General features: G+C 46.7%; 1 protein-coding gene across 1 annotated transcript; it reads right to left on the bottom strand.

Moving 5' to 3' along the window:
- Nucleotides 1-43,198: 43,198 nt before the first annotated feature.
- LOC142567874 (uncharacterized) lies at nt 43,199-49,314 on the bottom strand. Its single transcript, XM_075678005.1, has 4 exons — nt 49,250-49,314; nt 48,619-48,663; nt 46,546-46,748; nt 43,199-43,248 (listed from the first exon to the last, which is right to left on the bottom strand). Exons 1-4 carry the CDS (start codon nt 49,306-49,308, stop codon nt 43,199-43,201), a joined length of 357 nt encoding a protein of 118 aa, XP_075534120.1. The 5' UTR covers nt 49,309-49,314.
- Between the last annotated feature and the right edge of the window lie 22,775 nt (nt 49,315-72,089).

The following is a 72,089-nucleotide window of genomic DNA, read 5'->3' as shown; positions in this document are numbered from 1 at the left end:
TATACCGCTGTGAATATCTGAAAAACGGACAGTGTAACCCTAGCTATGTCTGTTGTCTTTTTCTTCTTGTTCATGTGCGTGTCATTATTTCTGACAGTTACTATTTGTATTCTCACTCCTGTAATGGCCCTTTTAGGGCTAACAGTAATAATAAACAAACAAACAAACGTATCCGCGCATAAGCAGGAATGTCAACACTCCGACGGTGGCGTTTTGAGCAAGGATTGTTACACATTGCCTGTACTCGACAACTTGCGCTCAGATGCCGAACCATCGCGGAGTCGACCGCGTAGCTGCACAAGGTGGCTCGCAGTTGAGACTAAAGAAATGAGACCGAAACGAGACATTATATAGCGTTCATTCGAGAGGGGCATTAAGGGCAGCGTGACTCTCCGTAGTGGCATACAGCTATACTGTTCCGGCTTCAATCACCCGTTTCTCCCTCAGGCCTATCGGTTCCAAGAGCGCAACGGTTTTCAGCGTCGTATACGCCCGCGCTACACGTAAGATAAAGACACGGCCAAGGGTGTTATTTCTCGAAGCCGCACGACGGCAATGTGTTGCCTCGACGTGCAAGGTCCCCGCCACCGCATCTGCGGCGATCAATCGCCGGCTTCCACAGGAAGGGCCCCATTTGCGCAAGCACACGGGCTGCGGTGGACCAGCGCTCGTCAGCATCGATTCTGTGTAGCGAACCTACAGCGCGAAACATGTGGCAGCAGCCCGGCCAGGCCCCCCCAATTATTGGGCAGTCGATCGGGCGAACAGGTGAGCTTCCGATTACGGCCAGGTAACGCAAGCGGCCTCATTAGACGGTAGCTAACTACCCGGGCGACTAACGGAGCGTGCGGAGCACGCGAGCCGCGCGTCTTCGCTTGACGTGCGTATCCGGTTGCGCCAATTAGGGTGCGTTTTTTGATGCCCGTTTACTAATAAGACGAGCGCGCTCGCTCCCCCTCTCTGGTCTTCGGCGCGCTGTCAAAAGGAGGAGAAAGAGAGGAGCACTGCGGACTCCAAGCTCAGGCATCCGCATGACAACGCCACGCTTTTTGAAGAACCGCAGCGAGAGAGAGCCAAAAAATATGAGACAGGCGCGTTTATAAAAGGAACGCGAAACCTGAGCCCCCGGCTTTGAAGCGCCCACGCTTGAGAGGTCTGTTATACACTCGGCGTACCGCTAAACAGGCCGCTGTGCGACCGGCTTCGAGCTACGCGGGTGATACGGACCCTAAATAGAACAGCAATGAAGCAGAAGCTGTGCTCAGCCCCACCTACGCAGCACTGACGGAGAGATTCTTTGCCTCGACTTGCATACGCTGACTGCGCCGAACTGTTGTAACATTACTGCAGATAATATTAGTACCACGTGGTGCATCAAATATAATATGCATGCCGTAAAAGATGGTGGGTTGTACAGCAACAGGCGCGTTTAGCCTGGCGACCATGGCCGGCATTGGGTCCACCGGAGCATCTCTTACAATATTACTGCGGTATCTAACTACATATTCATCAAACCAGTCTCTCTTAGGAACGCAAGAAGAAGACGTGAAGCTTCTTTGCGGGCTATGACTGATCCTTCTGGGAGCACAAAGTTCTACAGGCACACATGCCGAATGCCCTTCTTTTGGAGGTGCTCCAGAAGAGCATCCCTTTTATCTCGGTATTTTAAATTATGGGGTTTTACGTGCCAAAACCACTTTCTGATTATGAGGCACGCCGTAGTGGGGGACTCCGGAAATTTCGACCACCTGGGGTTCGTTAACGTGCACCTAAACCTAAGTACACGGGTGTTTTCGCATTTCGCCCCCATCGAAATGCGGCCGCCGTGGCCGGGATTCGATCCCGCGACCTCTTGCTCAGCAGCCTAACACCATAGCCACTGAGCAACCACGGCGGGTTATCTCGGTATTTTGGGCACGACCATAGGAAGTGTTCGATGTCTGCTATCTCGATCGATCTGGCAATTCCGTTCTCTAAAGCAAGATTTTTCGCCACTGAGAAGAATAGATAGAAAGATGAAAGAATTGTAGGGAGGTCCACTATGGAAGAGAAGATCCGGTCTGCTATAAAACCCGGTGAGGGGAAGGTATAAGTATGAGAAGAGGGAAACACGGGTGAAGCTCACTGTGCACATACACATATTCACAGCCACCAAAACAAATGCGACAACTCGAAGGGCCGGCATTTCGAAATGGTCATTTCCGAAAGTAGTCAGATAGAGAGCCGAGCAACCTCCGCTGTGCACCATAACGAGGAATGTCACAAAGAATGTACTCAAGCATCTCCTCGCGAGCGCAGTTGCCATAATTAGCGCTGTCGGCTATCTTCGTGCGGAATCCCTAAAAGCTGCTTCTAGTCACATCCGACAACGGAGGGTTGTCTCGCATTGGTATAGTCCATACGAGACTCGAAGGGTTCAGGCGGTGCACTCGGCTGTTTTGAAAACTTGGCATGTTCCGCAAGGGCATCATAATGCATCGCGCATGCGTGCGAAGGTTTCTAGCAGTACCCGTTCTTGACAAAGGGATCGATCAGTGTGTACCGTCTTGATGAGTTAACCAAGCAACGCCATCGGCGTGCTCGTTGCCCTTAAGATTGTTGTTGCCTGGAAAGCACTCAGGAACAGTGCTCTTACTCGGCCAAGATGTGGCGCAATATTATTCCTGCCGGCTCTCCTGCAGCTAGGTTGATGTATACACTCCATGCCGAACTTGCTTTCGTGGTAGCTGTGATAGACAGTGACCGCAAGGGACAACATGACATTTTATTGGACCGTCTGTATCGTTCAGCATTAACCGGATTCCTGTTGCAGTATTCACTGAGCTACGTGCTACGGTGGTTAATGGACAACCACCGTGCCACGCCCTACGTGTATCATTGTGATACTTTTATTTCTTCTTTCCACGACGAGTATTGCTCATTTTTGCTACCTTCGAGACGTTAACAAGCATTCTACATTTTTCTATTTGACAGGCCAATTGCCGCTCGTCTCTTGGGAGTGCCAGTGTCATGATGATGGTGTTGATGATGATGGTGGTGATGATAATGACGACGATGGTAGTGTGATGGCGATGATGATTTATTGACATCTCTTATGAAACGGGGCAGTCACAAATAGTCACCTAGCCTTCTTGATTTAATCAGGTATGCTCCTGTAACAGATCCGGTCGTAGCAATCGCTGTCCTGCTTTTTTCCACCAGTGCTTTAAGCGACTCTTGGTTATCTCGCTGCTGGATGGATGCATGGATGTATGTATGTATGGATGGATGGATGGATGGATGGATGGATGGATGGATGGATGGATGGATGGATGGATGGATGGATGGATGGATGGATGGATGGATGGATGGATGGATGGATGTTATAAGCGTCCCCTTTGGAACGGGGCGGTGGGTTAGCCACCAAGCTCAAGCTATTATACTACCTAATGTCCTACCAAGGTTAAACAATGAAAAAAGAGAAAAAAACACCATGAACTACCACGCCCAAATTTTCTGAGCCCCTATTGCGAACTGCGCTTTTGTACGTCTCCGTATTTTGTCGTTTTCCTACTTTTCTTTCACCAATCCTCCTATCGCCTCTTACTAATGTCTATTGCGGACATGTTTGCTTTACCACTGCTCCTGCGGAACCTAATGGCTTCAAGGAGGCCAGTGGTGCCTAAATCGACCGCTGGGTAGACGTCTTCATATTCTAACAAAATATGCTCCGTCGTTTTCCTAGCTTTACCGCAGCAAGCACATGCTTCTTCTTTCTTCTTATATCTCGCTTTATAGGTGCGTGTTCTAAGGCATCCCAATCTCGCTTCGAAAAGTAATAAGCTTCCCTTTGAGTTATCATAAATGGTTTCTTTCGTGATTTCATTTTTTCCCTCTTAAGTAGTTACTCATGGCAGGTTTCTTTTCCATTGCCGCCACCCATGAGATTATTTCAGCCTCTCTGACTTTCCGCTTGACCTTCTTTGTTGCTGTGTTGCCCACCCGCAGGCCGCATACTTGCTGATAAGCTTCCTAGTTTTTTTCCTCCACTGTGAATCAATGTTTTTTCCTGTACAGATACCTGAACACTCTCCCAGCCCATTTACTTTCTTCCATATTCCTCAGCCGTTCTTCATACTCAATTTTACTGCGAGCTTCCCTCACTTCAAAACTAGTGCAGCCCATATCACCCTGCACAGCTTCATTTGTAGTCTTCCCGTGAGCGCCCAATGCGAGGCGACCCACTCACCTTTGGTTCCCGTCGAGTCCTGATTGTACCCCTGATTTAAAGCAAACAACCCCATTTCCAAAAGTAAGTCCTGGAACCATTACATCTTTCCACATACTTCGGAGGACCTCGTACCTATTGTATCCCCATAGCGTTCTGTGCTTCACTATGGCTGCATTTCTCTTCCCCTTTACTGTGATGGTTTTTTCTTGTGTTTCCATATATCTATTGCGCTTCGTTTATCCATATACCAAGGTATTTATATTCTGTTACCCGAGGTATTTCTCGGCCCTGTATCTCCACTGTCTGTGCACTGTTTTCATTGAATACCATAACACCTGATTTTCTAACACTAAATTTCAAACCGAAATTGTTGCCTTCCTGTCCACAGATATTAGCCAGACGTTGCAAATCGCTTTGCTTGTTAGCTAGCAACACAATGTCGTCCGCATAAAATAAACCTGGGAGTTGCTGCTATACTACTGTATACCCCACCTGTTTGTATGAGATTAAACCCGATATTACTTCGTTCTAGCGCCCTCTCCATCGCCCTGCACCGGAAGCGCCACCTAGGAGCGGTGCGAGTCTTGTCATACGAGCTGTGGATTAGAGGGCCTCCGTGGCTTCCAACAGGGCTATCCTCATGTCCTGGACTCACTGTTCGTTTTCGCCAAGGACACTCATATTTCGCCATATTTCCTATTTCCATATTTTCAAGGGCACTCATATTTCACCATATTTGCCCATTTCCCCAGAACACCCTGTATTTCCCATTGAATCTCATAGGGCTTTCATACCAACACTTTAAACAAATGTTTGTATTATCATAGCCTTTAACGTGGCATGACAGTGAAACCATGCCCATATTATTTAGGTCATTCTGCGCGGATCAGTCTACCTTAAAACAAGACATCGACAAATTAAAAGTACACTATATTTCACCAACCCCGACTGATTTTCATAAAATGCGTAGCCGCTCAAGAAAACTAGAAGCCAATAGGTGCTGGAATAATTGTAATAATAACCAGAAATATTAGCGTTTGAATATCCCCAAAAGTCCGCGCTTAAAATATACAACACGCTTCTTTGGCCTAGTTGGCGCGACACGGGAAACGTAGACACGTACAGTGCTGTCGAAGAGAGAGCAAGCGCCTGCGCCTTGGGTGGTTCCTTACTCAGCCTTCGTCCGCTCGCACTGTACGTACTTGTAGTCTAAAACATGATCGCGTTCTACGAAAAATAGATATCATAACTCATGTACAACGGCCATCTGTTGGCGCAATTCCAGTAGCCACAAATAACCTGATGCGTGATTTTGCCGTGCTGCTGTTTCAAAATAGCCCTCTTACAAAAGTCATACATTCGACGTAGCACACTTACGGGGAGTCACATTTAGATAATAATGTTGCTTCGCGTGAACGTTAAAATGGGAGTTGTTCATGCCATTTGGACATCTGTTCTCTTTAAGAAGCTACAGTTTTCTAAACGCCAGATATGGAATTTTGATATATTCAAATTACGTAGCTTTTGACATTTAAGTAGCGACAATGTACAAAAATTGAAGTCTTTAAATACTGGCAATGTATGGATGTTCAAATGATATATTTAGGCCACTGTGTTAAGTTACGGCATCAATTGTTCCTATTATTACTGAAATTAAGGAAATGCCACGCAATGTCATTAATGTGCAAGTGTATAGTCCCAGTTCTTCACTCGAAAAGCGATTGTATAGAAAGTTAAGAATAGCTTGGGAGATTTATGACTGAGATGGTGTAAGAAGGGCCCAGTTTGCTTAATTATGGCATCATCTTTCAAAGCGAAGCTTTCTTTGCTTCTGCAGCACCACAGCTGCCGCTACAACAACAAACTAAGTGAGTACAAACGTCCCGAAAAACTTCACTTGATTCCGGCCATGGTTTCTATAATCGCCAAGGTGTAGAGAACTTCAATTAAGATATTTTTTTCCGAATGTTACGAAGGCAAAAACAATAACCTTACACTGAACCATTGTGTCTCACAGCAGCCCTCCAGCGTTACCCGTTCACAGATACGCGCTCAAATTGTTCATACGCCATGGGCTTTACTGAGCTCAGTGGATGTTTTCTCACAGACGCTGTTGCAGAAATCAGCGCTTGGAGATGTCACACTGGGAGCTTCGAGCGAGAGGTAATGTCGCGTTCTTTGATGGCGGGCTGAACCAAGGAGTGCATAAGAGTGTCACACAGTCGCAGCTTACACTTCGGTATCGTGAAATGGCCTGGTCTTCCAGCCTAAACTTTAGTATCGCTTATGACTACCTCGCTTGACGGCCACGGGACGCTTCTCATGACCTATTAATATGTTAGTCTTTAGACACGTTCGAAAATATGCGAAACGAGCTATATTTAACGGTGCTACACATGCGGTGCTAGGGCTGTTCCTCCCCGCGCAATCACCGGTCGAAAGTTGCAATGGTTTCCACAGGGGACCCTCTGGTATCGCCGGTCGGTGAGTGAAAGAGGCTTGCTGGTTTTCAAAAGCACCAATGCGAATAATGTTTTGCTAACAAAAGCTTGTATGATATAAGAACCCGGAACCGGCAAAAATCTGCAAAGGTGTTTTCTGACCGAAAGCCGTCGTTTGTGAAGGAATAATAAGGGGAAGATTTTTTACGTGCACATATTTGTTTAGAATATTGAAGCCTGGATGCGAAGTCAACATTCCTCTCATATAGAGCAGCGTGAACATATGAGGCAACCAACACGAAGCGTCTCGTATTTATTTTCTCTCTAGTAAGTAAAACCACTCTGCATAATTAATACTCTATGACGCCTTAATCTACTTAAAGCCATTTTATCCTTGCTACTCTCGGAATCGACAATATACTCTTTCTCGCGAGCGCTATCGTTGTTACAGGCTGTTCTAACCTAGTTACATTCTGATACATTTAGTCCCAATATTTATAGGGGACACGAGCAGTTTCTTTTTTTCTCATTGGCGGAAAATACTGTGGATGGGTATGTCGGCGTAGGTGCTTGAGTTTGGGTCTTTTTCTTCTTTAGTAAGCGAATGCGTGTCGTGCCTGGCACCTTCCGCAGACGAAGGGGAGGACGCTACTCGTACATGGCTTATTGCATGCAGCAGCTTAGCTGTGGACACTACTTAACGACGGACAGAAAGGCTACAGAAGGAATGCTCACCCCATCGTCGCGTCAGGAGCTTATATGACGTACAGTGGGTGAGAGTGAGTGGTGATATGGGCCGCGTAACAGAAAGGAAAAGCGCTATCGCGAGCACACGTGTACAAATTATGCTACGATGTGCTTTCAATTATTCTATTGCTGTGACATGCTGTTACTGCATGTTACTATGCGATTAACTGGGCATATTCGTTATAAAGTAAGTACACTAGCTTAAAGGAGAAGATACATAACTAGAGATTAGATATGGCCTCGAGTGCCCGAAAGACTAGTAACTATTATCATCGAATTGAGAAGGTTGGAGTGAAAACGCTGCATACTCGTAAATCAGCTTATGTTAATATACGAATTGAGGTTAACTAGCTAGAAAATTATTGCGTGTGAAGCGCTTTTTGTTCGCGATAAAAATTGGTTGCTTATCTTGCAGACCTTTAAGAATATAGAACTTGAACGAATAATCATCTCCCCGTCAATCAAGAGTTGGTGACCATGAGGAGAGGAGAAAGAGTGCTGTAAGCCTACATTTTGATAAATAGCATTATTGTAGTCTTTTATGCATATAAATGAATTATATAGCAACACACGAAAATCAAACCTGGCAGGGTTCTCTTCGCGATGCCAGAGAACTGGTGCGCTGGGAATAAGCGATTGCAACTGTTAAGCACTCTGCTTCAAATTTATTTGACTATAATGAAAACTTTTGAGGGCTTACTGAGGGGTGTGTGGGCTCTTTTGGAACGTTTCACAACAGCAATGTGACTCCAAGGGTGACAAAAGTGACCAAATAATTATTTGAAGTGGTAGTAAATAAACTTGCTTGGTAAGGCGACGCATTTATTGTGTTTTCTCTACCCCGGTATCTTGAACCCTTTTAAACAGAAATGTAAAGGGATTCAGCTTGTTATCAGCTACCCCTGTATCAACACCGGCTATAACAACGGGAAAATTGACGTTGATCAATTTGGAAACTCCCAAAAACTCCCATTTTACCAAAGGCCACATTCTCTTTTGATCAGTTTCGCGATACCTCTTTCGCAATATCACTTTCATTGCGCCTTGATCGGCTGGCATACTGACGCACTGGCAATACGTCGGAGAAAAGTGGAAGTACCTTGGACAGTGATCGCCCGAGATTGATACTGTTTGTCAAGCTATTAGTAAAAGCGGACCGTCCCTGGGCCCCTATTCTCGTACGAAACTGGGCAGCCCAGGCATAGTATTTACTGCTACATTGTGATTCGCGGTTCATCCGTTGCCCAGTGCAGCGAAAACTGCCTGAAGGAAGCGGCCACATCGGCTGGTGTCTTCTCATGAACGTGCGTCACACTTCCTCTGGAAGCACGGTGATCCAGGAAAGTAAGCGGCGGCGTTTCTTAGTTACCGAAGAGCGTGCAGCGTTTGCACCAGGTCGCAGTTTACACAGACGCTTTCGGATCCCCAATTAGGGACGCTAGACGAGACGTGAGGGGACGGGGGGGGGGGGGGGGGGGGGGCTGCCGGAGCAGCAAAAACGACTCCGTGGTCCAAGGCACACCCCGCAGTTCCCGCGTGGCGGCGCATCCTGGTGTCAGGTCGTCGTCGCACGCGGCCGCCGAGACGACATTGTCTCCGGGCTCGCTCCGCTTCCGCTGGGAGCACGACGAGCGGCCATTTGTCGAGCCGACGTCGCGGAGGCAACCCGCCCGTGTGTGTGCGTGTTTGTGCCGAGAGCGTGCGTACGTGTGCGCTGGCCGCTTGCCTTTGGAGGGCCGCCGGCTCCCGGGCGCTCTCCTCCTCCTCATCAGCCAGCGTCGTACGTTCGCCCCTGCGAAGCGTGGCAAAATGGATGTCCCGGCTGCGGCCGCTTGTCACCACTTCTGCGGCTCCTTCCTCCGCTGACACAAGAGCGGTTGTACGGCGGTCGGCTAGAGTTTCGCGCGGCGGCAGCCTCCGCCAGCCCCGCTCCGCGGAGAGCACACATGTCTTCCGCGAGGTATCGCTTCTGGAATCGCGATTCCTGGGCCCGACGGTGACCCGCGGCACCCGCGAGTGAGCCGAATTCATTCTCGGGAACGGCGTCTACCGTCGTGCGACCGCTGCCGGCGCTCGGTGGTGCGCGCCCCGAGCACCGTTTTCCGAATCGCCGCCCGCTTCTTCTCGGAAAGAGGCCGCGCTCGTATATCGGCCCGCTCGTACGATGCCATTGCCGGTGATTCATAAGCTGCAGGGCGTGGCGCAGATGGGTCTATTCTTGCCACCACCAGTTGCGGCTCGTAGTGCTTACGAAGAAGTGCCGCAAAAGTGGACGCAGCACAACGGGAAATGACAGGTACTATGTCGTGTGCTGAATCTGGACCTGACAACGTTTAACGCTAGAACGTTATCTAGTGAGGCGAGTCCAGCAGTGCTGTTGGACGAATTAGCGGGCATTAAATGGGATATTATAGGGCTCAGTTGGGTTAGGACGACAAATGAAGCATATACAGTGCTAAAAAGCGGGCACGTCCTGTGCTACCGGGGCTTAGCGGAGAGAGGAGAATTAGAAGTCGGATTCCTGATTAATAAGGATATAGCTGGTAACATGCAGGAATTTCATAGCATTAACAAGAGGGTAGCAGGTCTTGTTGTGAAACTAAATAAGAGGTACAAATTGAAGGTCGTACAGATCTACGCGCCTGCATCCAGTCATGATGACCAGCAAGCCGAAAGCTTCTATGAATACGTGGAATCGGCGATGGGTAAAGTCAAAGCAAAATACACTATACTGATGGGCGACTTCAGTGCCAGGGTAGGCAAGGAGCAGGCTGGAGACAAGTCACTGGGGGAATATGGCATAGGTTCTAGGAATAGCAGGGGAGAGTTATTAGTAGAGTTTGCAGAACGGAATATTTTGCGGATAATGAATACCTTCTTCCGCAAGCGGGATAACCGAAAGTGGACGGGGAGGAGCCCGAATGGCGAGACTGGAAATGAAATAGACTTCATACTCTGCGCTAACTCTGGCATCATACAAGATGTGGACGTGCTCGGCAAGATCTGCTGCAGTGACCATAGGATAATAAGATCTCGAATTAGCCTAGACATGAGGAGGGAACGGAATAACCTGGTACATAAGAAGCCGATCAATGAGTTAGCAGTAAGAGGGAAAATAGAGGAAATCTGGATCAAGCTACAGAACAGGTATTCGGCTATAAGTCAGAAAGAGGACCTTGTGTTGAAGCAATGAACGACAATCTTATGGGCGTCATTAAGGAGTTTGCAATAGAAGTCGGTGGTAACTTCCTTATACAGGATACCGGTAAGCTAACGCAGGAAACGAAAGATATGATAAAGAAATGTCAATGTATAAAAGCCTCTAACCAGACAGCTAGAACAGAACAGGAACAGAAGTGAATCAACAAGCCTAAGACAGCTGACATAAGGAAGTATAATATGGATAGAATTGAGCAGGCTCTCAGGAACGGAGAAAGCCTAAAAGCAGTGAAGAAGAAACTACGAATAGTTAAGAATCAGATGTATGCGTTAAGAGACAAAGCCGGCCATATCATTACTAATATGAATAAGATAGTTCAAGTGGCTGAGGAGTTCTATAGAGATTTATACAGTACTAGTGGCACCCACGACGATAATGGAAGAGGGAATAGTCTATAGGAAATTGGCATCCCACAAGTAACGCCGGAAGGAGTAAAGATAGCCTTAGGAGCTATGCAAAGGGGAAAGGCAGCTGGGGAGGTTCAACTAAAAGCAGATTTGTTGAAGGATGGTGGGCAGATAGTTCTAGAAAAAAAACTGGCCACCCTGTATACGCAATGCCTCATGACCTCGATCGTACCTTAATTTTGGAAGAACGCCAACATAATCTTAATCCACAAGAAAGGGGACGCCAAAGACTTGAAAAATTATAAACAGATCAGCTTACTGTCCGTTGCATTCAAAGGATTTACCAAGGTAATCGCAGATAGACTCAGGAACACCTTAGACTTCTGTCAACCAACGGATCACGCAGGATTTCATAAAGGCTACTCAACAATAGACCATATTCACACTATCTATCAGGTGATAAACAAATGTTCGGAATATAACCAACCCTTATATATAGCTTTCATTGATTACGAGAAAGCGTTTGATTCAGTCGAAACGTCAGCAGTCGTGCAGACACTACGGAATCAGGGTGTAGACGAGCCGTATGTAAAAATACCGAAAGATATCTATAGCGGCTCCACAGCCACCGTAGTCCTCCATAAAGAAAGCAACAAAATCCCAACAAAGAAAGGCGTCAGGCAGGGAGATACGATCTCTCCGATGCTATTCACAGCATGTTTACAGGAGGTATTTAGAGACCTGAAGTGGGAAGAATTGGGGATAAAAGTTAATGGAGAATACCTTAGCAACTTGCGATTCGCTGATGATGTTGCCTTGCTTAGTAACTCAGGAGACCAATTGCAATGCATGCTCATTGACCTGGAGAGGCAAAGCAGAAAGGTGGGTCTGAAAATTAATCTGCAGAACTCTAAAGTAATGTTTAACAGTCTCGGAAGAAAACAGCAGTTTACGATAGGTAGCGAGGCACTTGAAGTGGTAAGGGAATACATCTACTTAGGGCAGGTAGTGACCACGGATCCGGATCATGAGATTGAAATAATCAGAAGAATAAGAATGGGCTGGGGTGCGTTTGGCAGGCATTCTCAGATCATGAACAGCAGGTTGCCACTATCCCTCAAAAGGAAAGTGTATAGCAGCTGTGTGTTACCAGTACTCACGTACCGGGCAGAATCCTGGAGGATTACAAAAAGGGTTCTGCTGAAATTGAGGACGACGCAACTAGCCATGGAAAGAAGAATAATGGGTGTAACGTCAAGGGTGGATAAGAAGTGAGCAGATTCGGTGAAGATATTTAGGTTTGGGATTGGGTGCTACAGTAAAATATTTTATCACTTTTTTTATCGCTGGCTCTAGACGCGGCACCACCGCATCTTACCAGCAGCGCTGAGGTTGCGATGTAAAAAAAAGAAAAAATAGTAGGAACCATGCTCAAGTAAATCCATATATTTACGCGTGGCCTATAGACAGACGCGCCGTCTTACCAGTACTCACGTACGGAGCAGAAACCTGGAGGCTTACGAAAAGGGTTCTACTTAAATTGAGGACGATGCAACGAGCTATGGAAAGAAGAATGATGGGTCGTTAAGGGATAAGAAAGGAGCAGATTGGGTGAGGGAACAAACGCGAGTTAATGACATCTTAGTTGAAATCAAGAAAAATAAATGGGGCATGGGCAGGGCATATAATGAGGAGGGAAGATAAGCGATGGTGATTAAGGGTTACCGACTGGATTCCAAGAAAAGGGAAGCGTAGCAGGGGGCGGCAGAAAGTGAAGTGGACGGATGAGATTGAGAACTTTGCAGGGACAACATGGCCACAATTAGCACATGACTGGGGTAGTTGGAGAAGTATAGGAGAGGCCTTTGCCCTGCAGTGGGCGTAACCAGGATGATGATGATGATGATGATGATGATATCGTGTGCTGCTGACCTGCTTGCTTATTAAGACAGATCATGGGTAAGCATTCTTGATAGAAGTAAACAAGCTCGCAAAATGAGTTACCTTAAAGGGACACTAAAGGTTACCAGAAACTCAAGTTAAAGTGGTAGAGCAATGTTCTAGAACGTCTAAGGCGTCAATATAATCGCGAACAGAGCTTTAGCAACCGAGAAATTGAGGTAAATGCATGACACGATTTGAGACCCCCCAGCGACATTCCGGTACTAGCCCGATGACGAAAGGACTCCTCATAATTTGTGTTACTAATACTCAACTACTCGTATTAAAAATATCATTTCATTCGATTATAAGACGGGAAAAAATGCTACTTGTCTACGTCTATTCGATTCTAAGAAAAAATAACATTTTGACGTTACCCTTCAGTAATATGGGTGTTCGAAAGGTTTCGTTTTCGCTCGACTCTGCGCGCTTGACTCTGCGCCGCGCACGCTTTGGAGTTTCAGTAGTTTCGTTATCGCGTCGTGCTGTGAGGGTTCTGCTGGCTCGCGAAACTTTCATTTGGAACAAGCAGCGAGAATGCCACCTCCATGTGATGTCGTGGGAAGCCCTCGTTGCTTTCCCGCTCCGGAGAGCCGGTGTCGAGGCCGCCGTCGTAGTACGCAACGACGCCGGTAATGCGAGCCCTCAGCAGCAGGTCGCGCTCGTCGGTGCTCAAATCGCTGAAGTTGAGCCCACCATCGCGAGCCAATCTGTCGGTGTCAGAGTCCATTGCGACGAGCGTCGAAGTTAGCGTCATAGAATGAAGTACCATGGGCGTCTTGCGCTGGAGGTTGAGGTATAGTAGCGGCGCCTGGTGGCGGTGCGGGAAACGACATCTGGGTCGTGCCAGCTTGGGTCGTATTGAGCCCTGGCTGTGGCGAAGCACGTTTCTAGGCCGAGTTTTGCGTCGATTCGCACATTTTTATGCCCTGTAGCGAGTGCGAAAAGGCTCGTCGCTTCTCATAGACCACGCCGACCACGCTGCGAGCTCGCCGCAGCCTATAGTTTAACGAAAACGGACTCTCCGTGTGCCGTGGGACGTAATGTGGGACGTAATTCGCTTCTCCTTCCGCTAGCCACCATACTCCCGCTTTCGCTCTTGTTTGAATCCCACCGATGGCAACGGTTGTTGTGGTCGGACTGCTGGTACGACCTGTTGGGAACTCGGCGCTGACGCCCGTTGTTGCACCTGGGTCGCAAGCCCCAAGGGTAGCGTTGGCCTGGCGGCCTGGGGTACAACTGGAAGCATCCGAAGGTCCCGGCAAAGCATGAGTCGACTGGTAACAACAAAACAACTTGTTTATTTTAACATCGCAAAGAGTTGGCGGTCAGGTTGACCGAAGTAGAGAGACGGGAGAGCACTTTACTCAACAGAAGAAATCGGAGCCCTCCTTTTGGCGTCCGGGGGCAGCTGTTTTTATACTCTCGCAGTTGAGGGCAAGAAGGAACCCCTCCATAGACGAGCACGTGATTGTACAATGAGATAAGGTGACGCATACTGTCGTGGCGCCGCCGGTCGGGCACAAAGAGGAGAAGGTAACTCCTACTGTCGTATCGCCTCCGGTCGGGCACAATGGCTGGGAGGAGAAGGTGACTCCTACTGTCGTATCGCCTCCGGTCGGGCACAATGGCTGGGAGGAGAAGGTGACCCCTGCTGTCGTATCGCCTCCGGTCGGGCACAATGGCTGGGAGGAGAAGGTGACCCCTGCTGTCGTATCGCCTCCGGTCGGGCACAATGGCTGGGAGGAGAAGGTGACTCCTACTGTCGTATCGCCTCCGGTCGGGCACAATGGCTGGGAGGAGAAGGTGACCCCTGCTGTCGTATCGCCGCCGGTCGGGCACAATGGCACATACACTCACACACGCACATGAAGACACGTGGCATCGGAACATGCCTGGACGCGCTTGGCGGGGAGCGTAGCGGCGACGCCGAACGGGCCAAAATGTCTGCCGCTTTATTGCAGTCGCGCCGGCTAAACCGCGCGTCGTAGGCGAAACGTAACACTCTGCTGTCGGCTCTGTCTTGGCTCTGTTTCTGGCCGCGCGTTCGCGTTTTGCGTAGAAAAGCCGTAGCGCCGTCTGCGGACGCCGTTCTACTCACCGATGGCGCAACGTCACTATGAGACCATGATGTCAGTACTCCTCGATCGGAGGGCGGGCGATTTGAACTGCGCTAGAGGTACGCGGACGCTTCAGAACGCATTTTCTCTTAAAATAAGTCTCTCCTTGGCACGAAACAAGCGTTTCGAGGTTTCTGTGATGGTATTTCAACAGTCCACGTTGACTTAATAGTAACCTTTAGTGTCCCTTTACCTTAACGCGATGAATATTTTTATTCATTATTGCACTTTTCACAACCTTAATTATTTGGCGCAGGTAGTCATATAGTGAACATATCTATGACGATGCCTCTTTTGGTACCGTGTGCAGACGACAAGCGAGTCGAAAACAGACAGCAACATGGGGTTGTAGTACTGCTTGACTAAGGCTGCTCGTAGCGGTGAGTGAAACAACCAAAAAAGTTATTATTATTATTATTATTATTATTATTATTATTATTATTATTATTATTATTATTATTATTATTATTATTATTATTATTATTATTATTATTATTATTATCTCCCTTTTACGTCCGCCTCGCTGTTTTTTGTTTCCCTATCTCACATTGTTTTGTCTACCACTATTTCTCTTCCCTCTACATTTTGTCGTGCGTATTACTCTTTAGGTTCCCCAATACGAAAGATCCTCAGCTGTTACTGGGAACTATAATAAACGTTTAATTCATTCATTCATTCATTCATTCATTCATTCATTCATTCATTCATTCATTATTAGTGCAGTGGCAGAGTCTTATCCGGATCCTAACAAGAAGGTAGCGGTGTCCTAATTGCTGTTGACAGCTCCGTCAATTGTATTATCGATGCCTCGATATAGAAACTGAACAGGAGTAGGTATGGCTCAAACTAAGTCTGGCGCATTGTCAGAAACTACTAATTGGACCTTTTTATGCACCACTCAACTTCGCTCCAGTTATGCTTTGTGAAGTCATCACAACTATTGAACATGTTGTGACCACGCATTTAGAGCACCAACTGCTTATTCTTAGTGGCTTTAACACACTTGGTATAATAATAATAATAATAATAATAATAATAATAATAATAATAATAATAATAATAATAATAATAATAATAATAATAATAATTGAACTATTTTGTGTCCACTGCAGGACGAAGGCGCCCTTCTGTGATCTCCAATTACGCCTGTCCTGCGCCATCCGATGCCAACTAGCGCCTGCGAATTTCCTAATTTCATCATTCCACTTAGTCTTCTGACGTCCTCGACTGCGCTTCCCTTTTCTTGGCACCCAACCTGTAACCCTTATTGTCCACCTAGTTAACGCATTATATGGCCTGCCCAGCTCCATTTTTATCTGTTAATGTCAATTAGAATATCGGTTATCCCCGTTCGCTCTCTGATCCGTACTGCTGCTCTCTTCCTGTCTCTTAACGTTACGCCTAACATTCTTCGTTCTATCGCTACTTGCGCGGCACTTAACTTGTTCTCAAGCTTTTTGTCAGTCTCCAAGTTTCTGTCCGAAATGTGAGCACCAGTAGAATGCACTGATTGTACACCTTTATTTTTAATGATAATGGTAAGCTTTCAGTCAGGATCTGACAATGTCTGCCGTATGCGCTCGAAACCATTTTTATTATTCTGCAAATTTGCTTCTCATTATCAGGGAGCCCTGTGAGTAAGTGACCAAAGTAAACGTACTCCTTCACGGACTCTAGAGGCCCACTGGCGATCCTGAACTCTTGTTCCCTTGCCAGGCTATTGAGCATTATCTTTGTCTTCCGCATATTGATCTTCAACTCCCTCTTACACTTTCTCTGTTAAGGTCCTCAATCACTTGTTGTAATTCGGCTCTAGTGTTGCTGAAAAGGACTAGTGTCATCTGCAAAGCGAAGGTTGTTGAGATATTCGCCGTTGATCCTCACTCCTAAGCCTTCCCAGTTTAATAGCTTAAATACTTCTTCCAAGCATGCAGGAATAGCATTAGAGAGATTGCCTCCTTGACTAACCCCTTTCTTTATAGGTATCTTTCTACTTTTCTTTTCTTGTGAAGAAGTGATACAAGTGGTACTTGGTATACAGGGGAGCAACTACACCTATTCGCGCCACAATTTCATAGCGAACAAATGCTGGTCGTTCAAAGATTTGCTAGCTTTTAACTCACTTCAGCAACATAATTTTACTGAGAACTGTGGTGGTAATGTTTAGGCGTGTGCCTGTAGAATGTACAAAATGTAACAGTGTCGTACTCTGACATTTCCCTTTTTCTTCCTGGCAAGTTTCACCCTTCGCTTAAAATATCCGCGCCCTTGTCGGCCTTGTATGCCATAACAGCTGAGATGGTGTCTGTAAATTTCCGCTTTTTGTTTTCATATCAGGTGACAACGTTTGCCTATTCAAGTTAATTTTTTCTCTACTATTAATTGGTCTTTCGCGACTAGTATATGCGACGTCAATGAACAGGTCAATCGGTTCACTGGGATCGTTCTGAATGGTGTGCATGCATGATTTCCTCTACAAGCACATCGAAGGTCATTATCCTTACAGACTCCCGCGCTGCTCCTAGCAGGCTGTTGAGGAAGGATGCCAATAGCCCAACTCTACGCAGTATAATAGAGTCCGCCCACAAGATCACTTCTTGTGGGGTTTCCCTCATTGCCCGGTGAATACCTTCGCACATGGGTATTGCAGAAAATGAGGAGGCTGATAGCCTCGCTTCAACTTGTGCTCACAACGGGAGTGACTGCCCAGAAATTTCTTGTTTGATTGACAAAGCCCGTGTGGTAATCCGCCGATACCTCCTAAAGCAGCACCCAGACCACCCAGTTGCAAACGGCTCGTTCCCTCCCCGTGTTCGTAGCTCGCCTCGTAGTGCTAGAGCACTGTTAGTGAAATTAAGAGTTGGCTGTGTGTTGGTGCGTGAACGCTTGTATCGTCAAGGACGTGTGGACAGTTCCTCGTGTACCTCCTGTGGCTCCTGTGGGACACTTGAACACCTTATGTTGGAGTGTCCCGCATTCGTCACACAACGTGCACTGCTTGTTAAGGAATATGGACTGATCGGACTCAAGTGTACGACCTTTGACGATTGCCTGTTTACGAGAGGGAATGCTGCTTCAACGCGACCAGGCCCATAGAGCCTTGCTGACTTTCATGCAGAACACTGATTTGGCCTCCCGTTTATAGCAATTTTTTTCCATGTTCCTACTTTCTTTTGTTAGTGTCTCTGTCATTTGTTTATTTCCTATTTTCTTTCCGATTTCTTTGTTTCCTATCTTCTTCTCCTCTTCTCCTCTTTTCATTCCCTCCTCCCGAAGGAGTAGGCAGGCGTTGTGCCCCACTCGGGTGGCAGTTGTCAGCTTGCTCCCTCCCTGTTTCTTTTGTGTGCTTGTATGTTTCCATATCTAGTAGTAATAATAATAATAATAATAATAATAATACAAGCCCAAACAATGTAAGTTTCCCCAGTGGTATCTCTGCATGAGGAACTTAGAACAGCTCTAAAGCGTAAGGAGCGTGCCCATAGAAAGGCCAAAAGATTTGAGCCGAACTGGAGACAACGACGAAGTGTCTTTTGATACAGCGCTGTTCTTTCTAGCTCCGGTTTATTTCTGTGAAAACCTAAGTTCATCCGCTGGCCCTCGCTCCCTGCTCGGTCGTGATGGAAGTGGACGACCTTGCACGTCTGCCGGCGACGGCGGCGTCAGCGGCGGTCGCCTCCAGGAAGCGTATCGGTCAGCAGAGCGACACTGACAGCGAGGACAAACATGCCTACTCTCTCAGCAGTGAGGACACTTCCGATGACGACTTCCAACTTGTGCAGAGCCGCAGAGCGAAGAGAAGGAACACCAGGACGTCCTCATCGTCAAGCACGCAAACAGTGAGACAGACGCAGAGGCCGGACGACAATACCATCATATTTGTGCCCCTGCTTCCTACCGTCAACATGAAGCTACTTAACAGGCAATCTGTGTCGATGTCACTGGAAGCCCTGGCGCAAAATGAAATATCGGACATCCGAGTGAACACCCGAAAAACTCTACTGGCGGTTGGTGTCCAGCATGCGGCTGCTTTGACCACTCTACGCAGCGTAACGGACCTCGACGGCATTCAGGTGTGCTCTTACATCCCTCTGGGATCTGACGTGGTCACCGGAGTTATCTACGACGTAGACGTCGCCATCCTTAATAACAATTTGCCGATTCTTATCAAGCCAGCCAATGATGAGGTCATCGTTGATGTTAAGCGGCTAGGCAGTTCACGCTGCGTGGAAATAGCATTCAAGGGTAAATACATACCCTCGCATGTTAAGGTAGGACACTTCAGACATGCAGTGCGGCCTTTCACTGCAAAACCTCTTCAGTGCCGCAAATGCATGAAACTGGGACACGTGAGCAGCGTCTGCGAAAATCAGGCAGCATGCCCCCGCTGCGGAGTGCGCCACGCTGCAGATAAATGTGGCGCGACTGTAATGAAGTGTTCAAACTGCGGAGCATCACATGAAGCTTCATCGAAGAAATGCCCACATATTAAGAAGGAAATGGCCATCTTGAAAGAGATGGCGAGAGATCATTCATCTCATCGAGAAGCCGCCGATAAAATCAGGAAGCGACGTTCACGTCGCCGGCGCTCCTCAAGGAAGGCGCATGCCACTTCCTACAATACCACCTCCTCCTCCACCGCCCAGGCCAGACAATGTGGAAAGGACCGCGAAGAGCAAGTCCACTGAGAAGACCACATCTGCTGAATCTTGGCCGGCTCTGCCGAAACGACAACGTTCACCAACACAATCACAGCAAACTTTCCCTGGACAACCCCCGACGTCTACTGTCGGCGATTTCTGCGACCAAGACAGGCAGGTGGCTGATATGCTGCAATCGCTAATTAATACAATCCGCATTATACTGAACAAGCTGCAAACACCAGCAGCTCGAAGCGCTCTGCAAATACTGGATGCACTAAATCCAGTACTTGCTAGCATCGTTTAAGCATCATGGCTCGACCAATAGTCCCCTTCCGCACTGAACTTAAAGGTGCGTCGATCTTTCAGGGGAATGCCAGGGGTCTAAGGACCCGTATATCAGACTTTCGCCAATTTATTTTTACACATCGCTTCCCCATACTGGTCATTTGCGAACCAAATACATCAACTCCACTCAGACTGTCCGGTTATGAATCTCGTCTCGTCCACATGCGGTGCGAGCACGAAAGTGATCATCTACATCCGCACGGACTTAATTTATGTCGCTAACGCGGTAGAGCCTCATGACGACAACCAATATGTCTGCCTAAACGTCCAAAAGAAGAATGTGTCATTTACACTAATTGGAGCCTACATATCCCCAGCGGGTCACTTTGACGGCGAACGACTTTAGAAAATATTACTAATGAACAATGGCCCCTGGGTTATCGCAGGTGACTTCAACGCGCATCACCAGCTATGGGGAAGCACTAAAATTGACTCCAAAGGCAGGAATCTTGCCTCCTTTGCTGCCGACCATGATTTGTGCTGTGTGAATGACGGCAGCCCTACATTTCTGCGAGGCACAACCTATAATAGCTGCTTGGACTTAACTTTGGTGTCACGGCGCTTTGCCTCGAGCGTCCAATGGTTTACGGACATAGAAACGCATGGAAGCGACCATATTCCAACATACATAAAGATTAGAGGAGTTGAGCAACGCTCCTCCACTGTCTTGCGTACAGTTGATTGGTCAAAGTTTAAGAAGGATATGGATGACACATGTCGGGAAGGCCTTTCACACACTATCGAAGAAGCAATCTCAGAGGCATTGAAAACATCCATCTGCTCGCATACAAGGTCAGCAAGGCGAACAGACTTGGACATGGAACCGGAGAGGGTGCGTGCGGCACGCCGACAGGCGGAGAGGAGGTATCGACGCACGAAGTCCGTTTTGGATCTGAGGGCTTCACGACGCATACAAAAGAAAGTCCAGCGTCGCATGGATAAATTGGAAGATAAGCGATGGAAAAGTTTCTGTCAGTCGCTTGATCCCCGAAAATCGCTCTCGCACATAGGGAGAATGGTTAGGGGTCTTCGTTCATTTCCGCATCAAAGGAAGCCCTTCGCTGCTCTGGCCCTCTACCAACTCCGCTCGGAACTTCAAGTGGCTGAAGAGTTCGGTGCACGGGTTGCTGGGTCCGTGGCCATCATTACTGACGCAGCATTGAATGAGATCCCTGAGGCACGTGTACCAGAAATGAACGCCCTATTTTCACTCGAAGAGCTCGATGCTGCGTTGGCGACCTGCAGGCGTTCTTCGTCACCAGGACCTGATGGCATCACGTATGCAGCCCTATGCCACCTTGGACATGACGCACGTGATGAGCTGCTCAACTACTACAATGAGTCTTGGCAGAACGGCGTCGTCCCTAAACAATGGAAATCGAGCCGCTTGATCCCCATTCTGAAACCTGGAAAGTCTCCGCTTGACCTCTCATCATATCGTCCGATTGCGCTTTCGAGCTGCGTCGGCAAAGTGATGGAAAGAATGATTCTTGCTCGCTTGGAATGGTACCTAGAACGATTCAACATCTATCCGGACGCCATGACAGGCCTTCGTCGAGGTCGCTCGTCCATCGACAAAGTCATTGACATCGTAACATGGGTCCAAAATCAAAAAAGCCTCAAGCGCCTATCTGCGGCACTTTTTCTAGATATAAAAGGAGCATACAACAACGTCGCCCATGAGGCCATACTGAACTCACTTGAGGCTGTTGGAATTGGTGGCAGGATATACAAATGGATTCGGCACTATTTGACTGAGAGGCGTTTTTTCTTACAGACCGAAGACGGCCAAACTTCAGACCATTACATCTGCCGTGGTGTGCCGCAGGGTGGAGTGTTGAGCCCTATTTTGTTCAACCTCGTCCTGGTAGGACTAGCGGATTACCTACCGCAGACAGTTCATGTCTCAATATACACCGACGACATTTGCATCTGGGCCTCTGCGGTGACTCGCCCTCAGCTAAGAGCCAGGCTTCAGCGGGCGGCAACCATGACGGCGTCTTATCTCCGAGAACAAGGCCTCAGTGTGTCTACTGGAAAGTGCGCATTACTTGGTTTTACGCACAAACAAATGTCATTGTATCCTGTTTCCATCAATGGTCAAGTTGCATCCTATGTGAAGACGCATCGCTTTCTGGGCTTCATCATTGACAGCAACCTCTCGTGGAGCCCTCCACTGCGTCTATCTGAAGAAGAAGTTAGTCGCCATTGCTCAGGTCTTCAAATTTCTCTGCGGGAAAAACTGGGGTACACCAGTCCATTCTATGTTGCAGCTGTACAGGGTTTTGTTTCTCGGACTCCTACGTTACAGCCTACCAGTGTTGTCAAATGCATGTAAGACGAATTTCGCGCCTTGGAGAGCATACAAGGTCAAGCCCTGCGCACGTGTTTAGGGCTGCCTCGGTGCACCTCAACAGCAGCAACAATCGCCATCGTGGGAGATCATATAATCCAGACACATATAGCTGTCGACTCTCTCAGAGCGCACATTCGCCATCTGTCAAGGATCCCCGACCATCATTTGGCCTCCCTACCAACCGAGAGACCTCCAGCGACCTTTTCACAAGCGATTAGCGCTCATCAAGAGTGCATACTTGCATCTTTTACACCGGCGGTGAAGCCTTCCTCTCCCCTGTGGTGCCTGCGACAGCCTCAAGTGAATTTTGCTATTCCTGGAATTACAAAAAAGTCCAGTCATCCAGCGCCGGCTCTGAAGCAACTTACGCTTCTATTACTGCACCAAACGTATCATGACCAGATTCATATATATACCGATGGTTCGACCTCACCTACCAGCTCAACTGCCGCATTCGTCGTTCCAGCCAAGAACGTTACAGTTGAATTCAAATTGTCGCACACGACTACATCTACATCGGTAGAACTTGCAGCTCTCCATGCCGCTATGATGTACATCACCGAAGAGTCATCAGAGAAATGGGTCGTATTTTGTGACTCTAAGGCAGCCCTTCACAGCATCAAGTCTGCATTACGTCACAGAACTTACGAGCAGATGACATCTGACATCAGGGAACTGCACCACCATGCTCTGGAAAGAGGACACCACATTATATTTCAATGGATCCCTGCTCACTGTGTCATCGTCGGCAACAACCTAGCTGATAAGGCTGCCCGGTGTGCCCACGAAGATACAAAGACGCGTCCAACACCTTTGGCGAGGTCGGACTCTGCCAGAGAACTTCGCCTACTTGCACGAAAGAAGTCACAAGATCTCTGGATTTCAACTGCCTTCAATTGCAGATTACGTAAACTGGAACCCACGTGACGGCTACAACTGCCATCTAGCCTTTCCCGCGGCGAAACAACTCTGCTGTGCTGCTTGTGGCTGGGAGTGGCGTTCACGAACGCATACTCCTACCGTATGGGAATGGCCGAGAGCCCGATGTGCGACTCCTGTGGGTGCGAGGAGACCATCGAGCACCTGTTGTGTACCTGCCCTCGCTACGATGTCCAACGCCTCTCCCTGCAGGCAACTTTACGCCGAGTGGACTCGAGACCGTTCACCGAGTCAAAGATACTCGGACCGTGGCCACACCCGTCACTGGCTCGAAAAGCGATTCGTGCACTAGTGCAATACTTGAAGTGCACCGGCTTAAGAACCGTTTATAGTGTCCTTGTGTATGGTGTCCCTCCCACACGTACTCAGCGCTTACTCTATCCCTTTCTTCCACTTTCTATTCCCCTTTCCCCCACCCCCAATGTAGGGTAGCAAACCGGATGCTGTTCTGGTTGACCTCCCTGCATTTCCTATCCTTGTTTTCTTACTCTCTCTCTCTCTCTCTCTCTCTTGAGCCGAACTAGCACTGCCGACGGACATGTGGAGACTGTTTCGTACGTGCTCCAGCAAACCTGGGGAACGTAGCAGCCTGCTCGAGTCCTGTGGGGAAGCACAAACAGTCGCTGATTTTTTTCGCTGTCCATTTGTTTTTTCTATATAAACCATCCGCTGACAGCACTGTCCATCAACCGCGCTCTTCTGTTGGAATTTTCAGCTCAGTACTCTTTAGCAAGAATCTCGCAAACAAGTGCCTCAGGCGTCTGAGGCCATCTTTTTTCTGCGGCCCAGATGGCATCCCGGCCGTCATAATCAATGCTTACGGCAGTACCCTTATACCAATACTGATATCAATCTCTAATACCTATCTGAATAATTCCACTTTTACGCGTACTTACTGTATCAAGTAGTAGAAGTAGCAGTATGATCCCAAAAATCACGGTTTGAACTGAATGAATGCCGGTAATTGTTCACAAACCACCAAGTTTGCCTTAATTACTTGTAGCGTTTTACGTGCCAAAACCACTTTCTGATTATGAGGCACGCCGTAGTGGAGGACTCCGGAAATTTCGACCACCTGGGGTTCTTTAACGTGCACCTACATCTAAGTACACGGGTGTTTTCGCATTTCGCCCCCATCGAAATGCGGCCGCCATGGCAGGGATTCGATCCCGCGACCTCGTGCTCAGCAGCTCAGTGGTGTATAATGGCACAAGCAACTCAAATAGCTCATTAATCGAGCGTGCGCAGAAAAAGTTTCAGCAAATAAAGACATCGTTTTCTGATCTCGCGCATCAATAACTTTTCAAATTTGAATAATTATCTTAGACTGCCGTCACTTTGCTGCAGACGTAGTCGTACCGAGATCCTCTTGTACAAGATCGTTTGCGGAATTATAACATGCGCTGATCTACTAGCTCATGTATCACTGTGGCTTCCGCTGAGGTCTGCCAGGGAACACAGGCCCTTCCACGTTGCTGCCACTTTCGGCAGACACTCGCCTCTCCGCAGAAAGAAAAGTCTTTACAACTGTCATTTTCTCCACCTTGATATTTTTGAAAGCGTGTTGCTGTCTTTCTGTTACGAGCGTCGCCCTTTCGCTTGAGCCTTCTTTCTAGCTTCACTCCTCTCCTGTCTTCTCATAGTTTCTCTCTCCTTCCGTATGTGAACTCTGCCTCTAAATTTTGTGTTATTGCTGGATTATTGCACATTGTGCACCTGTTCATCCTGTTATTTTTTGTAGTTGTTTTTATTCCAATTTTATGCATAACTTTTGGTCAAGTCGAGGGTTCGACGGAAGCCCGTCTCGTCAGGATGAAGCCTGAAGCAATAAAAATACGGACACCGACCAAAACAAGTACTAAAAAAAGGATTAAATCTAAAAGCTGTTTCGGCTTCCCTACGGAAGCCGAAACGGTACCTAAAATAACATTGATTGATTGATTGATTGATTGATTGATTGATTGATTGATTGATTGATTGATTGATTGATTGATTGATTGATTGATTGATTGATTGATTGATTGATTGATTGAAGCAGTGCAGGCTCCCTTTATACGCCCCTCTATCGGCAGAGGTACGCTCGCGTTTATGCATTGTATATTTGCTAGACTTTCGGGTGAAGACGAACCACTGAAAATTTTGAGACCAGTGGAAGAAAACTTCAAAATTATTGTGTTGCTTTAAACAAAAAGTTGTCTGATAACACTTTCTCAGTTAAGAAACAATACAATGCGTTATTTCTCGTATCTTTACTTCGACCACCTCATTGTTCAACAGGCGGCTAAACATAGGCCAAAAATTATTATTATGATTTTTTGTTGATTTATCATTTCGTGCGCACACAGCTGCACAATATATCTGTCTGCAATTATTTTTCGTGCGAAGTACAGCTCCTGTGCACTTATCTGATATAAAGTATTAGTTGTTGTATGAGATCAACTTCTTGAAGAAAAAATCCCTAATGGAAGTCACAGTGCCCATTTTTAACAACGGAATGGATAACAACCGAGGAATGCAATTTCAGGTGAATAGCTGTCTTCATTCTCCTGACAAAAATAAGGTCTTTATTTTTTAATAATAGACCACACCTTTTGGCAATACCTTTCGCTATGCATAATATTCTGCCTTATGAGAAAGTTCCTGTGCTGCTTGAGCCGATGAAAAATCTTTTGCTGAAAAATTATTTCATGAAATAACTTTTCGTGGTATACTGAATGGTCTAAAATTTTTAGAAATAAACGTCCGACGGTCGAGCGCCAAAGTTAGGACAGTTGGCGTACAACGACCCCTATATGAAGCTATATTTTGCACCTAGAAACACTGAGCGCTGTATTAGTTTCAATAATAAAGTGTTAACGGTGATACTCTGCGGATGTTGCCTATAGATAAACTAATGCGTTTTTATGCGACCGAAGAAAAAGAAAAAAAACACAATTTACTTCCGTTGATAATCATGGCGCTCCACGCAATAAAAGATATGCCAACATTTATTACCTGAAGGGGCCCAGAAGTTCATGAAATAGCGTGCTCTGGACAATAGTTAATCCCCTTTTGCACTAAATATCATGTCCGCATGTAGCTCCTGATTTTTACAAAGGAATTTCATGTGTTTCAGTTTTTGTCATTGGTTTGAATGGGGAGTTGAAAGTGGAGTGGTTCTTCGCTACAGGTCTTACGAGCAGCGACTTCTTATCTTTCAATTCATAATGGGATCTCATCTAATCATTGTGCCCAACTGAGTCGGTGAAGAAACTTTAAAGTGGATTGGCGTGCAGCGCTGTTTCTCCAACCGCGTACCAGTTCCTCCATCGTTCACATGGTGCGTGTGCACAAAAATGTTTGCAACCATTCATTCTTCATCCTTTTACATCCTTCATCTATACGCATGCATCGTTCGCCATTTTCTTTCTCTTGCTCGTTCTTTTCTTTTCTACTGCTCTTTATACTAGGTAATCCTAATGCAACTTTGTACAGAACTGGGAAACAGATTTAGGGTAATTTTTTTCTTTTACATAGTTTTTACTGCGCTATTTCTCTACATGGCGATAGCTGTAAAAACTATTGGATATTTATGTAGTCGGTGGCGGCGCCGGTGTCGGTCGTAGCATGTTCAGTAGGCACACGTGCTCCTACAGGTATGTTCTGTGTACTCAGATTAACGTTAGCCAGGACCTTAAAAAAAACCAACGCAATCTTTGCGGATTAACCTGCATGATGCGATGTTGTTGGCAGTCACTTCGCACATCACTGCATATAAGTTCGTATTCTTTTAATCAATTCATTAGCCCCCATTTATTAACCGTCTTCCTAATTATCCACTTTTTCAGCTATCTTTAAATGTTAAAGTTCAAACCGTTGTAGAAAACATTAAATTAAAATTGTTTTTGCAGTCGTTTCTTTCGAGTCTGCTTCTTTCCGCGTTGAAAACAGCGCTCGACAGCGAAGAATTTTACCTGCGGCGGCCAACTAGCAGGCTTATTAAGCACGATGCCATCGCACTGCCTCATGCGGGCTGTGAATGAACAAACTTGAATGGCCCGTCAACGCGACAGGCCATCGATTATAACTGCGGCTACAGTATCATTCTTTTCACTCTTGCAGTGTAACTTTGTAAGTCGAAACAGCATGAGATTTTGCGCGATAAAGATAAACCACGTATCAGAGGGCATGCTATAGCCCGCCTTGGCGTCGAACGCCAACTATCGATGCCTTGCTGCTTCGGCGAAAACAAAAAAAAACGCTTAATTTATTTACAGCAACTTTGAGCGCAATAGTTGTCTCAACGCACGAGACACCCGTTGGTTACATAATTTTCCAGTTTCCCACGATATCTATTCACATTTAAAAGATAGCGAGAGAGAAGATTGCGAGAATGGTAGCGCTCTACCAACAACTGAATTCAGCTTTTTTCTTTTTTGACTAACCAATAAGACAATCTCGCTCACACACAATTAAGGTGTTTAATTCTACTTACCTAAGTGATAAAAATGAATTTCAGAATACCTGAGATACGCAAGGTAATTTCTATACTAACAATCAGCCTCATTCATCCATATAAGGTGCTTTGTTACTTTTTCAACATCCTGGCTTTCATAGGCTGTAGTGTATTAGTAGGCTTGGTAGGCTGTTAGTAGGCTGCATAGTGCCCATCACTGAACCACCACTGCGGGTGTGCAGTGGGGGTTCACTGATAGGTGCGTCTTACGCGTTAACAACAATCATTCCTCCGGGGCCCTTTACAGCGCATTCTTAATGATTGCGTGCCGCACGTGACTGATGGTGAAATCACGTGATTTACGACGAACGGGAAGGGTATCGCTAAGCGCTATAAGAGCAAGAGGCTTGCTCGAGCAAACTACTAGGGAAACAGCACACGTCGGTACGTGCCCGTGGGTGTGGTGAGCGGGCCACTTGCGACGGCATTGCACGGGAGGTGAAAGCTGGGGGCCGATCATGAAGACAACACGTTTTGGATACGTAACAAGGTGCAAATCACGTGGAAGCAGCCTCATATAGAAGCGATGTTGGGCCTCAAACATACGGAAGAACAAGAAGTCAAAATGAATTTGACGTACGGAAGGAATCGCGTAGAATCAGAAGAAAAAGGGTCTCCATGCGGAGTGGCGAGATATCACTGTCGTTGCTTCCTTAAGATTTCTTTTCTTTCAATTTCGTTTTTTTAGTTTTTGCAGGGGAGGGTGTTGCAGATTTTAACCAAACCTTGGTAAGTTAGATAAAGGTGAAGATGAGCTTATAGTGAAATTACCTCTACCACCATTGTTTCCAGACATTCCCCCATCTTTATGAGCGGTTGCAACTTCGATCCCACCACGTAAACTTCTCTACTACTTTTGGACACAAGTAAAAGCTCTACTGCGTTTGAAGTGCTACGCTAGCATACTATATCGAACGTCTTGCAGCTTTCGTCTTGCCACATTATCGGCGTATTTCGAGGAGAACCATGCGTAGTTTTTCGGAAGACTGGAATACTTGAAGGGTGCGCACTTTGGTGTACCTCTCTGTTCATTTTTCCCGCTGTGAAGGTCGGTGTCAGCGGGCAGCAGCGATTTAATGAGCATTACACTTAACTGAAACTCACCCAGACAGATATCGTACAAAGCAATTCACCCGCCGTGGTTGCTTAGTGGCTTTGGAGTAGCGCTGCTATGCAGGTGAAATGCAAAAGTGCCCGTGTACTATGCATTGGGTGCACGCTGAAGAACTCCAAGTGGTCAAAATTAATTCGGAGTCCTCCACCACAGCGTGCCTCACAATTATAGTTTTGGCACGTAAAACCCCAGAATTTAAATAACTTCATTAACAAAGCTTTTCAAGCTGCAATAATTACAGCTTAACTTATCCTTATGCAAGCATGGCTGTTTGGCGGCGGGGTATCGACGAGAGATGAACGCCGAGTTGAAACCATCCTATAAAAAGCATTTCATATTCATCATTGTATCTGGGAAAAGATGTCAAAACAGAATAAACTAAATTAATTTCCTTTATTGGGGTTATCTCCGGTCATGCGTTTGTTTATTCTTTATATACCCAGCGGAACTTATTGCCGCTTGTGGCTTTCTTTTATTTCCACATGAAGATATTGTGATCGTGTTATTGAGTCGACTAGTGAAACTTCCTTAATGTTTCTTGCTTTCTCCATTTCGTATCAACCAGGTTGCTTTCAAACGTCCAACTCACCCCCCCCCCCCTGTAGCGTCCCATATAGGCCTTTCAAGATGAAGGAAGTAAACCAATGATGGCGTGGTGGTAAATAAACGAAGTGGTGGTGGTAATGATGAAGACTACGACGACGACAATGATGATGATCATGAGGATGATGGTGATGATGGCGATGATGATGATGATGATGATGATGATGATGATGATGATGATGATATCCTCAACTGCGGTGACAGAGTTAGAGGTCATGCGCTGGTGGTTAAAAGCGCACGTATCTAAGCCCCGCCGATTAGAAGCGGTTACAAAAGGTTCGAATTTGCTAAGTTATTAGCGAAAGGCTCCGCAAACGTTTCTTTCACTTTTCTTGACTTTTTTTATTTATTTTATCTTATTTGCTGCTTTTATTCATTTCATTCTGTCAGTACTGGAGCAAGCAGACGTAGATGTTGCTTTTATCTTTCAGTTGACCAAAAGCTAGCCGTAAGCGCGATTGAGGATGCAGAGTGAGTCTGCACAGATTGCAGGGAACAGGACGTTCGTCTTGGTGTCCGCGCCAAGCTTGAAAATACCTTAATTTCACCTTAAAGTCGACCAACTAAGACGTTGCTTACTCGTGAAGTAACTTTTTCTTCTTCAGTCCGGTTGTCGTTTTCGCTGTTTGCACGCTATTATTCGTTTCGGAAGCAGTCAGTCACGACTTTCGCAGTTGCACTGCGAACACGGAGAGACCTCCTTCTGCTCACGCACACGAGCTAAAAAAACAGCGCGAGGACAAGAACCAAGAGATGATAACTAGGAAGGCCTTGGTTGTAATTTTACCGGCAGCGGCCTGAGTGCAGAGTGGGCTTTTGACGCGTGCGAAAACGGGCGCAGTACATTATGAAACAAGCAGCAAGCGCCAATTCAGATGTCAGTCTCAGTCTTCGCCTCCAGCCCCTTTCAATCGTGTCTAGCCGGATGAACGAAAGAGAAAAAAAAAAGAAAAGCAGACAGCACAGTGAAGATGACACTGCTGCCAGCAGGCAGCGCACCCTGCGTAATGACACGCTTCATTTTCCATGCTCCTCCTGTAAAGTTTGCATCTGCTGTCGGGACACAGTTCACCGCCGCGCAGAAGTATGTCGTGTCAATTGCGAGCGCGAAAGGCGACGTCGAACAAATTAATATCGTACGCGTTCGAAACAGCCATAGCCGCAGTTGCGGACCCTCGTGCGCACTTTAGAGGAGCGGGCGACGGAAAAGGCGGCGGCTGCCAGTGCAGCTAATAAGCGGTGGCCTGCGCGGACGGCACGCCAAAGCCGACCTTCACTGACAGGCCAAACAGGCGGCCGCCGCGCGAAAGTCGTAAATTTGCTCGAAATCGAATAAAACTGCGCCGCCGACTCCCGTTTCTCGTTGCGAGACGCTTTGCGCGGCTCAAGCGGCGCGCAGGTCCCAAATGACAGGCCGTGCGCTCAGCCGACCAGAAAAATAATTAAATTTGGCGAATGGCACGATGAATCTTTATTGTCGCTTTCCGAAGAGGCGGCAGGAAAAGGGAGGAGGTGTCTCCTCTGGCGCGAGAAGAAGAAACCCCCAAGTCGGTGGTGGCGAGGAGGGGGAGAGTAAAGGTGGGCGGTGCGCAGCGGAGCGTAAGAAGTCGTGATAGCTTCTGCCAGCGGAGGCCAGCGAGGACGAAGGCGCGCCGGCGGCAGCCACCTTTCCCGGGGCGCAATAAATAGGCGTTGGTGGCGGAGCCGGGGAGGGACGCCTCCGGGAGCCGGGTCACATCTATCAAGCGCGCTCTTTTGGGGAAGCATTCGGGGGGACCTCGCGCACCGCGGTGAGGGAGAAACGGGACCCAGCTGCTGCAGCCCGGCTGTTTGATTTGCACCGGCGGCCGGGGCTCGGGGAGCCATTGTCTGGTTGACCGCCGTGACGCCGCCGGCGTCGACGCCTTGAGAGCCAGGTGCGCGGCGCCCCGAGCGACTGCTTCCTAACGGGACGCCCTGCAGGAAGGAATGCGCCCCGGCCACGGAACGCTGCCCTCCTCTCAGCCGCCGCGATTAAGGCTCGCGCCCGAACGGGATCGCCCGCACCCCGCTCCGCTGCTGATCCGGCGGCGAATAATCCGCACCGCCCACTGATGCACTCATCAAGCGGCGCTTTGGCGCTGCTCGCGCTAGAGAACCGGGCACCCACCCCCTCTCACGGGGCTAATCGCCCGGACCTAAGTGGCCGCGCCGCGTCGTTTTGTCGATGCTCACATTTTGGTTGAGTGAGCAGCTTTGCCATCGACAGTGTATGAACGAGCAGGTCGAGTGGCGAGTGGCCGTGCTGCCCTCCTTACTGGGCAGAGTGGCTATTGGCACGTGATCACTTTTGTAAGCCGATACATGGCAGAATAATGTTACGACTGTGACATGGGGAAATAAGCTTTACGCAATGTTGACCTCTGCCATCAGATATTCTCGGTTGTCTTAAGCAACAAGCTAGAGTATTTAGCTTTTATTCATCTAACTCGGTTCGATGCGTCCCAGTAGCAATTTTGCGCAGACTATACGCGGAAAAAACTGTATACAAATACACACTTAAGGGGACACTAAAGCTAAATGTCATTTCAGCTGCGTTTGTGATTTACGCTTCCACAAAACCAATAAAGCTATACTATTGCCTCGATAAGATGCTTGGCGAGTCAGAAAACGCGTCAGAACAAAAGACGGGTGGCGACGCCGCCTTGAAGTTCCTGCAGCAGGTTGCCATGACGTCATAGATGCTGACGCGTCTGCTCAGGCCTGGTTAAATTTATATCGCTAAAGATGGACTGCGCTGTATTCTAAAACAGACAAGGACCGAATTTTGCTGAACCACAACCACAGAAATGTGAAAAATACTTCGAAATTCGTGACGCCACACTGACATAGTTCCTTATAGTTCCGGCGCGAAATTAAAAGAATAATTTTTTTAACATCACTTTCTTTTCTAATACTCAGTATATTATCGCAAAATTAACGAACCGAGAGCTCTTCAAGAATACTTTATCAATATAAAGTCATTCATAGCTTACTTTTAGTGTTCCTTAAAGGTAAGCGTGTCTCTTCCGGTGACGAAAACGGTACGAGAGAGTAATAGTTCGAATGATATATATACTTATAGAACAAAACAGTATTTTCTATACAACTGCAGATCCCCAGCATTGTAGCACAGCCAATCGCCACTCACTTGTATAGCCTATAATATAACATCAAAGGGTATGCAAGTGTAAATAAGGTCATGTGCACAGTTAATAATCATTGCTGATTTACGACCTTGACGACCAATGGGATCTTTCATTGGCGGTTAGTAAGTATCGGCGTGGGGCAGTCGGAAGTTGACTAGACATATAAACAAACGTTCACAGCGTTTCTTTTCTTCATTTTCTCTCTCGTTTCTCTTTTGCAATTAGAAATTCGGAAACTGTATTTGTGTTCGCTTTGTCCGACGCTCTACCCATACGTCCGACATTGAAACAGTTGCCACTGTTGACCCTGGAGCCCAATGTTTTCTTTCTCTCTTCCCTGCCCCATAATTTTTTTTTTTATGAACACGTTTATACCATCCTCTTCCCCCCTTAAGAGTAGTTAAAAAACTTCGTTCGCATTTCTTTTGTCATCCGCCGTGGTGGTATATATTTTTTTTTCCGTGTGAGAGTTGGGGTCTGGGCCTATAGTGAATCACCTTTTTGTTAGGCAACTTGTCTGCCGGTTATTTTTCTTTCGTGATGTAAGCAGTCCATTTCTAAGAGAAATGTTACAACTTCGAATAATCAGTTACCTTCCAGAAAGACTTGTGTCGTCATCTGTCAGAGATGCACCAATGGCTCCTTGGGTCTTCTTGAAGAAGGTTGTTGGAGGCTTTCACTTTCTAAAGGCTGGCGTTACTATATTTTCACTGCCTCCCGCAAAGAAATTTATCCTGCACTGATAGACAGATTGCGGTTCGCCATTATCGTGCGCCTTATTTGGAATGATATTACCTAGATGTACTTAGGCGTTACCGTCGAATGATAATTCCTCCAGGGATCAAAACATTTTTTTCTTTAAGCAACATTCGGCAACTCTTTCTGTCAAAATGTGGTTGGAAAAAAAGGAGCTGTTTCGTGCCGCGGTCGACAAACTACCGTTTGCGTCCACATGCTGAAACGATGGATCACTGTTTTGTAGATAACAGGTATGTCGTGCGCTTCTGGGGTATTCTCCAAAGAACACTTTAAAAAGATTTAGATATAAAATACCGTTCACAATTCGTTTCCTACCTTTCAAAGATCCCGGTGACCCACCATATGACATTTTCATCGTACTTGCATAGCCTCTGATGCAGTAGAATGTGCGACAGGGACGCTGAACCACCGCGAAGCACTCGGTCATTTTTTCGGGAATCTGCTGCTTACGTTCGTAGTGTGTACGCTGCACAAGAAGCAGAGCCGGACTGGATGTCTTTATTGGACGCTTGCATGCGCTTGCCGGACTTTTGAATGTGTTTTCAGTCACCTTAAATTTCTGTAGCGCTTTATTTTTCCTGTTTCGCTGTAAATTCTGCACCTACGTAATGAAGGAAAAAAGCAACACGGTGGTTTAGCAGCTATGGTGTTGCGCTGGTAAGCACGAAGTCGCGGGATTGAATCCTAGCCTCGGCGGCCGCGTTTCGATGTGGTCGAAATGCAAAAGTGCCCATGTGCCGTGCATTGGATGCACGCTAAACAACCCCAGGTGGCCAAAATTAATCCGGAGTTCCCTACTACGGCGTGCCTCATAATAAAATCGTGGTTTTGGCACACAAAACCCCAGAATTCAATGTGTTTTGTTTTTGTTCCCGTTCTTTCTTGAACTGAACGTTCTGGACTGGCTGCGGGCGACAGTTCTAACGTTTTCGTTTACTAGGAAAATTCAAATGACACTCACATGATACTCAATGAGCTCAGCGTGCGTAGCCTATGTATTGCTGAATACAGTGACATTACGACGCAGAACCAGCACAGCTTCCTCTCATACCTAATTTCTTTATTAAATTTACGACACAGTTTTTAGTAGCCGTCAGTGAAGTGGTTCAAAGTATGAGTGAAGCTTTCGTTAGGCAGACATAAGCAGTCCAATAGCAATAAAGGTAACAGGAGTTCAAGGTAAAAAAAACTAAATATGCGACTGAGTACTTTCTTTAGATAGCAAGACTATGCTGCTGACTAATGAAAAATACAATACACAACGCCCAGCTATACCTGCGTCCAACCAGCCACTATTTTCAGAGCCACATCAAACATTGCACTGTTTTAGAGCGTCTATAACTGTAGTGTACATCAGCCCAAAGGAACGCGACAAATGCGGACGTTAAGAATTTACGAAATTGTGGGCGAAATAAAGTTACTCTGAAGACAGTTTTGCTTACCATCAGTATACATAAAGGGGGCAAGGCAGCCACCCCGGTTGAGTGAAGTCACGTTGTCCGACGAATGCCAAGTAACCTGAGTTTCATATCGTGACTTTAGAGCTTGTGGAAGCCACTCGTCGTTCTCTTAGGGCTCTCTCTCTCTCTCTTTCTTTTTTTTTTCTTTCTTGACGTCGGTGATTCTTCAAGGTAGTCCCGGGCGCAGCCGTGGGAGGACCACTCAGCCGCTTCTACATGAGCCGCATTCGTAACGGAGCACTTAGCGTGCGCAGCGCAGGGTAGCTTCGCCGGCTTGGACACACCTGGACGCACCTGGGCGCATCTGGGCGCATCTTCCTACGCGGCGCGGCGCCGTCCTGCTGCTGAAGGGCTCGTTAACGCGCTCGAATAAGTAAGGACGCGCACACGCCCAGTTAGAGGTGCACATGCGCGCCTCGGTGAGCGCGCAACGCCGACTGGTGAGTGGGCGCCCACCACTGCGCTTGGTATACGGAGCGGCCAACCAACTCTCGGAGAACACCATAGTCGCCGAGATGAGAGATCGTGACGCGTGTGGCGCAAGTTTCTCGACCATAAAGCTTCAGGAAGCGCTGAACTTCTCCTCGGCTGTGTTACGCCCGGCGCGCAGCCATTGCTTCGGGCATTCTCATCGCCAGGCTCACCGTGGCTTACCTGAAACAACCTTTCCGAAGCACCATTCTAATTCGGGTTGGCAACCACCGTGGCCTCATACATGAACTGCACGATAGTTCAATGAATATATAAACATGGCGCGAGAATCGTCTTTGATGGCGGCTCGTTGTCAGCACGAAATCTCAAGGAATATACAGGACGTTTCACCTAACTTGAGCCAAACGTTAAAAATACGCAAATGCTACGTAGCTAGATAGAACCAAGGTAATGTTGTCACTCCCGAAACAACTTTATGTAGCTAAATACGTGCTGCATAAAAGTGCTTTTGCGAGCGTGAAAGAAGCCCGCGAATACAAGCAAAGTGCCTCGAGCGGCCGGTCGTGCGGCAATTTTGTGTGTATTCGCGGGCTTCTTTCACGCTCGGAAAAACACTTTTACGTAGCACGCATTGAGCAACAGAAACCTGTATCGGGAGTTTTTCATGTTTCTCTACAATTTTCTCACTGATACGTTTCATCTAACTTTAATAATTGAAAATTTCAGGAATTAATAAGGCTAATTATCTAACTATTACGGAATGCCAAAAAATAATCTGAGCATCTTCAAGCGACGGCAAACAACATTACCTAGGTTCTGTCCAACTACGTAGCATTTGCATATTTTTAATGTTTGGCTCAAGTTACGTCAGACACTCTATGCTTCTGCTATCATGTAGGACTACACTTACACTGTCCCCACAACATTAATTAGGGATAAGCAAGTGTTCGTTTGACATTAGATTTATAGGACAACAATGTTTTAAGGAAAATTTGCATATCTAATTATATTATGGCAATGCTGCTTCCCGTAAAAGGCAGTAGAATACTTCGGACATGTTGCTTCAGAGGCATCACTATATCTAAGTTGTTTATTGAAGCACAGAGCTTGTCAAAAATATTTTCAGTATGTTCCGCCAAGATACAGGAAAGACCAAACAGTTTAATGCACAAAGCAATTCTTTATTCGTACACCTAAGGGCGTACATACCTCGTTCAAGGTGTTCGCTTTCGTGCTGTTTCCCAAACCGATACGCGTCAATAAATCAAGATGTGGTCATGGAACTTAACAGAACTGTGGTTGCGGAAGAAACATATAAGACCGCAGCTGCATGAGTCTTCAAGTACTGCCGGCGCATGCGGCGGGCTAGCCGTATTACTGAATCTGTGGGCGTCGTCTTTAGCGCATAGAGTTATGATGCTACGGGGGCGCGGGAGACCATGGGCCCAGGCTCGTATCTCCATCGTAACCGGTTTGGTTGCCTTACAAAAATGACGCATGCCCGCGATAGGGGTTTGCGCCATGGTTTACATTGGCATTAGCGAGGGTATTTGCTCGTTTCGGCGTCTTCGATGAGGACCATGGCGGCATGGATGGTGCGTTCTCTAGGTTCTTTCTTATTCTTGAGTTTCTCACTATCTAGAACTGTCGTTGCAGAAAGTAAAAAAAAATACTCTCAACGTTGTCGGCTTCTCCGACAACCTACTGGGTGTCCACTCTTGCATCTGAGAGCTGCGTTGCGGCGCCGCTCTTCGAATCTACTGCTGCACACCATAACCATTGTTAAATATTCGCTGTCCCATCGCCTGAAAGGTACCTTTTACTTCCTAGCTTATCTATGAACTAGACTTGTGCTGATCACCACATGATTACCAAGGATTATGGCGATATTTGCTTCATGCACCCGCAAACGTCGCAAGCCGCACATGCAGAGCGACGCGAGCGCCCTTGAATCGAAGGAAGTAATACCCGTGTCACACAGGCACCCGCGAACTCCTTCGTCTTTGCATCAAGAGAGTTGCACTCCGTGTCACACGGTCTCCCTTGCAATAAAACATTCAAATGGAGATTTAATGGAGATGTTGACGAAAGGAGTACGGCAATGACCGTTCCGGCTGGATGGAGTACTCTCGTTCCCAGATCGCTACAGCTGCGAAGAAAACCACGCTAATAAAATCGTCGTAACTGGCAGGCTTACATATATTAACATTATTATTTGTTTGCCGTGGTTTGCACACCACGTAGTGACAGTTTTTAATTTGTTTTTAAGGACATAGTGCATGTGCCCTCTACATCAATGCTTCACCATGCCGCATGGGGAAATGTCGTGCCGCCATTTCGTTTGTTTAACCGCTTCGTCACTCCATCTGGAAGTAGTTGAGCTCACCGCAAACACACGAAGATGCACGATTAGACAAAATCACAACTCGAAGCGCGCCGGTCGAACAACGTGACCCAAGCTGCCCACGTATGAAAAGCAAGAGCGCAGTGTGGCCAACATCGCTTTCAACTGAGCACGAGGTCGCGGGATCGAATCCCGGCCCCGGCGGCCGCATTTCGATGGGGGCGAAATGCGAAAACACCCGTGTACTTAGATTTAGGTGCACGTTAAAGAACCCCAGGTGGTCGAAATTTCCGGAGTCCTCCACTACGGCCTGCCTCATAATCAGAAAGTGGTTTTGGCACGTAAAACCCCATAATTTAATTAATTTTAATCGCTTTCAACTTCGCTATGCTTGGAAAACAAAAGTCTTGCGCTAACATACAGCAAACTTTCTCAATGTGATTTTATTAGATTACATACTGCGTTAAAAATAACCTCCTTTAACGGTGACTGTATGTGTGAGCAGCTGCACGCCGAAGTAAGCGCAGCAGCGCCATGTTTCTGTCCCATGCGGTGCCCGTCGAAAGCTCGCATTGCGCCGCGTAGCACGACCGCAGCTCCATTGCCGTAAATCTCAATTAGGGAGTTTCATGTGAACGGAGTTCGCCGGTGACCCTCTGACAGGGTATACGAGTACGCCACAGTGCACGTGCACCAACGAAGTAGGCATCAACGCTGTGCATGATATGATCCGCCACATGATCCCGAAGGAAAACCGTCGACGCCTGTCGGCACCGATTGCAACTATATTGTTAGCCTCGAATGTACGTAGAATCTCTGGTTGGTGCAACCTGCTTGAATATATCTTTTTTCTTTTTTATATTCCTTTTTCTTTCTTTTTTTAATGTGTCGTACCTTACCGGAAAGAAACTATGACGAACGGTCAAGATCCACCCGTATTCTATCCCATTAGTGCTGTTCACAGTAAAACAGCCAAGAGGAGCATACTTCTCTCAGCATTCGTTCAGCGTCAGTACAACTCGGCAGAGACTTCAGGCTTCCGAGTCGGGCGAGCCCCAGAATTTACGGTGCATGCCTGGGAAAGAGTCAGGTCCCTCTGCGATGGCCTCTGCGGAGGATACTGAAGACTTTCAGGTCTGTCACACGAAAACAAGTTGATACTCGGGAGCGCCGGCGAAAGAGAGCCGAGAAAGAGTGAGCGACGGGCGCGTCAAGCTGCATAAACGAGCGGTGTTGGCGGCCGTGGTGGCCCGCTCGGCCGGCCGGCAGCAGCAGCATCCAGAGGCCGAGCAAAGCGAGACGCAGCAGCCATTGCCCGCGACACACACTGGCTCTCGTGCCGCGGCAAAGTCGCTGCGCATCGCGCGGCGGAATTGCCTATTTCCCTGAATGGCCACTTGTGCCATTCGAGGCTCCGCCCGGAGTGTTGAAAAGAGGAGGCGAATGGCGCTCTCCAAATGGCACCGACGTGTCTTGTGTGGTATATTTACCACGTGTCAGTAATTAGGTGGTCCGAGGCGCGCTCTTTCTCTCTGGCGTACCGCGCTTTGAAAAGCCGCCGCCGCCGTGAGCCTAAATGGAGCCGCAAACGGGCATTAATAGACGAGGCCCGAGTCGCCAGGCCCGCGTGTGGAAGCAGGAAAGCGTGAGCTCAACCCCCTTTCCTCCTCCGACTCCCGAGACGCCCCGGGAATTGTCTTCGTGGGCGAAATGCGCGCCTGCACGAACCGGCTGCGCTCACATTGCGTATGGCGAACCCGAGCGCGCTCTCAGGTGTGTCTACGCCGCCGTAGGCCGCGCCAGTGCCGCCCGAAAACGACGTCGCCTCTGCGACGGCTGGATTGCGTTTGGGCAGCTGCCTGCGGGGCGACCTTCTCCGCTGCCACGCTAACTGGCTCTCACGACCACGCTTTCTCTGAGAGACACGCGGCAATAAAAGAAATCTCCGCTCGATTTACCACTTCGCTTCGTGTTCGCGAATACGCGACGTCCAAGGAACTCGATTACAGCGACTGCGAAGCACAAGAAACACCGACTCGATAGCATGAGTGCATGTTGTTACATTCGGATGCGTGAGTGAAACCCGCCGTTCAACATGCGCTCGAGTCTTCGAAAAAGAGAAACAAGGATTGAAACAGCGACCTGTAGCACATTCTTACTTTACTGTGTGTTGAGTGTTTTTTTTCGCAGCTATTCCTAAATTTTATCCTGGATTTCGTTAATAAGCAATATACAACGTCATAGTTCGTTTCTCCGACTCTTGCTGGTGTGACAATAACCATATGATGACTGACACACACAGACGCACACACGCACACGCACACTGTGTGTGTGTGGGTTGCGTTATCGTGGGTGTTGCACTATCGATTTTGTTAGGTTCAACATTATTTTACACATACTTCTGCGTTTTGTTCTTACGCATGCAAGCAGACAACTGTATCCGGTATGCTCGGAAGTATTTGTGATATTCTAACAAGTATTCTCAAAGATGCACGCGACATATCTGCTAGCAGTGATCAAACTGGAAACCCTTCCACACCAACATAATTACCACTTCATCGGCGTATAAGGATGCGTGACGGTGCGGCATGTGACTTCTGCGTGGTAACCCGAATAAAAGTTATTTTTTTTTTAATGCAGCGAGGTGAATTTTTTGTGGTGGAATACGTTAAGGTAAGAACACATTGAATAGTTACAATTAACAAAAATGTGAGCTTTAAAACCAGCTTACTTTCCCAAACACTCGTCCCAAAGCTCACAGAAGTAGCTAGCTTTTCTAAAATGCGCATGCTAATGTCTTTAAGTTTTTTGATGCAGCACGAAGTCATGAAACCTTTTTGGTGGCCATATTGGCGATAATACTTTTGGTGGTCCTTCATGTCGGGCCCCTTTCTACTTCTGTGCTCGTTTTCCCGGTTCAATTGTCATCAGTTATCAGCACCACAGGGCAGGCCTTCCCCCAAGTTGGGGGGCAGAAACACCATCAAACAATGAGACCTTGGGCGCCACCTCTTGATAGCTTTAAGGTAGGCAATACCAGCTAGCCTCGCTTCATCCCTCTCAAGCCTTACTGCGACTACTTCAAACTAGAAAAGGATGCCCCAGAATGTGGCCACTAACTGCATAATACATCCACAAAAGGGAAATCAGCACAGTGTGCAAGCGATGTATGCTAACGCCAATAGTATGTACATATAAGTTTATGACAGTACTACTGGAAGGCATGTCCTTGGGACCAGTTAAGTTGACATGAACTTCCGGTGAAATAATATACCAACAGGAGACGTTAGTATACCGAGATGCAGAGAGGACTTTGGATGTTGTCCTGGGAATCCAAAAATTATATAATACCGTTCAACTGCCGGCAAGGCACAGCTACTGGCGTTAACATTCTTGACGATAAAGGCATTATGAACTCGAAAAAAAAAAGCTTGTGACAGTATCAAAGCAAGTTGCGAGCACACATCGATTCGGGCATTCCAAATGCACCAAAGCTGAATCGGAGTTTCAGCTTGAAACCGTAAAGGTGACTGAAGTACGAGAATACCATTTCAATGCTATACCTACTAGAAAGTGATGTACGTCAGTGCTGTCTAATTGTGGTGACATCACATGACGATTTGACGGAACTTAACACAACTGTGAATATGCCCTTCCATATAGAAAGCGCTCCGGCGCACACGTAGCAACTTCAATGTAATATCCGAAAGAGAAAGACAGAGAGCGAATCTTTCGAAATAATGCACATGAACACTCTACACTTAGAAGATGCAATGGCTATCCCGCTGCCTATGCGCCGTTCATGCCATAGACACAACTGGGGTTTCAAGGCACTTCTAGGCGCATCAGTGTCTCCTTTTCAGTTTTCTTCTGTGCAGCCTTTGCACCTACTTACCATTCGGACAGAATGATTCTCACGCTACAACACGGGTGAGACACACGCGAGCTAATGCTGCAGATCTTTGTTATTCCTATTGAAACACCTCCTCTCTCTACCATTCCCAGCGGCCGACACGCCATTGCCAGGCAGCGATGCACTCAGAGTGGAAGGAGGAAGTGGCGAAAGTATGGACACGGTGAAGAAGATGCTTTAGCATGTGCTCTTGACTCAATGCGCGTTATCCTTTGTGGGCTTCGGCGGCTGACCGCTAAGAGCGTCGTGCACGTTACTGACCTTCTGGGGCGACTCATATCTACGTCTCAGGGCGCGTATTTACGGAAATAATTTCTTACGATATAATTGTTCGTACGTGCAGATGTCGGCTAATCGTGATGTCGGACATACAATTCACCTAGGTGGAAGGCCAATGGCAAACAGCAAGTTACGAACGTAAAGCTTTGTGAATTCAGCACGAGTAGCACCACGTCATCTGCATTTTGTGTATGTCCTGCTCCCACACGAGATTGGCAGACAACGACCTTTCCTCTTGTGGGCGTCGGCAACCGACCACTTTGCTATATCTATAGGCTTCTTAAGTCGAAATATTCGCTGCACTGCAGTCGGTATGCTTTGAACGTTTTACACAACACCGAATTGGCTGGAGCAGTGCCACAACGTTCTGAAACTTCATTTATACATCCCTCTTTACTGTCGTCATACCGATTTAATTGTGGTATGTTAAGTTTCGCGCTGGGTCTAGTGACGTAGTGAAGAGCGCGAGTGTAATAGAATGGGTGGACGCTATGAGCTAAGAGCAGGATGGCTGTTGAGTCAGCTTTAGAAAAGCTTTTTTTATGGTTTTAACTTTGATGGAGTTGTCTTCTAGCAGTTCCTCGCAGGACATCGTGCATACCCTTTGTTTCACACGAGTTCCCCTTTTTCACAGTAGAGCAGCAGGTGAGAACGCACTGTCTCAGGCATTGACCTGTCCGTCCTCTAACAGCTTATTTCTGGTAGTTATGACTTGAACAAAACGTGGTTCGAAGCAAGAAATGAACAGTATTAGAATTGGACTTATTACTTTTGGTTTATTTTGAGCTTTTAGCTCTATTAAACTTTCCAGACACTTGAAGCAAGCACTCGAGTCCGCCAGGTTTCCTTCGTATAGTGGTGCATCATTGATATACAGCTTTATTAGCGAACGCGGTATGCGGCTAAAAAGCTTTCAGACTTCGGTTCAGCTTAAGTGCGCAATTATGCTTGGTGTCCGTATGAAAGAATGGATTATTGTTTGTGAAGCAAGCTACACAGCTCAATGTCATGGCACATCTGTACCTTACAGTGCGCCTTGTTCATTCCCCCGACGTATCTGTGATGGCTTCGGCGAACAACGGAAGCTAATTACGCCCAATGTAGATTAAAAACAAATTTGAATTTGCATAAATTCTTGAGCCACCTGCAGTGCGTATATAATTCCATGCTGGAACATAAGTTATCAAAAATATGACCGCGGAGGCAACTTTATTGGGCTTATTGATTTCGTATTTCCTTTCTTTTCCCCCTTTTTTCGTGTCATTATGTGAAGAATTTGCACCATTCGAGACGCCATGCGGTTCACCCTTGCGCGCTCAGGTCTCATCCGTTCGGCGGCGGACTGTCTGGTGGTGATGGCATCTGCGATGACACTAGAATCAAAAAGCAAAATAAGGTACTTCGCGTTATCACTCTTAACAAAAGCTTACATAATAAATTTTGTGGTTTCACGTGCCAAAACAACCATATGATTATGAGGCACGCCGTAAAGAGGGGGGGGGGGGGGGAGTAATTGTTACCACCTTGGGCTCTTTAACGTACACCCAGTGTACGGTACACGGGTGTTTTTTTCATTTCGCGCCATCGAAATGAGGCCTCCGCAGGAGGGAATCGGACCCACGACCTTGTGTTTAGCAGCTCAGCGCCATAAGCATTAAGCCACCACGGCGGATGAAAAATAAGTTCCCAATCTCAATTTTTTAGCTCCTAAAAGCAATGGCTCGCACAGCTTCCTTGTCTTACTCGGTCAGCACAGGGGGAGACGTAAGCTTCCCTAACAACCAACCTAACAGTTGTATCCCTGTAGTAAAACAACTTTGATTTTCTCCTTACACTGCTGAAGGGAACAGAAGGCGGAAAAAAATATGTGCAATGAATTCAATGCCTGAAGCAATTTCACGGCAATTACCTCAAGTTCAACTGAACTTAACTGAAGCGTATTGTGGATATTTTTGCCGCAGGATTAGCAGTTTATTCGAGGTAGAGCTTATTGCCTCTTAGCTACCCCCCACCGCGCACTGTGATCTTCAGGAAAAGGCAATGCTGTCGCAACTGCCTCAAGAAATTTTGAACGCTTCCAGAAGGTTTGTCTGCTACATCAGTACTCAAAAAGAAGCAGCAGGGAAATGAAGGCACGTGTTTAGCCAAGTTATTCTCTAGTACTTCAAGTAAGCAGGTATTTGCCCGAATATCTACAGATTACCTGTCACGTTCACTTAGCCGTGCTGCCCTCGGACTGGCACATAAACTACTTCTGGGTCTCAGTTTTGTAAATTGTCCGTTAAAATACAATATTCTACTTCCGAACCTTAAGGAGGACCGGCGCGCGTGCAAGGCTAAACGCTTCCTCTACTAATTCACTGCCTTGGTTAAATAAATTAATTTAGGGGTTTAACATCCTAAACAAACACACGCGACATAAAAGGCGCCCCGGATAACTTTGACCACCTCGGTTTATTTACAGTGTACTCGAAGCACAGAACACACTCTCCTTCGCACTCCGCACCCATCAGAAAGCAGCACTTTATTTTACCATAGTGGGGTGCTATGCAGTGAAACTGATGACTGTGATAGTACTTGCTCTGTTCAAGAGGGCTACGTGTAATATTCTAGAAAATTGCCGTCCAACCTCTCAAATGGCTCGCACTGCTAGGTTGCGTGCTTCGAACCGTGATTACTTTGCTAGATAGTCGGTGAGTTAATTCAACCTGTCAGTACGTTCTTGTACAAGGAAAAGGCACCTATATTCTATTAGAGGAATTTGCGAAAATTTTGAACAATACACTGCTAATGCGACTTGCTAGATTACGCTTCCATGGTTCACGTACACGAGTACATTACTTAGAAGCTTCCTGCGGGATATTCTATTGGACAGCTTAAAATTGACTTCTCCCTAATTAAAGCAGGTGTTCTGCAAGCCTTGATTTTATGTCCGCTATCATTTAATACTGATTTCATTGAAGTTGTTGCAGCTCACTTGTTTTAATATACGGATGACAGAGTTATAGTGTCTCGTATTAGACATTATTCAGGAGCAATTGACGCTCTTGAGAATGTGTGTACGAAAGTCAGGACATGGTTTGATAACAGTCTCATAATTATCAACCTCGTGACTCATAACTGTATTACACTGATGTATTTTTGCTCCATAAAATGTCCTGGTTTGACTTGTGACAGAGCCTTTGCTTGGAGCTCGTACCTTAGTCAAGTTTCTTAGAGGCTATACCCGCAGTTTCATGATTGATATAGAATATTCGGCGCTATACGCTCCTTTCAGTCAGAGAAATTATTGTTGTGCTTTACGTTGCAGCGTCATCCGCTGTGCAATAACTCTATGTGGTCACTGAGCTTTCCTTGGCAAAACATAATTAACGCAATTCTGCTCACTTTACTAAAAAAAAAAAAAGTTTCGTGCGATTTACGCGTTCAAGACGAGGGCGATGCCTTTAAAGCATTTGACTGCACCACTTTATTATTTTACTCTTGGAGACCTGTTGTCCTCACACGCTTTTGATTCACTTCGCAAAAGTACCGCATATTCCTGCGTAAAGTCTCATACTAAAATATCGCTACTGAACACCACTTCGCAACACTCCGAATGACAAATGAACAGAGGGTTACTACGTGCCAAAATGTTTTATTAGCCTACCACCAAGTTTATTCTCTACTAACTCCGGGAATAATTAAAAAAAAAAAAGAAGTTTTTGCGGCACACACATTTTCTCGGTGAACTACGACCTTCGTTTTCTGTCGTTTTGTCTCACGTAGACTTCCTTCCGTTATTTTCACACTGAACACTCGTTTATATTCTGCGAGATATACTGCTTTACCTCATTTCACCATCCTGCTTTAATCTGCTTTTGCAAAATTATTATTCGCATTTGCTTCACCATTGGCTCTTGCTCTGACGGCCAGATGCGTACTTCTACAGCACTTTCACAAAATCTGGCTCATATGGCAGCCTGCCTGACCAATCTGACTCTTGGAACAACGACACAAAAGCTTTCCTCACTCCTATTCCTGGTCTCGTGTCTTCCGTCAACGCTTCTGCCGTTGCGCACAATTTGCTCGTGCCTTTGGTTATATGTATATAAGTATATAAGACATCGCCAGTCGTCGTACATTCTCCTGTGTCTGTTGCACTTATCATGCGTACCATGCACCTATCTCTTGCCTCGCTCATCCTGTGAGGTTCCAAGTCACTAGCTTCTGCTCTCCCGACAGTCATAGTGCGCTAAGCCAACGTCGAGTTTCTCCGCGAACCAACCGCTGCTTTGGTGAGGACTTTTTCAGATCGCACTGACGGCTGCGAATCATTTGTGTGCGCTCGACCCGACAAACCATAGTTCCTCCCACGGCGCCTCTCTCGGTATCGCGACTTGATCCCGGACCAGCGTAGCGTAATGTTTTTCCTTCTTTTAAAGCAGTGGCACGTATGAACGGTTCGCTGAGACACTCGTCGTATTGCAGCTATGAGAAAGGAAACAACACGAGTACCACTCCCTTCTTTCTTTCTTTTGTGTCTGTGTATTTTTATACTGTTCTTAAAGCGCACTTAGGTACCAAACGGCCCAAATAGCTATACTTTGTAGTGTTTCGTGGTAAGAAGCTGTCTGCTCCTCCGAGGAAGCCGTGTGGGCGGAATTGCGAAGCCACCGGGAGGCACGTACCGTCGTCGAAGTGCGGCATCAGGAAAGAGCGCGCCACGATGAGCCCCATGGCGAAGTGGAGCAGGCCGGAGACGAGGAACAGGAGCACTTGCATTGGCGACCGCAGCCAGGGGAACCACAATGGCTCGGCGCCGTCCTCGAGCTGAGCCTGGATCTGACTGGCCGGGGCTATCGATTGGCCGGGCGGGCCTTCCACCTCGTTTCTGAAACAATCAGCGCCTACGATTAGAAGCGACCAGAGTTTTGCCTTCATTTTTCAATTCAGTTCTTTATTTTTTAAGCCCGGTGAGCGAAAGTAGCAGCCAAGAAGCTACTAGTCTGAGAGGCTAGTTGAAGAAAAGTAGGTTAATGCGCAGTAAAGAAGTTACTTAGATGGCGTGAACTTTGCAGGACACCGAAATAGGCGCGGGCAATCTTTGTGCTTAACAAGCTATTCTAGTCCGCTGGAACAGGTTCTACACAAATAGACAAGAGCGCAGCAAGGCGATACGCTAGCACATGAAACAAACGTCAACAATTAGAAATTGAAGAATAACTATGATTGTGTTTATTCTATTTCTTTATTATTTCCATTCCAGTTATCTTAATTGAGGCGATGGGGTGCGATGAAGGGGGAGGCTATAATTTTTAACCCAGGAGTCCATGTACCATGAGGAGTATTTGACCTATACCAAATGGTCGCGGTAACTTACACCAGCTGAGTCAGGAGAAAAAGCGAAGTCTCTGATCTTTCGTAGCCCCACCGTAGTGGCTCAGTGGCGTTCTAATGCTGATGACGGGGTCGCGGGTTCGATTACAGGCCGTGCAGACTAAATTGTGATGTCGTAGGAGTGCAAGAACGCTGGTGCACTGAGATTTGGTTAAACGTACGTGGATGTACGTGGCTAAAATTAGTACGCAGCCCTCCACTATGAACTCTCACGTAGCCCCACCCCCCAAACCCACCCTCATTTTTTTGTTGCTTTGGGACATTAAGCTCCCCGAAGCAATCAAATAAAAAATTAATTCGATGGTTTTAACTACGAGACTTCCCCTAGCCGTCCGAGTTCCTTTGCGACGTTACGTACATAAATCAACCAATTAGCCTCTTAGTATTATTTTTAAACACGCAAGGAAACCTTCACCAAAATGGCTCTTCCTTTTTCCTTTGACTATGTCCTTGACCACAATTTCACAGTTACATGTTGATTGCGGCACTCACTTTGCATTATTACAATGCAAGAACCGCATCTCTCCGCTTGGCTGCATTAATAGGCTGTGTTACCAGCGAAGACTTTAAAACAGCCAGAAGAGAGCGTCCAGCAAACAAAATAAAAAGAACCGAAAATGCCGGAATAACAGTTGCCACGATTCAATGGCAGCCGTGAGCCAATATCATGATCACAAACAAATCAAAGCCGTATCTCAATCACACCCGAACATGCAATATACGTCACCAGAAACACCTCTCTTAAGCAAGAATTTTTCTTTGTGTTAAGGTTGTTCGAAACTGCGAAGCTCTGAAATAAAGCATGTATGAAGCAATACTAGTTTAGTTGTTGATGGCTTAATTTTTTTGGCTGCTTCTGTCTAAATATTTCGTAAATTTACCTTGAGTCATCTCATTGTAAAAAAGAAAACAGCACTGTCCTATAAGTTCAGTATAAAGCGATGGTAATAAATTCAGGCATACGTATTCATGCGTGGGTTTGCCCTAATCTCTTTGCTGCATGGGTTTGCCCGCATATTTAGTTTTATTTTGCACAGGTACCAACGCAAATAAATTTATAACCGCTATACTTACAAACAATTACTAAAGTTACGTCAACGGCCACTGCTTATATGTAAAGAAAACACAACAAACAATGAAAACCTCGCACGATGTGGTGCAACCATTGCGGGATGTGCCGACTTACATCATATAGTGAAGCTAAGCTTGCTTCTATATTTTCGCACTGCATTTGTTGTATTGAACGTACATGCCCCGTCCACCCCTTCTGATACGACCCTATCGACCAGCTTGCGCTATTCGCGGTTATAAAATCAAGCAGCTCAAAAGTGGCAGCAGCATAAGTTCACACTCGTTGCACTTACCGCTTTTTGTACCTGAAAGTCATCATGTTAAAGCGAATGTCCGCTCTGGAAACAAAAGAAAATGCACCAAGAATTACAAACTTCGCGAGATCACTTTGTTAAAGTAATGGGCTAGCTGACGGCTTGTAGAATTGCGAATCGGCCGGCGGTCTTAGTAAAAAGTTGGCCTCCACTGTATCTGTACAACAGCGATCCTAAATCAACACAGCTAGCTTGGGCGGCTTCCGTTGTCACTGCTTTTCAAACAAGGAAAGAGAAAGAAGAAACATTACAAAATACGAAATTTTACACTGGCAGGGAAAATACTTAGAGACCATATTCACAAAAGCTGTCTTACATAAGCGCATATTCACAACAGCCGGTGGTCAGGCTCACACCAATCATTAGAGGGATCGGGGCGACAACGAGACAATCACCACGGCGATCGCTTACATAAGAAAACACTAGTGCATACTTAGGGACTCGGATTCTCTAGCTTCTTACTGAATCATCGCTCAAAGGTGTAATGCCATGGTTGAATAATGTCTGGGCCGGGGGCCACTCCGGGTTTGAGTTAGTCGGGAGCCGTAGGGAGCCGTAAGTGACTAGCTGGCTAAAACTTCGTCAATAGAGGTTGAAACGTGGGGCTTACTTTTTCGTGACCCTGTAGGATTGTTCGTCATTGCGCTCTTCTGTTTGGTAATCACTCATGTTGCATGGCTCTGTAATCGTGAAAGACAGAAAAATGGATTACAGTTTTGCATCTGAATATAGGAGACGGTGATCATCAGAGACGGAAAAATGTAATTTGTATGTTGCTTCTAAATAAGTAACAGGTATATATGATGCGAATTCGCTTACTAGGTGGCCTAGGTCTTTTAGAACCTGCTTGAAAAACTGCCCCGCAGTTACACACTCTTATTTAATTTCTGTCAAAACGCTCTCACTGTTGAATATTAGTTTGATGTATAAGTTCATACATTTCCAGTCACTTGGAAATGCCCAGTTGTATACTTACTTTCTTTAATGCATCCCTAAACAACCAGTTGTCAATGTTTTAAGAGACCGAAGGCAATTTTCGCTCAGTATTAGCTTCGCACGTTGCCGATGGGCCTCGTTATAAAGCTGCACCTCCTACTTGACAAAACAACGCTAAAACAGACGAGGATAAAGAAAAGGAGGCGCACTCTCTCAACTACAATTTATTTGTGAAAACCAGAAGTTTTTCTTTGCCAAGTTGTTCAATGAATACATGTATTTGGTTTTCACGAGTAAACTGCATATACTTGTGAGTCAGCGCTCGTGTACGCACCTATATTTCCTTGTCCTCCTCTATTTTAACGCTGTTTTGTCAAGTATGAACGATCACCAAATAATATAAATTTCCCGGTTAGCGCATCTTTTATAGCAGACGATGTGTTGCCTTGTTATGCACGTACGCATCAGCAGCATATTCATGCTAGGATCCTTCTCAAATACATTCTTGAATGCAGAAAATCTGGCTTTAAGATTTCCCCGACCGATAAATCCGAGACGATGCGTGTAATCAACCGAACACCGAGATTGCAAAGTAAAAAAAAATGCAGATATGCGATTTTCTTTTTAGATGTATCTAATCCCACCGCTTATGTAGTACTGCGTCTTTTGTATTTAAGAGAACGATGATGATGTGGCGCGTGTAAGTGATGCGTTGGTGTGGGATAAATATACAAGGTGGGTGAGCATATATAGTTATTACATGTGCAGCCCCCGTGGGCGGCGTAGTAGGCGCATGCTTTTCTCCCGAAAACATATAACACGAATTCACAAAGCTTTTCTTTTGTAAGTGATTGTGCCATTCACCAGTTGCCTTTGCAGACTTCTACACGCTGCCGAAAAGAAAGTTACCGACCACAATTAAAATACTTCATTCCAAAAATTAATTGATTACCGCGACCAATTACTGCCCCACAAGAGCAACTGAACAATTAGTAGTGACTATAATCGATTGCTTTTACGTTCATTTAATCGCAACATTTATTAAAATTTATATGCTGGATGAATTCGCGGAAAGGAATAAGCTCCGAATAATGAATACTGTCTTCGGGAAGCGTTGTAAAAAAATGGACCCAGAAAGCCCTAATGAAGAAACAAGAAATGAAATAGATTTCACACTTTCTTCCGATCCCAGCAAAGTGCAGGATGTAGATGTGTTAGGAAGGATACAATTCAATGATCATAGGTTAGAGAGGTCTGGGCTTTACCTCCATATGAAGAGAGAAAGAGTAAAATTACTCAAGAAGAAACAGGCCAACCTAGACGCAGTAAGGGTAAAAGCAGACAAATTTAGGCTGATGCTTGCAAACAAATATGCAGCCTTAGAACAGAGAGATGAAGACGACACAGAGGTAATGAATGAAACCGTAACTAGACTGGCCTCAGAAGCAGCATTTGAAGTGGCAGGTAAGGCGCCAAAGCAACCAGTAGGTAAGCTCTCCCAAGTAACGAAGGACCTAATAAAGAAACGACAAAGAATGAAAGTGCCCAACTCAAGAGATAAGATAGAATTCGCGGAACTGTCCAAACTGATCAACAAGAACAAATGTAAGGGATATTCGAAATTATAACGTGAGAAAGACTGAGGAAGCAGTAAAAAATGCACGCAGCATGAAATCAGTGAGAAGGAAACTTGACATTGGACAAGTCAAGATGTATGCACTGAAAGATATGCAGGATATCATCATCAGCAATTTCGAAGATATAGTAGAAGCAGCGGAAGAATTCTATACTGACCTGTACAATACCCAGAGCAGCCAGGATACCTTCATTCGAAGTAGTAATGAACAGGATACGGAGGCTCCTTCTATAAATAGCGATGAAGTTAAAAGGACTTTGCAAGACATGAAGCGGGCAAAGGCGGCAGGAGAAAATGAAATAGCAATCGATTTAATTAAAGTTGGAGGAGATGTCATGCTGGAAAAGCTTGCAGCCCTTTATACAAAATGTATATCGGCTCCAAGGGTCCCAGAAAACTGGAAGAATGCAAACATTATAGTAATCCACAAAAAATGGAGACGATAAAGAATTGAAAAATTATAGGCCCATTAGCTTACTCCCAGTATTATATAAAATATTTAACAAAATAATATTGAATAGAATAACGGCAACACTGGACTTAGTCAACCAAGGGAACAGGTTGGCTTCAGGAAGGGAAACTAAAATGGATGACATGCATGTCATTAATCAGGTTATCGAGAAATCAGCAGAGTATAATAATTTTAGCAGGGAAGAAGTTTGGGCGTGTTGGTGGGATACATTCAGACTGGGCTACATAGCGCAAAAAATGACACAGAGACAAGCAGAACACAGGACTTGTGTCCTGTGTTCTGCTTGTCCCTGTGTCATTTTTTGCGCTATGTATCCCAGTCTGAGAGTATAATAAGCCTTTCTATATGGCTTTCATAGATTACGAAAAGGCATTTGATTCAGTAGAGGTACCAGCAGTCATAGAGGCATTACGTAATCAAGGAGTACAGAACGCTTATGTAAATACCTTGGACACCTTGTAGAGGTTCTACAGCTACCTTAATTCTACACAAGAAAAGCAGGAAGATACCTAGAAAGAAAGGGGTCGGACAAGGAGACACAATCTCTCCAATGCTATTCACTGCGTGCTTGGAAGAAGTATTCAAGTTATCAAACTGGAAAGGATTAGGAGTGAGGATCAATGGCGAATATCTCAGCAACCTTCGGTTTGCAGATGACATTGTCCTGTTCAGCAACACTGGGGACAAATTGCAACAAATGATTGAGGACGTTAACAGAGAGAGTATAAGAGTGGGTTTGAAGATTAATATACAGAAGACTCAATAATGAAGTATAGGAGTTGGGTTGAAGATTAATATGCAGAATATTCACTAATGCTCAATAGCCTGGTAAGGTAACCAGAGTTCAAGATCGCCGGCCAGCCTCTAGAGTCTGTGAAGGAGTACATTTACCTAAGTCAATTAATCACCGGGAACCCTGACCATGAGAAGGAAATTTACAGAAGAATAAAAAAAATGGATTGAAGTGAAAATGACAGACATTGTCAGATTATGACTGGAAGATTACCATTATCATTGAAAAGGAAGGTGTGTAATCAGTGCATTTTACCGGTGCTAACATATCTGGCTGAAACTTCGAGGTCGACAAAGAAGCTCGAGAACAAGTTAAGGACCGCGCAAAAAGCGATGGAACGAAAAATGTTAGGCGCAACGTTACGAGATAGTAAGAGAGTGGTGTCGATCAGAGAGCAAACGGGAATAGCCGATATTATGATTGACATTAAGAGAAAAAAGATAGAGCTTAGCAGGCCATGTAATGCGTAGGATATATAACCGGTGGACCATTAGAGTTACAGAATGGGTGCCAAGAGAAGGGAAGCGCAGTTAAGGACGGCAAAGAACTAGGCAGGGTGATGAAATTAGGAAATTCGCAGGCCCAAGTTGGAATCAGTTGGCGTAGGACAGTGGTAATTGGAGATTGCATGGAGAGGCCTTCGTCCTGCATTGGACATAAAATAGGCAGATGATTTATTAACCTTTTATTAACCTTGTAAAATAGTGTAAATAGAATGAGCTGACCTGGCTCTTTCAGTGCGCCTTGTGCACATCCCTTGACACGTGGTTATCTTCTCTAAAAATTGCTTTTCAAAATTCCCTTTCATCATTTTCCCTCGTTTCCTTGTGAGGACATCAGCAACGACACTGAAAACTCGATAGGTTTGTGTGCTGGAGGGAAGGGCGGTGTTGTAACGTACGACCGCTAGATGGGAAAATCAGCCAACAGAGTTGGGCATATATCCAATAAGAATAAGGAGAAAAAGCAAAGTCTAAATTTATGAACATTAGTGTTCTGACGCGGTGGTGCTCATGCCGCATATTGTCGTGAAACGATCGCTAGATGCAGAATGCGGTGCCTACAAGACAGGCAGAGTGACCTGCCATTAAGACGAAGAAACAAATACTGAGCATACTATTGCCTCTCGCGGAATGCGTATCGGTACAGCTATTGTATGGCACGACTGCATGCCTTGTTATATGTAGTTCGTGCTAAATTCAAGGGCTCAAAGCTGCGTCACCTGTTCCAGCTGTCTCGTCAGTTAAGTAACTGGCTAGAGGTCACTCGTTACTGCAAAAAATAATTGAATTAGAGTGAGCGCTACGGAATAAAAAAAGCAGTCGATCAATTACAAAACTACAACAAATTTCATTGATTACAAGTAATTACATGGAATTCTTTGCGTGCAAGTTTGTGCCTTTGCCAAGAATATGTTCCACGCCATGATAGGCTAAAATTTTTCCTTACGAACCACTCTTGCGCAAGAGGGATTTGTTAATACAAGCCTAGGGCCCGTATTCTCAAAAAATTTTCTTACGCTTAACCTATTCCTAAGAAAATTTAAGCCAATCCTGGTGTCGTACCTCATATTATCGGAGTCGGCTGGTCAATGGCAAACAGCACTTGCGAACGAAAAGCTTTGTGAAATCGGGATTTGACTTGAGCGGCATTCAATGATATGGGGCGTAGCTAGTGACGTCTTTGCCCTTATTGCCAGTCCAGCCCTATTAACTGAATGAAAATCTGTTCCGACGTCGAACCTTTGCTTTCCCTGAAGCGAAAAGGTTGTGCGCGTCGCCTTCGACGTTTGTTGTAGGCACTTTAGCGCCATTCAGGCTTCGCACTGAAAGAAGTGCCAACGATTAAGCAAACGGCCTTCGAGGCTGAGCCTGTACCTGTGCTGGGCGCACTGCTTGAGGCGGCTTGTTTGGTGCTCATTCCCCAGCGTGCTCGTCAGGTAGACAACCGGGTGAAGACGTCCATGGCGATTTCGGCGCCGACAAGCTCGCAACGGAGCGCCCGCTGAACGCCTGCCGCGATACGCTTCTTTCTCTTCTCTTTGCGACTGGACCGGCCTCTAACGCTGTTCCATGCACTCTCTACGACACCCTTCCTGTAAATGCGAAGCGTATCTGTCCATGATCATTTATTCGCACTCAAACATTAAAAAAATAATAATAATAGAACAAGATATGGTGACATGCACAGGCAGCTCCAAAGAGATATTGAAGAGTGAATTTCGTCGTCTTCTGTGTGTTGTTCACATCAAGAATCCAGTTCGTTTAGCAAAAATGGGTATTCGGTTGCTCGCTTTGGCACTTCTCTGATCACGCTGTCTAAGCACTTTTCGCAAGGTAAAATTCTGTCTATACCGTTTCTGATATATAGGGAATTATAGAAATAGGCTATCCAAACCACTTTGGGTACAGAAAAATTCAAGCTCCGCTGTGTTTTTGTTTTCTATTCCTTTTAAGCTTACTTGTAGGTCCCCTAATTTGGCTCTTGCAACCAGTAGCAAGGCCATTCAAAGACCTTAGGAAGCGACTTTGTTTGAAAAGTCAAGGAATGCAATCTTTGGGTCGCATTCAAGGGATTTAGGTTGAGTGGATTTATTTTACGGCCGCACATTTATGTCTTCTAAGACCGTCCGAATCAAATTTCGCATCAACTGTGTGTGCAACGAAAACTACGGATCACCTCTTCAATGCGACCATGTATACACTCGTGGTCCCTCACTCCCCTCCTTCCCATAACACTTTTTTTTTCGTCTTTTCGCTATTCTTCTCCGTGTCTTTCTGTGCAATCCTGTCTTCGCCCTCCTGAGACATCGGTTGCCTTGAGATTAAAAAAAGCTCACTCTCCGTAAGAATGCCACCTTTGGAATCCTACCGTGAACGCGAGATCACTCACAACGTGCTGAGTGAAAGAAGAGAGAAAAGTTAAGGCAAGCATTTCCATCGCCATCCGAGCAAAAGCGCCGGCGCGTTCAGACGCCAGGTATGAGAGGCACGTTGCCGACCGCGGCTGGGATTCTCCTTGAATTACGTCTAGTTTGTGGCGCTGAACAAGGCATGCAACGCTTATCGTGTCATCGGGCGCGTGTAGCCACCGACAGTCCGGGCACGTATAACGGCGGCCGCGCCGTATCATTTCCATGACCCGCCTGGCACACATGCGCGCGCCTGCAGCTTCTCTTTTAGCGTCGTTTTTTTTTTTTTTTCTTGGCCGTTTTTCTAACGCGAGACTTCTCTAAATAGCGGCGTCGCTGGATTCCGCGCCGCTCCTCCGGGAACAACGCCGCCCTGTGCGCTGGCTCAACGGCGCGGCACCGAAAATGTCACTCGTGTACAAGCGGCGCAAACAGAGGGTGGCTTCCGAATGTCGTCAAGATTGTCCGCGACAGGAACGGAAGTGCTCGGGCGTGCTGCACGTCGCTCCTGCGCCGCCGGGCCCATCCATAAAGGCGCCCCCTCCTCCACTCGCCCTCTCCTCCCCGCTCCTACCCTCCTCCTTCGCCATCAGTATGCGGCGGCGCGCGGCACTTCTTCGCCGACGAAGACGGCGTTGTAGTAGTAGCACAGTCGCGTGACATCTCCGCCAGTGTTCGACCAACCTTTCTCGGCTTTTCACGGTTATGCTGCTCGCTGGGCAAGCCGCGCGATCTCTTGACGACGATTCCTTGTCAGGATGAGGCCCCACTTAGGTGTATTGTGCCGGGCTGGACTTCTTTCAAAGTATACGATGTTACATCCTTTGTAAGATAGCCCAGTTTCGGTTGCCAGAAACGCAAGTCTGAAGACTCGCTTCCCCTGTGGAGAAGGAAGTGATCCCGAGCAACTTGTAAAGTGGAAATTGATATGTGCTTTCAAATCTTATACGTGTTAAAAACGTTGCTGAACAGCAAGAGAAAAACAAAACTTTATTCCCGTATGCGTTTAGAGGTATTGCTAACCTCTCTGGTTAAAACGTCTGTGCAGCCTAACTTGATGCGGTACGTTTCTGTGTGAGTCTTCATTCAGTTTCTCGCCCGAAATAAAACTAGCGGAGTCATTGGAAGAAGAAAAATAAATAAAGAAAAGGCATTTTGTCGACAGCACGGATTTAACGCACACACGCTCTATGGGGGCGTAAGATGTACCTCGCGAGGCGGAAGCATTGTGCTCAGAAGCGACATGGGAAATGACGTAAAGGAAGCGCGAGGAAACGAGCCAAAAGAGGAGCTGCAACCAAGCGTGAGTAGCCTGCTTCAAGGCAGTTAGCCGACGCACCGTCCCAAGCCACCTGTCGAGCCGTGTGTGCCGCCGAGGGCACTTGAGAGCCACTCGAAACAGCGGCGAACATTCGCGCATGTCTGTCCACACAGTCGTGTTTGTGCGCGGCGCAAAGCTCAAAAAGTCAGCATTGTTCTTGAACTCAGCGCTTGGGGGAGAGCCGAAACGTGGAAGTGGCCGGTGAAGGACGGGAAGAGGGGGGTCGACAGAAAGAAGGCCGCCGCCAGCAAAAGCGAAAGCAGCGCCTCCTCTCCAAGCCGCCTTTTCTCTCTCCCATGCCCCTCGCTCGAAGCCCGACGCTCAGGCGCGGCGGCTTTGAAGTTGCCGACGGCCGCGTTATACAACGGGCAATCCGAGTGCGCGGCTCGTTCTATAATCTCCAGGCTCCTTATGACAGAATTTACGACGACTGCTTGTCATCCCTGAATGCCGGCCGGGGGTGCCAATTGCGCCCCTTGGCGCCTCCACCCGTTGCCGGAATGCGTGACTCCGAAAGCGGCCGAGTTGCTCGTAAAGAAGCCACCTCGAAGGAGAACCACCGCGCGCGCGCCCGCGTGCTCGCGCATCGGCTGCCGGCGGTCTCCTCAGCGTGCCAGGACGCCGGCGCGCCGTTGCAGGCAAATTCCGGCTGCTGTCGCCAGCTGACGGCGCAACCCTTGCCCGAGGCACGCTCCACCAGAGGCCCTGGCAGGCGGGGCGGCACGAGCAGTCGCGTGCGGCGAGCACTGCCGGCGGCACGAGCTGCCTGCCAAATCCACGGGACCGCTGGGCTCGACGACCGTCGTAAAAACGTCATCGCCAGCTGCTTCAAGAGAACACTGCTCGTTCGAGGCGATTGCTTCTGAACCGACCGTACATTTTCTACAGTGGTGCTCGAGGGCTTTCGTAACACGAGTATCCAAATACGAAATACAGCTGAGCAGCAGTGACTAAAGTTTGTCAGCAGCAAATTTCCACCAACTACGACTGGCAATGCTTTCTTTTGTGCCTACCTAAAAAAAAAACAAAGCTACTACGTGCACTAGGCTTTGCTTACGGGTCCTACAGCATTCTAAGTGTGTTTTCTTCACCCAATAACCAGCGGCTTCGGAAAGAATTTGGGGCGCCCGTGCGAACCAGTGAAAGCAAATGATACTCCAATAGAAGTTAATGCGAATACGAGTTACTATTCCGTTCACTATAGTTCAAATTATGACTAAACAGACTAAATCTTTTTTGCAGCCAGTGGCGGCGAGATTCTTTGACGCCAGTGTCCAGGCGCAGCACCTAAAAGGCTGACATAGAGGCTTTTGCACTGCTTACTCAGTGGTTGCTACTGAAGCAAAAACTGCCCAGGTCCCTGCTTTTTGCACATAGTAATTTTTATGACGGCAGATGACTTAATACGCAGAAGTGTTAAAAAGTGGCTACATACACCTGTGCTATTCTGAAAAGCGACTACTTCATCTTCCTCTTTTTTTTTTTTTCTATACGCCCTTGAAAAGACCTGCGTATTCTTAAAGCCTGCTGCCCATTGAGCCACTAATGCCTTGGCTGACAAAAGAAAGGTGATCAAAGTGTTCAGATAAATGAACAATTATATACGAATTGTTGGTGACGGCAACGCAATGATTGCAACCACCCGCAGTCACCTCCGCAAGTGAAATGCTACAAACGCGCGAGGAAGGTAGCTTCAAGTATCCATCACCTCGAGTGGGAATGCAAAGTATATTCAATGCAATGAAGATATTCCAGTACAAGTGCCGATCTGAGGGCGTGATGTCATTCCAGGACAACTTCCAGCCGTTGGTTAACGTTGAACAGAAACTTGACTCACTATGGAGCCTCGCGTGTGAAGCTTCTATAGTGAGCCACACACAACCCGAACTTCCTTTCCCTGACCCACTGCCCCAAATATATGCCTCAAGCCATCATATATATTTATGAGAACGAAGCTTTCTTTGCCAACCATTTCACGGCTTCGCCTTGGTCGGTCGGTAGCTGGTCGGGTTCTTGCCGAGTCGATTGGCATTCACTTGAAGAAGTACATGAAGCGCGTTTTAAGGCGGGATTCAAAACTCAGCTCCCCGGCCTAGCAGCTCGATGCTCTAACCATCAGGCAACAACTGCTTTTCTTTTCAGTTACCCTATGGCGAAAACACAGTAGCTCTTTACAAGCAATAGTTTTAGGTACACACATAGCTAATACTCAGACAGGCAAATACATGCATCTAACAAAGACCTCCACTCAGGATGCGGCTCTACACAGCCGCGTGCACACTACTTACATAAGCCACTCTTTCCCGAAAAAGTGGTATCGTTGATTGTGGGGACTGTTAAGCAGATATTTTGCACTGTGCTAATGTCAATTATTAAAACGTTCCGGATTTTGGTTTGGCATGTGGTGCACTACAACTTTCAATTATGCTGGAATTCGGAGGAAAGACGATCTGCGATATCTAGGAGTTCCTCTCTCGCAGTTTCGGAACGGTAATTCTCACTGGACGGCAGAAGCTTTAGAAGCAGAGTGGAAAGCAAACTCTTGGAAAGGACGGGATCTTTCTACTTTTAGCACAGCTGAAGCCTGCAATACGTTTCTATAGTAATGAGGCTTATGTACGTGCTACAAGTGTTGCACTGCTCAAAGCTGAAGATACAGGCGCTGCATATGGTGTTTTGGCACGCTTATTTGGAGCTCTCGTTATGAAACAATGAGACGGGGGAATCTCTCACTGCCTCTTGATCGCAGTGGCCTAAGCCTGGTCAACCTCTTTTTAAGGCAGCTCCACTTATTTTTCATAGGTACCGCTGAGCATCCGTTCTTGCGAGAGATGTTGCAGCTCCGACTTGTCCAATACTTTCCCGACCTGGTTGTGACATGGACCTTTGCGCATGTACCATATTCCTCTTGGGGTTTTTTTGAAGAGGTTGTTGAGACGTTCCCTTTTATGAAAGTTAATTTCAGCATAGAGTATATTTTAATGTTTCTCAAAAATCGATGTATGCCGCCATAGTAGATACGTTTTTTTTCTGTCCCTCCTTATCGCGTCCGCTATATATACTTGAGATGTGGATACCAAGACACATTCAAATGCGTCTGCCGAATGTACTTGCCATCAGGCGTTAAATCGTTTTTCTTCAAACTGCACACACCAAGTCTCCCAGTTAAGGCTTGGTTGCAGGCGAGAGTTTGATATGTCCCATAGACAACAAATTGCAGGTATACCTCCATGTCAACAGACGATAGAACATCGCTTCATAGGCTGCAGGGATGCTATCTCTTTCCAGGACGTCCTCCAAAGAACCCTGAAGAAGGATATGGATTTAACAACATTCTCAAGTAGGTTTTGCCTTTCAAAAGTCCCGAAGATCCCCCTGTATGACATGCCCATGCTAACTGGCCCAGACAGTCTCTGGAATAGGATGTGCGATATGCATGCATTAGGCATAAACCACACGTACATTCCTATCATGCCAACACCAGCTAGCTCTTTGCGATGATCGCCGCGTGTTGATAATTATGATTCCGATACTATGGTACACAAGCACAACGGAGGTTCAGTCAAGAAACATGTCGGCATGTTGATTATAATGATGATTTTCAAACTTTGGCGCATAGCCACAACGGGTGTTGGCCAAGAACGTAAACGCCAACTAGCTTTGAGATGGTCACCGCGTGTTGATGATGGTCATGATTTCAATACTATGACACCTACAGTTAGCCGCAAATTTTTGAGGGATCTGCAATGCGAGGCGGAGTGACGTAAAACTGCACTGTGGCGCCGTCTACGGTCATGCAGCGTGGTGTTGACTCTACGCAAAGCGCGCCTGGCGCGGAAGTGCCGAGAGCCTTGACACCACGCTATCTGACAGTAGACGGCGCAGCAGTGCAGTTTTACGTCACTCCGCCTCGCATTGCAGGTCCCGTAAACTTTTGCGGCTGACTATACCTAAAACGAGTTATCAGCAAAGATGGGTGTCAGCGTGTGGTTTATGATGATGATGATTTCGACACAATGGCACACACCCACAACGGGCATGTGTCATGTACCACATATTTTAAATAAACAGGAGAAATGAAGAAACACAAGCCTATAATGAAGTTTGTCACATTGCGCAGCACGACTACGCGAGAGCATATGCGCGCCCGTTTTCTTTATACCAGAGACGCCGGAAAAAAATGGAGAAATTTATAGCATATCATTAACTCCTTCACGCAAGCTTCGCTTCCCGTAGATTCCAACATCTGCGTTGGATCTCCATAATTTGTTTATTTCTCTTCAACTGCCCTTGCGTCCTTATCTCCTGCGCTGCTTAAAGCATTTTATGTATACAATGAACCGACTTATAGCTGAAAGGCGAACTCCTGATAGTTTTAGTGCGCGTGTCTTGTAATATCTTACATGAAGGGAAGGCGTCTGATGATGAACGAGATACGCTTCTTGATCAGTACTTGAAATTGCGAACATGAAGCCCACGTGCAACAAATAGTCGCGTAATGAGAATATTCGCTCAGTTCATGTTTTGCGATCACTTAAATTTGTTGTCTATCATCATCATCAGCAGCCTGGTTACGCGCACTGCAGGGCAAAGGCCTCTCCCATATTACTCGAACTACCCCGGTCATATACTAATTGTGGCCATGTTGCCCCTGCAAACTTCTTAATCTCATCCGCCAACCTAACTTCCTGCCGCCCCTTGCTACGCTTCCCTTCCCTTGGAATCGAGTCCGTAACCCTTAACGCCTCCGATAGAAAAGAGCACTTACGAACGAAATGCTTTGTGCACTTGGCCAGAGTTCTGTTTTCGATTCACGAGAGATCGCCAATGTCCACTCATGTTGTAGAATAAGAAACTAAAAATCACAGACTCCGAGTCACTAACTACGCTAAGCAGCACCAATACCGTGCATCTGTTCGCATGACTTACCAGCCACAGTCACACGTGCATACAGAAGCTGCAAGACTGACCTTCTCTCAAAGGTTACTATAAACTACTCAGTAACAGTTGTTACTTTGCGCCTCTATAAGCGGGGAAATTTGTCCGCCAAGTGGCGGTTAGTGTGGTGACATGGTGAAATGTAATGCATCAGGAACAACCCAACTAATCGTGATATGATTTTATTTACGATTTCAAGGCGTTAAAGTGTGATCTTACGGTATGTTACTGAGACAACTGGTTTTCCAGCTCGTCTTAGAGCAGCGTATACATATACCTATAATGTATAAGCATAGTCGATAAAGGGTGAACAACGTGAAAGCTAGTCATCCAAGTCTTTTCAAAAATAATTATGGGATGCGAAACTCCGTCAGAGTTTGTTACTACTATACTGTTCGTTTTATTCAGGTTGCCTTAAATCCTCTGTGCCTCTGTGACAATCATCAATAAGGACAGCCCCCTGCCCCTCGTACACATACATACATACATACATACATACATACATACATACATACATACATACATACATACATACATACATACATACATACATACATACATACATACATACATACATACATACATACATACATACATACATACATACATACATGCATACATACATACATACATACATACATACATACATACATACATACATACATACATACATACATACACACACACACACGCACACGCACACACACACACATACATGACGTAGTAGTTCTGCGGAAACCCGCAAGGTGGAGAGAAGCAATGAATAAAGGGAAGAGACATCCACCCGTTCGTAGCAATTGCTACAAAGGAAACCCATACGGGTTCCTTGAAGTACATACATACATACATACATACATACATACATACATACATACATACATACATACATACATACATACATACATACATACATACATACATACATACATACATACATACATACATACATACATACATACATACATACATATTGACTTTAATGTTGCGTAAATTGTTCTGCTGTAGTACTGCAGATTTTCACAATCATTGTAAATGCATCTCGAATTCGAGACCGACCTTTTAAGACACTGCGAAAGCCAGAAGGAAGATGCACTGACACGTTGCACTACCTCCTTCCATGTGCGCTGGCTTAAATTCTGCACGATACACCGCACACTTTCCACACGATCAATACCTTACGTGTCTAAGAAAACTTTTGCCACCGACGCCAGTCACCATAAATAAGAATCTGCCTGTCCGCGCAGTGCCACAAGCCACTGTCAGTTTTGGAAGCAACTGCATCGTACTACTCCACGCGGGTAGTATGTAAAGCACTATTCATACATTGACTTGAACATTGCCACTTTATTAACTAAGTTACGAAGAACCGTCAAGCCGGTGCACGCTAACCTGAACTGCTACAGTTTATAGGCGAAAACTAACATGAAGAAATTTCAACCAATGTGCCAATATGGTCTAGTCACACATAGCACCAACAGCGCAACTAGTGTTCACAGCTTTGCGTATGTGGTATTCTCTCGCACTATGTGTCACACAGCCAGCGACCTATAATATCAAGTCAAACGAACTCTAAAGAAGAGAGCGCACGAGAAAGGCGCCAACTCGCGGTTTTACTTTAACGTGATTTAGCGTTCGCTACTGTCAGAAAGCATCACATGTAATAAGTACACCTTCGTTTAGGTGCACAATCTTCTCGCTTGTTCTTTTTAATTATGCGAGCGTGACCTCACGAAATAGTTGAGCGAATGGAAATGCTTTATGTTTTCCTTTTTTTTTATTCACGCGCCTTAAATGTTGACCGTACATCTTGTGCGGGCACTCGCATCTAATATGGGAGTGCCTCGTCCCGCAATGCCTCCCCATTTCTCTGTCCACGATTCAATCGGTACCAAGTTTATACTGGAATTTCATACTCATATCACACCAAGTATACAGTATATGAAAGAATGCTTCTTATGGTGGTCAGCCATGTGGGTTCAGTTTTCATGACGACAAGAGGATACAACAAACTGCGTCAGGAATAGTTGTGGACGCATAATGCTTGCAGCCTGTGTAATTCTAAAGATGAACATAAACGCCTGACGCGGAATAACTATATTCACCGTTTCAACGACACTGCAGGACAGTGTTGCTCACGACTTACGAGGAGAGACTAGTTGTGAAAGCACTGTGTGATTTTCTCATGCGCAGTCGCGTGTGAATAGTGATGCATAATAGGCATGGCGTTTTATTGATGATGACCTTCTCGTGTCGACGATAAATGATGGTCGTTCGTGTCAACTAAAATATTTTGTCTTCATTGGGGCATGGTGATCGAGCTATACATGCCTATAACGATTCGTGCGCTGGGGCTGCATTGCGCGTGATATGTATATATTTCTTACCTCGGGTTCTTTTTAGTGTATCGTGTTTCCATTTTTTTTCTTTTTTAGTGAGTGCGAAATGCTTTAATTATTTTTTTTCGTTTGTATTTTTCTCCCGTGCAAAGCTTTGTTTATTCAGCGGCGATGTCGGAATGGAACACTCTGTAGCAACGGAGTTAACGCCGTTTTCATTTTTCCACAGTTAGTAGATATCAACAACCACCAGCCCTGACTGATTCAAGTCACTTGCGGCTCCAAAAACAACGAAGCACGAGTAGACACCCATCATGGCGCTTAGTGACGCACGACAGCGGCGCCCCGTAGGGCTGGAATCGAACCCGCGCACCTCGGTCGCGCCAAGCCGCAGTGCCCGCGCTTCGAGTCCTGGGCCTCGGCCATCGGACCGGCGGCGCCCGTCGAGCAGATAACGGACGCCGTCGCCTGTTCCGGGTCGGCGGCGGCGGTCGGGCGGCGCCCCTTTTGATGCTCGAACCGTGTCCTTCGTCGCCAGAGGCCTAATGACGACGGCTGGCTCCAGCGGGGCTCGGCGACAACGAGCTCGGCTCCACAATGCTGCCTCTGTGAGCCAGCCTCATTGATAAATTGTGTTTCGGTTTCGCGTCCTCTCTCCTCTCCTAGTTTCTCGGAATGATCTCCCCCCCCCCCCCCAACATGTCCCGCTAGCCTGCTCCGTGCTCCGCGCCATACGCACCTCCGGACCGCCCGCCACCGCAACTTCCATCGCGGCGTCTCGGTGCTACTCTCCTCACCCTTCGCATTTAGCCGTTTTGATTCGATGCTGTCACTTGTTCTAGTTTTGGCTCGTCGACTCGCGTCACGCCGCGAGGCCTCAAACGACCCCACGCGTGTCCCGAGACAGGCTCTTCAGACGCGCCTAGCTCGCCTCCCCCGTTGGAAAAAAGAAAATAAATAAATAAGAAAGATCAACGCGATGTAGGATCCCATATAAGCCACCAGAGAGGGGGTCATCGATTGCGATATAAAGTAATTTCTGCTGTTCCATTAGGGGAGACAGTGAAAGAACCTTTTAAAGGTCTAGCCATGCAGTGAAAGCTGTTTGCGAGCTTACTGTACTGAGTTCCTTAACTGCTGCTCTCTAGTATACCGCCTAACATTTTTCTATCGGTACCGGTTTCCTGGTAGGAGAACTAGCTATAAAACCAGCTCTTGTTCTCGACCAAGATTTCATCTCGGGTCCGCGACCCGTGGGACGTCGTGCAGTGGTGAACGATGTCGTCTTAGTCGTATAGCCGTCGTTGCCGGAGTTATTGCCGTCTTCATTTCACGTGACCGGAGTCGAGGAGGATTAGGGAGGAGAGAGAGGGGCTGCGTAGGCCACATACAAATAGAAATTCCTTGGGGGGGGAGGGGGGGAGGGAGGGAGGGACTCAATATCGCAGTTGCCAATTTTCGCAGATTATAACTTCTGCATTGTATTAGGTACGACTTTAGCATTGAAGTTAAAGAACTCCGTACCTGATTACCCAGTGCTTTACTATTGCAGCATGGTGATGATACCTTTCTCTTGATTTATTTCTTTAATTTCTTCAAGGGAGGTGAGGAAGTGAGAACGCAAGCGGCTGTGATATGAAAAGTAGGGCCTGTACCCATGAGAATTTCTTGCGCCAAGATTGCCATAAGGGAGAATGCCAGCGAATCCTAGCGCTGAGCATAATATTGGCGAATAAAGCCGGCCAATGGCAAAACGAAAGGCTTCGTGAATTCGGCCCCAGGGCCCTTATTCACAAAAAGATCTCTCACGAATTGTTCGTAAGAACAACTTCCTGCCCATCATGATAATGGGCTAATTATTAGGGAAGTCGGCTGGTCAATTGCAATCGAAGAGCACTTACGAACCAAAAACTTCATGAATTCAGTTCTATAGGGCCCCTATTCATAAGAAGCTCCTAAGCTAGAATTTCTTATAAGAGAAAATTGCAGTCGATCCCGATGCTGCATATATTATTAGAGAAGGCAGCCAGGTAACGGAAAATAGCGCTTACAAACGTAAAGCTTTGTAATTTCAGCCCAAGATCATTTGCTTTGTACTGTTCCTTTCCCGTCCCCCAGCGTAGGGTAGACAACCAAAGACATTTCTGGCTAACATCCCTGTCTTAATTTACCCTTTCTTTCGGCGTCGTCGTCCTCCTCCTCCTAGGTATGCAAGAAAAGTAACAAAATATCCCAGGACACCTAATTACTTCTTATGGGTTGTAAATGCGAAATCATTAATCTCCAATTGAACGCCGCTGATCGCGGTCAAGCGAGCGCGTCGAGACGCTTGGGCAACGCCCCCTAGATAACGCAAGGGCTGTGCACTTCGATCCGTGACATCGTGATACCTTGCCGGACTGCCATAAAACCCAACGGGTACGCTGCCGAGTAAGCCCAAGGCCTCCTATAGATAGCAGACCTTAGACTCAAATTTAGACGGAAATACTACTTAGATCGAAATGTCCACTGTCAAGCCCGGCGTGACGAAAGCGGTGATGTCAAAACCATCGCGGCTTACTCGAGAGCATTACCATTAGATTCTATGGCAGTCGGGCAAGGTATCATGACGTCATAGATTGAAGTGCACAGGCCATGTGCTATATAGGAGGCGTTCGTAAGCCCCAGTGATTTTGACGTCATCGCTTTCGTCACGCCGGCTTGGCAATGAAAATTTCTGTCCACATTTTTTTCGGCCAATGAAAATTTCGGTCACGCAACACCTGACGCGCCAGCGGTGCTACAGGTGTACCCTGTCGCCCGCCATGCTCCGACGAGGCGCGCACGTGACGTGGCGTCGCAGCCAATGGGTATTTAGATGCCGTTTCGCTGCTACAGACGCCGACTTTTTCGGTCAATGGGTCAGTTGATGCTTTCGCATCGAAGCTATATCCTACACTTGCCGAAGCAAATTTTGCTCCATGACCACATTATGCACCATACCGCATAGTGCAACCCCGTATACTTTTGCAGCCTATAGGACGTGCGTTTCTTATTTTAGATCATGGAAGCAAAGCAGGAAGTGAGTAAAGCAAGAAGCCAATTCCAAGGAGTAGTTTCAGTTCTCTTAATTAATTAATGACTTTCGCAGCAAGCCGCGATGTCGCTCGCAGATTGAGCAACAAGGATGCGCTCGCTGAAGTTCGAGACTCGGAGTTCCCGAGACGCCGGTGATGTTTCGTGTATATATATCGCGTGCCTTTGAGCACCGCCGAGACCGTATCTCGTGATGGGCTCCCTTCCTCTGCTCTGCACACCTGCGTCGGAACGAAGAAGCTCGATTTCGTAACGCGCCGGGCCGGGCGCAGACGGCACGGCTGTGTGCCGGTGCTCATTTGTCAAAGCCCCCGGCGTAGAGCACCAACCGGCATCCGGAGGCTGACGTTTCTTCTTAGGGCGCCTTTCACTCACCGCCGGGAACACGAAACTGATGCAGGCAAAACACGGGAGACCACTGCGAAAAAGAAAGAAGAGCGGCACAGCGCTGGCAGGCGCGGCAAAGGAAGAGAGCAACACGGGTTCCGAGGCAGCGTTACGAGACCTCGTCGTCGCGATAGGCTATCCGGTGCAAATGCAAACCAAATGTTTCTGGAGCAGCAGCCTGCTATCGGGCGTCCTCATCCGGACGCCGCAGCCAACGACTATTCTTCACGTCGCCATCGCGCCCCCGTGTCCGCGCAACTCGCGATAAGAATTTCCCGGGAGCCTCGGGAGTCGCGACGGAGGAGGACAGGGGCGGCTCCCAGGAGGCCGCGCTCCAAATACTACTACGCCCCGGGAGCATCTGTGTATCGCACACTCTTAATGATTTGTGGATCTGCCCTGGGCCCGGGCTACGGGATGTCACTGAGGCGGCGGGGTCGCTGCGAGACTCCTTGGGGCCAGATTATCGCGAGCGATCATCTGACGTCTGTCATTAGGCGTCGCGAGGGCGCGCGCGCCGCCGTGTCTGCGTAAGCGACGAGGCGGCCTGCCGGGGCCCGTGGCGGCGCCCCAAGGCTCATTAGCCCGAAGTCCGTTTCCCGGGAAGAAGAAGAAAAAGGCAGCAAGGGTGCTCTTTGTGCCTCGCCGGGGCGCACAAGGGGAGCCGTTCTTGTTCCCGACGCAAATTGAGGCCTAATTTGTGTCCCAGAGGCAAGAAAGAGCGCCCAGCTCGCCAACTGACGTCTGAGATTTCTCGGTGACGCATTAGCGGGCGCATTACGGGGCGCATCTATGTAAACCTGCGACCGCCGAGAAGGAGGGGATAAGCGTCGTCTGCGCGGGGAGAAATGAGATCCGCAAAGTTACCCCGCGTGCTTTCTTCTCCCATCTCGAGCGAGCGTCGCGAGAACATCTCGTTCCGCGGTCCTTCTAAGGAGCTGCGCTGACTTCCCTGCTGCCGGCGTTGAGAGACGAAAAAGTGTCTCCGCGCCGGGCGCCACAGCCACCTGAGCCTCACACCAGCTGCGAACTGTGGATGGGCATCACCTCTGCAGTCAGTCGCCTCGTAATGCGTCGTAGACACTTGAATGAGCCAACGAATGAGCAGACTGCTTAATTGCTTGGAGTTTGCTGCCTGTTCTGGACGCACTCGAATGACGGAGAGACAGGGGTGAAACGTTATGATGCTGCTGGCCTGGCGTTTCATCCTTCTGTCACACGCGAAGAAATCGCAGTTCTTGCTGTTATGCCACAAGGTTACTGATCGCACGGCTCACGCCATACCACTTACGATGAGCTATTCTTCGTGCTGTGGTTTTGCACTATATACCGTACAGAGGGCTGTCCCGATGTGGCAAAACATTACCTTGTTACCATGGCACCGGTAAACTTACTTAAATAATGTAATGAATATATTAAATTAATAAGCAAAATAAGCTGCCTCCGCTATTGACAGCCTGAACCTAAGCCCTTTCGGGAAAGGTAATCGCCCTTCAGTCAATAGTTGCACCTTGGCGATTTCGTCATCGGCTCAGTCCATCGCTACGAAGCCTTGCTATACAAGTTCTCTGCGGTATGCGGCACAAACAGGAATGAGCTACGAAGTCGAAATTTATTTGTAACGTGGAGCCAGAAGCAGCAAGGAAATGGCGGGAAAGCTTTGGAAAAGGCGTGCATCTCCAGAGCGAATGTAATTCCTCCAGTGAAGCATACACGCAACACGAAAATAAGGACCAGTTGAAGTGATGTTGAAGTTGAAGGTGGACCCCGCGGTAAACGAGGCAAATTATGGGCGCCTTCACAAGAACCGAAAAACAACCCTTTCATCGAAGCTGCAATAGCGAAGTTTTTTTTTTATTGAAATGAAAATAAAACAAAGAGACGTATTCCCCTTATAATGGTGACGGCTACTCCTTTGCTCATAGCGGAAACAACAATATAAAAAGATATATGTAAGAAAACGAAAAAAAAATCACTTCATACGGTCAGAAATCCACAGCACAGTCCTACACGCCCATGAACATAACAGTATAAAGTCAAATGCAAGTTGTACCACACTGAGTTCGTAACCAAAGTCACAAACACACACAAAAGGTCGTGATGTAGACTGCGATGAACGTATAAACAGATGAGGAATTACACAGTGTTAAAATAATCCACGCACAAAACGAAAATGTATAACACGTCATATACAAGCACTAATAATTACAAATAACAGAAGAACTTTATAGTGACATCGTGCGATTATTCAGTGCAATACCTAGTATTTGTTAAGGATGCCTGTGTCTTCACAAAAATGTTCAAGTGCGTTCAATGCTTTTCGCTGTGCTATTTTCGATGGTCATGGGCCCAGCAATTTTGCGAGTAAGAAAGGCCGGTGAGGATCAATAGAGTGTAGCTCTTGTTCTAGCTGCCGTCTTTGCATCTCGAATATGGGGCATTCGAGGAGTAGATGGCGAACATCCTCATCGTTGTGGCCACAGGAGCAAGCCGGGGAAGGAGCCCGTTTGATGCAATGTAGGAAATGTTTCGTGTATGCTGTCCCAAGGCGTAGTCGATGAATTAGTGTCTCAGTATTTTTAGAAAGTTGTACATCCAGCTGGTACTTGAGGTGAGGGTCTACTTCGTAAAGGATTGATTCCTTAGTGTTTTCATTAAACCATGTTCACATACAAAAGTCTTTCTTTAGTACTCTCAATATCCGTTTTGTGTCAATTGGTGATAAAAGGATGAGTTGAATTTATGCATCTTTATGGGCCGGTTTTGCCAATGAGTCCGCTAGTTCGTTGCCTGCTATACCAGCATGGCCCGGGGCCCACTGTAATATCACTTGATCTTTCCTTTCATTAGCCTGAGTTAAACTGTTCAGTACTGCATATGTTATTCGTGCGTGTGGTTGGCTGTCATCAATGTCTTCAAGACATGCTAAAGCCGATGGGAGTCCGTGCAAATTATCCACTTTGTTGGCGTCTCATATCTATTGATAAAATGAGTGGCTTGGAGAATTGCCACTAATTCCGCTATTGTTGGTGACGACGTGTGTCCTAGTCGACAAGCGTACTCTACCTCTAAAGATGGTTTAACATAAGCTGCAGTCGCACTTTCTTTGACTACAGAACCGTCTGTGTAGACGTGAATAGATTCCTGGTACTTGTCAAATAGGTGATGTAACGCTAATCATGCTGCTAATGTGGAAACGTCCCTTTTGTTTTTAAACCCTTCGATTGACGTTTCGATTTTCAGCGCTTGCAGAAGCCATGGTGGGTAGCAGAGGTCTGAGTGCCAAAAAAAAAAATGATCGTGGGAGCCGTGATTTATGCTCTTGAAACAAGGCGTATATCTGTGCACCCGGACGGTTCTCTACCAGAGAGAGAAGGGGGTGTGCAGAATGCTGAGTAGAAATTCTGAAGAGATGTCGGCATGTTTTCAGGCTGCGAATCACCGTGAAATGCGGTTCCCGCGCTTCTGCAATAGTGAGGTGACTGGATGTAGCTTGTGGGACTCCTAGGCACACTCTTAAACTCCGAGCCTGTAATAGCTGCAGCCGATGGAGGGACGTCGTAGATAATTTGTGCAATACAGGGGCGGAGTAAGCAATTCTCTGACGGACAAGTGCTGAGTGGACGTGAAGCAGGGATGCAGTTGTTCCACCCCACTTCGTGCCTGCGATTCTGCGGAGAACATTTATGACAACTAATTTGGTACTCCGGGGCGGTCAAATGATGAGTCCATCGAAGCTGGTTGTCTAAAATCACGCCGAGAAAACGATGTTTCCGAACGAGCTCGATCTCATGGCCACCTGTTGAAAGGCCAAAATTTCTAACTTTTTTTTCTTGTGAAAGGCTGAACCGCTGATTTGGCATACGATATCTTCATGCCCCGTTCTCTTAATCACATATTGCGTTCAAAGCTTCCTGCAGCCGACGCTTGACAACTTCTAGAGACTTGTTCGATGTCCATATGCAAACGTCACAAGCGTACATAGATATGTTTATGTCTGCTGGAAGTACTGCTGGTAAACCAGCTATTGCTGCATGGAAGAGAAGTGGACTTAATACACTTCCTTGCCGAACTCCTTTGTTTATGGTGTATGCGTCCCTTTGGCCGTCATTTATATATATATATATATATATATATATATATATATATATATATATATATATATATATATATATATATATATATATATATATATATATATATATATATTCTGTCTTTCAAGAAGTTAGCAATCTGTTTGAGAATTCGGCCATGGATTCCGAGAGTTCAGAGTCCAAGCAGAACGTGAAGGTGACTGACTGAGTCAAAGGCCTTCTTAATATCAATAAACATAGCAACAGCAATGTTCCCACAGCTAATCTCGTGGTCAACAAACACTACCAAGTCAAAGATGCAGTCTATTGTACATCTGCATTTTCTGAAGCCAGCCATTTGATCTGGTAGACAACTGCTGGATTCTATCCATCATCGCAGTCTAATATCGATCATTTTTTCCATCACCATTGAAACACAGCTCGTTAAACTAACAGGACGGATGGAGTCAAGAGACAGTGGCGTTTTACTAGGTTGTAGCAATAGGACTACGCTAGCGATCCTCCAACTCACAGGAACATGTGCTTCCTCCCACATCTTGTTGAATACGTGT

Source organism: Dermacentor variabilis, chromosome 1 (assembly GCF_050947875.1).
Source record: "Dermacentor variabilis isolate Ectoservices chromosome 1, ASM5094787v1, whole genome shotgun sequence".
Lineage (NCBI taxonomy): Eukaryota > Metazoa > Arthropoda > Arachnida > Ixodida > Ixodidae > Dermacentor > Dermacentor variabilis.
Note: the sequence above shows the minus strand (reverse complement) of the source record. Positions and strands in the feature narration are given on the sequence as shown.

What these genes read in the sequence shown, in the direction of transcription:
- LOC142567874 (XM_075678005.1), bottom strand. Translation starts at nt 49,308, where the DNA reads ATGAGTGATTACCAAACAGAAGAGCGCAATGACGAACAATCCTACAGG. An exon ending in TCCTACAGGGTCACGAAAAA is followed by an intron (nt 48,664 to 49,249) that starts GTAAGCCCCACG and finishes TTTTGTTTCCAG; the next exon opens with AGCGGACATTCGCTTTAACA. An exon ending in ACTTTCAGGTACAAAAAGCG is followed by an intron (nt 46,749 to 48,618) that starts GTAAGTGCAACG and finishes TGATTGTTTCAG; the next exon opens with AAACGAGGTGGAAGGCCCGC.